Source organism: Cibotium barometz, chromosome 5 (genome assembly GCF_041138505.1).
Source record: "Cibotium barometz isolate CiBa-2024 chromosome 5, ASM4113850v1, whole genome shotgun sequence".
NCBI classification, from domain to species: domain Eukaryota; kingdom Viridiplantae; phylum Streptophyta; class Polypodiopsida; order Cyatheales; family Cibotiaceae; genus Cibotium; species Cibotium barometz.
Window position 1 is genome coordinate 56665872 of NC_141050.1, and position 72089 is coordinate 56737960.

Consider the following 72089-nt stretch of genomic DNA (forward strand, 5'->3'; position numbering starts at 1 on the left):
AAGACAAAAACACCATAATGATCATGACATATGATCATACTACATCTCGTGTCAACAAAGACACAAATCCACTTGTGGATCCTATCCACATAGGACACAACCATAAGAGTGCTCAATGGAACTATTATGAAAGATCGTACTTCCAATTTCCACTGCCGCTTGTAGTACGTTGGTCACTCGTAGGCCAAACAATCTCTTAAGCCATGCAAACAGAGACAACAAACTTTTTCAAAGTAATGTACAACATTGGATTTGCAATTTTTGTGAGACCTTCCCACCATAAAATAGTCACTGTGTGTCCCATCATGAACGGTCGAGTTCATTGGTGACCCCATATAGGTCTACGGACATGCTAACCTGATGATTAGTTTATCTACTAATCAAAAAAATATAAGGAGCAGTCAAAACAGAACTTGTGGCACTTGTAGTGTGAAGTCTTTTCGTGTGTAGAAAACCAAGGTTTAACTTGACAACATGGAGCTACTACATCATCATTGCAGTGGTAATAAAATACCAACCCATAGGTGACATAAAACTACCCATCTGCAACGATCATAAGCAACATAGCAAGTCACTTTTCCAAATCCAACATAGCCAATGAAGGGGCTCTTGTATAGACTTCAAAAAGTTCTAATGTTCATTCCATCTATATGATTTAAAACTTTATCTAAGGTCAAGGTCCCACCTTGAAACCCATCTAGGTATAAAGTGAGGTTAGGCATTGAATGCTAGCTCATTCATGCCCTTAGTGACCTTAGTATGCATGTGTGCATGTGCTTACAAACACACTTTGATCTCGTACATGCAAATCCAAAACAACTTTCTCATCTTAGTGCACTCTCTCTTGTACATGCACTTACCGTGTTGAGTGTACACAAACCTTGCATGTACACTTGTACATTGTGGATGCTACTTAACCATGCATGAAACAAATGACCTTTGTCACTCATACTAAGACTTCCTTAGCTAAAAAATGCATATCGTGATGCATGCTTGCACAACAAACTGGCTCGTGCAAAAACTCAAGTATAAAAAACACCATTCATGGGTGTAGTCCATAAATATGCACACACATAACCAAGCAACATGTTCTACAACTTTCATGCACCTAGAACTAACTTTCATGCACCTAGAACTAACCTTCTAGTGCAAAACACACACTCAAGGAAAGATCATTAAAGAATATTAAAGTGTACCAACTTAAATTGCACCAACGTAAGGTGTCTTCAGTTTGTCAACTCACAGTCGACTCGCAATTCCATGTGAAATAATCTCGGGAGCAGTATTGAGCAGCCTCGGACACAATTTTCACATTGACTCATAGTCCACTATGGAAATAATCGTCCCGTCTACTGACTATCATGTCGCAAAACTCCTCCCGGCCCATATGCAATGCAAGTCTCTTAGACCACATTGAGTATGGGACAAATTTGCATTGCAAAAGCATTCATCGACTAGTAGTTGAACTTGAATGAAGCTAAAAATCCTATATGGCCACTCTTAGCCATATTCGTATACAATCCGACTCCAAAAATCTAGTCGCACTCAAACAAATTTGTCAAACTCTTTAAATATTAGATTGCATCACAAAAGCATTTGAAGAAAAACTCACATGTGTACACCCTCTTGTCAACTCATAGCCAAGTATACCGCCAAACAAGCCTTGTAAAGGGTCGCATACTAGTACCGCCCAAATTTTGCCATTCTAGCAATGTGAACAAGCTATTTTCAAACCGTTCGGAAGGAAAGCAATCTGAACACGCTTCTAAAGCCTTTGGTCCACCCACATTGGGTATCCACAAAAAAATTCCAACTATGCAAGCATACTAAGTTTTTGAATCCTTAATTTGCTTGGTTGGCAGGGCTTGTCTTGAAAGAGCAAGAGGCGAAGTGGGAACAAGCAACTTGCAAGAGAGTACTTTTGTCAGAAATAGCATAGCGCAGTGCTTGTGTGCATGCCCACCCCTAGTGCTCGTGCATGGACTGAGTGCAACAATCGTGTGCTGCTCCACTTGTGCATCGTGGCCATGCTACGAAGCTTTGATGACGATTACTACGCCCTCTGCTACCAGCCACTGCTTTATGTGTGCCCTGTGGCTGCTGTCAAGGGTTCCTCTGTCCCATAGGGGTTGCATCACATGTTGCTTCCCTTGCTTTTTGCTAGTTCGCTGGCTCTCAAGCAAGCTCACACATGCATCAAACCATACAACAACTCGTCTGCTGTGGGCGAGTGCATGCACTTCTCTATGGTAGCCCATCGCTTCCACCAACCCTGTGGCTTCTGTACTCAAAAGCTTTATGCCATAATCCAATTTTTGCAAAAGCTTCTTGCAAAAGCTTCTTAGATAAAGAGCTTTCCCACACCTTCTCGCACGGCTCATAGCTCTGGGCGAAAACTGCCCGAGCTTCTTGGCTACTTCTCTACCAACTGCTTGCAACCGGTTGCTCTCTTCTCTTCTCTTACTACTTTGCCAACCGTGCTACCAACCTCGTTGGTGACCTGCTCATTGCTACTAAGCCCTTCCTTTGTTCTGTGCCATGGAGAGAGGCCCAACCGCTTCTTCATGTGCTGAACTGCACGGAGGGAGGCCCTTGTGCTCGCACAGGTGGTCGGGTGCGTTGGAATAGCACTTTTTGCATATGGCCTCAAAGCGCAACGAATGCCAGCACGTCCGACCACCTGTGCGAGCTCTGCTAGCTATGAAACTTGGCAAGCGCATCCACTAGCCTAATTGGAATCAGAGATCTGCCAACAGCTCGTACGGGCGGTCAGATGCGTTGGAATTTTTGCATATGGCCTCAAAGCATGAAGGGGGGCCAAAAATGGTCGATTCCAACGTGCCCGACCACCCATGTGAGCTCCGATGGCTGTGAAACTTGGAAAGAACCTCCAATTAGCCTAGTTGGTAGTGCTTTCCAAGTTTCACAGCCATCAAAGCTCTTATAGATGGTCGACTATGTTGGAATCCACCTTTTGGCATATGGCCTCAAAGAGCGGCAGGGGCCTAAAAATGGTCGATTCCAATGCACTCGACCACTCGTGCGAGCTCCGATGGCCATGAAACTCAGCAAGTGCATCCAACTAGCTGGAGGTGCGTGCCAAGTTTCACGACCATCGAAGTTCACAAGGGCAGTCGGGTGCGTTGGAATCGCACTTTTGGCATATGGCCTCAAAGAGCGGAGAGGGCCCAAAAATGGTCGATTCCAATGCGCCTAACCACCCGTGCAAGCCTCGATGGTTGTAAAACTTGGCAAGCTTATCCAAATAGCTATTTAGTAGCACTTGCCAAGTTTCATGGGGCCATCAGAGCTTGTACGGGTGGTCGAGTGCGTTAGAATCGACCTTTTTGCATATGGCCTCAGAGAGCGACGAGGGCCCAAAAATGGTCAATTCCAACACGCCCAACCACTCGTGCGAGCTTGTATGGCCATGAAACTTGGCAAGCATGTCCAACTAGCCTGGTTGGCAGTGCTTGTTGCCAAGTTTGACGAGCATCAAAGGCTGCACGAGTGGTCGGGTGCGTTGGAATTGCACTTTTTCATATGGCCTCAAAGCGTAGCGAGGGGCCAAAAATAGTCGATTCGAGCGCACCTGACCTCCCATGCAAGCTCTGATGACCAGGAAACTTGGCAAGAACATCCACCTAGCCTATTTGGCAGTGCTTGCCATGTTTACCAGCCATCAAAGCTCGCACAGGTGGTCGGGTGCATTGGAATCGCACTTTTTGCATATGGCCTCATAGCTCGGCAGGGGGCCAAAAATGGTCGTCTCCACCAGCATGCCGACCACTTGTGTGAGCACCAATGGCCATGCAACTTAGCAAACATCTGCAACTAGCCTAGTTGTCAATGCTTGCCAAGTTTTAGGGCCATGGAAGCTCGCACGGGTGGTCGGGGTGCATTGTAATAAACCTTTTGGCATATGGCCTCAAAAAGTGGCGGGGGCCCAAAAATGGTCGATTCTAACATGCTTGACCACCCGTGCGAGCTCAGATGGCCATGAAACTTGGCAACCATGTCCAACTAGCCTAGTTGGCAGTGCTTGCCAAGTTTTACGTCCATCGAAGCTCGTTGGAATCGCACCTTTTGGATAAGGCCTCAAAGCGCCGCACAGGGGCCCAAAAATGGTCGATTCCAACGTGCTGCTCGACCACCTATGCGAGTTTTGATGGACATGAAACTTGGAAAGCGCAGATCCAACTAGCCTAATTGGCAGTGCTTGCCAAGTTTCATGACCATTGGAGCTCTCACATGTGGCCGGGTGTGTTGGAATCACACTTTTTGCGCTTGACCACCCATATAAGCTCTAATAGCCATGAAACTTGGAAAGCATGTTCAACTAGCCTAGTTTCCAGTGTTTACCAAGTTTCACGGCCATCAGAGCTTGCACGGGTGGCCGGGTGTGTTGGAATCGCACTTTTTGAAGCGCAACGGGGGCCCAAAAATGGTCGATTCCAACATGCTCGTCGACCACCCGTGCAAGCTCTGATGGCGGTGAAACTTGGCAAGCACATCCATATAGATTATTTGGCAGTGCTTGCCAAGTTTCACGACCATCGGAGCTCGCATGGGTAGTCAGGTGCGTTGGAATCGCACTTTGCAGAGATGGTCTCAAAGCACGGTGGGGGTCCAAAAAATGGTCGATTCCAACGTACCCAACCAACCATGCAAGCTCTGATGGCCATAAAACTTGGCAAGCATATCCAACTAGCCTATTTGGCATTGCTTGCCAAGTTTTATGGCCATCGGACCTTGTACCAATGGTCCCATGTTTTAGAATCCACCTTTTGGCATATGGCCTCAAAGAGCGGTGGGGGCCCAAAAATGGTCGACCACCTCTACGAGCGCTGATGGCTGTGAAACTTGGTAAGCGCATCCAAATAGCATAGTTGGAGGTTCTTGCCAAGTTTCACAGCCATCAGAGCTCACATGAGTGGTTGGGTGCATTGGAATTGAGATTTTGGCATATGGCCTCAAAGAGCGGCGGGGCCAAAAAATGGTCGATTCCAATGCACCCGACCACTCGTGCGAGCTCCGATGGCCATGAAACTTATCAAGCGTACCACATAGCCTAGTTAGTAGCACTTGCCAAGTTTCATGGCCATCGGAGTGGTCAGGTGCGTTGGAATCACACTTTTGCACATGGCCTTAAAGCGCGGCAGGGATGGTCTATTCCAACGTGCCCGACCACCCGTACGAGCTCTGATGGCCGTGAAACTTTGCAAGCACATCCATCTAGCTTACTTGGTAGCACTTGCCAAGTTTCACGGGCATCGAAGATCGCATGGGTGGTCGGGTGCGTTGGAATTGCACTTTTTGGATATGGCCTCAAAGCGCGGTAGGAGTCCAAAAATGGTCAATTTCAACATGAGCGGCCACCCGTGCTAGCTTCGACGGTCATGAAACTTGGCCCACACACGTCTAAATAGCTAGTTGGCAGTGCTTGCCAAGTTTCACGACCATCGGGGGCTTGTACGGGTGGTCCAATGCGTTGGAATCAACCTTTTGGCATATTGCCTCAAAGAGCGGCAGGGGCCCAAAACTGGTCGATTCCAACACACCGACCACTTGTGCGAGCTTCGATGGCCATGAATCTCGGCGGCAACCACGTCCAACTAGGCTATTTGGACATGCTTGCCAAGTTTCATGGCCATTGAAGCTCACATGGGTGGTCGGGTGCGTTGGAATCGACCTTTTGCGACGGCGAGGGCCCAAAAATGGTCGATTCCAATGCACCCGACCACTTGTGTGAGCTTCGATGGGCATGAAACTTGGAAAGCACATCTAACTAGCCTATTTGGCAGTGCTTGCCAACTCTCATGTCCATCAGAGCTCATATGGGTGGTCAGATGTGCTAGAATCAACCTTTTGGCATAAGGCCTCAAAGAGCGGCGGGGACCAACAAATGGTCGATTTGAACGCACCCAACCACTCGTGCGAGCTCCCATGGCCATGAAAATTGGCAAGCGCATCCAACTAGCCTAGTTGGGGAGGCGCTTGGCAAGTTTCACGGCCATCGGATCTCGCATGTGGTGGTCGAGTGCGTTGGAATTGACCTTTTGGCATATGGCCTCAAAGAGGCTAAGAGCGGCGGTGCCCAAAAATGGCCGATTCCAATGCACCCGACCACCCGTGCCAACTCTGATGGCCATGAAACTTGGCAAGCATGTCCAACTAGCCTAGTTGGTGGCATTTGCCAAGTTTCACGCCATCGAAGCTCACATGGGTGGTCGGATGCGTTGAAATCACACTTTTTGCATATGGCCTCAAAGCGCGAGCGGGGGCCCAAAAATGGTCAATTCCGGTGCGCTTGACCACCCGTACAAGCTCCAATGGCGATGAAACTTAGTAATCACATCCAACTAGCCTAGTTGGCAGTGCTTACCAAGTTTCACAGCCATCTAAGCTCAAATGGGTGGTCGCATGCGTTGGAATCGCGCTTTTTACATATGGCCTCAAAGCGCGATGGGGGCCAAAAATGGTTGATTCCAACACGCCTGACCACCCATGAGATCTCTGATGGCCGTGAAACTTGGCAAGCGCAGCTAACTAGCCTAGTTGGAATCACTTGCCAAGTTTCACGCCCATCGGAGCTCGTAAGAATGGTCAAGTGCGTTGGAATCGCACTTTTTGCATATGGCCTCAAAGCACGCGACGGGGGTCCAAAAATGGTCGATTCCAGCATGCCTGACCACCCGTGCAAGCTCCGATGGCCATGACACTCAACGCTTTCCAAGTTTCATGGCCATTGGAGCTCGCACGGGTTGTCTAGTGTGTTGGAATCACATTTCTGGCATATGGCATCAAAGCACAACGGGGGCCCAAAAATGGTCGATTCTAGCACACCCGACCACCTGTGCGAGCTCTAATGGCCGTGAAACTTGACAAGTGTGTCCAATTGTCCTAGTTGGCAGTGCTTGCCAAGTTTCACAGCCATCAGAGTTGGCACAGGTGGTCGAGTGCGTTGGAATCACACTTTTTTGCATATGGCCCCAAAGTGTGGTGGGGGCCCAAAAATGGTCTATTCCAACGCACCTTACCACCCGTGCGAACTCTAATGGCCATGAAACTTGGAAAGCACATCCACTAGCCTATTTGGCAGTGCTTGCCAAGTTTCATGGCCATCGGAGCTCGCACGGGTGGTCGGGTGTGTTGGAATCGTACTTTTGGCATATGGCCTCAGAGCATGGCGGGGGCCCAAAAATGGTCAATTCTAGCGCACTCAACCACCCGTGTATGTAGCGCTTGCCAAGTTTCAAGGCCATCAAAGCTGGATATATTGGAATTGCACTTTTGGCATATGGCCTCAAAGCGCGGTGGGGCCCAAAAATACTTGTGCAAGCTTCGATGGCCATAAAACTTGGCAAGCACGACCATCTAGCCTATTTGGTGGCGCTTGCACGGGTTTCATGGCCATCAGAGCTTGCACGGGCGGTCGGGTTCGTTGGAATTGCACTTTTTGCATATGGCCTCAAAGAGCGACGGGGGGCCCAAAAATGGTCTATTCCAACACACCCGACCACCTGTGCAACACCTGTGCAAGCTCTGCTGGCCATGACACTTGGCAAGCACATCCAACTAGCCTAGTTGGCAACGCTTGCCAAGTTTCAAGGCCATCGGAGCTCACACGACATAAACATTAACCAAGACCATAACATGGAGGATAAACTTGACCATAAGCATCATGAAACTAGAACCATAAACATTAACCATAAGCATCATGAAACTAGCCCATTACCAAAAGAAAGACCATAAGCATGATTAATTTTTGGGAAGAAATGTCATGCCATCGATCCCTTCAAAAAAGGAGCCTCATGGAGAACTCTACCCACCATATCTCAAAACCATATCATGTAACATATCATTGGAAAGATCTCAATGAGTATTCTAAATCACCAACCCCCGACAAATTCAGAGTTGGTATGCTTAAGTTATAGCTTCGCCACCGAAAAGAAACTTAAAATTTTTCGTAGTGGTAGCCGCATTCTCATTTATCCTAAGGGAATATTCCCTAGAATCCCCAAGAGCTTAAAAGACCACAAAGTGAGTTCAAAATTCTCCTAATGTATTGATCAAAACTATAACCATAATCAAGACCACAAGCATACATAACAATGACCATAACATTATCCAACACCATACCCATATGAATAACCCTAACCAAAGACCATAAGCATACCCATGAGCAAAACATGACACAAAAATGAAAGATAAGAGTGCAGTAGCAATGGTGTAAACGGTCTGGTAAATGAAAAATAACATGGACATAAGAGTGGCCACATACCATAAATAACCCGCCCAAATATGAGCTCAAAAATGGTGATAAAGATATATAAGAAAGATAAAGATGGATAGCTAAACACATCGGACCAACCCAGCTAATCTGAGTTTAGTCCTGCGATGGAAGGTAATCAAGATCCTATGTGTCAAGTGCCTCCCCCTCTGAGTCTAGCTCCATGATAGTAGGAGCCTGCGCTGCTACTCGGCGGGGGAGTACGCTCCAAGGTAGCTCAGGTGGAAGAGGCACAGGAGGCGGGATCTGAGCAGAGTGGCACATAACTCTCTCTAAGCATGTGCCTCATGGGCTATCGACACAAATCGCTGACAGCACTGCCATAGCCTGAAGTCTATCTCCATCGACGAGTCACCTCCTCTACTGTCTCCACTGGTAAGAGATGAGGCTGCGATGAAGACAAGGCTCCATGTGAGTTCGTTGGTGTGGCTGCGAAGAGAAGGAAGCACCATCGTGAGGTTGTTGAGCCATCGTGTCATACACCTCAGATGGGAGCCATGGGACAACCACGAGATCAAAGAAATCTGTTGGGACGTCCTCGAGCCTGCTACCTCTAGCAATGATGGCTGCCTCCAAGTTAGCCCAGGTGGTGTGGGCGCCAGTCATCGTCATGTCTCCTGGGTGGGTAGAGGTCGCTGATGCCAAGCACACCAAATCCACTGCCACACAACACATCGAACAAACTCGCAATTGAGGAAACTGCTCCACGAGGCATGCTAGGTGGAATGTGTGTCCACATCTTAGCGTGTACCCACATGTGGGTGTATCGGAGCCAAGAAAAGTTCGTAGAGCATATCAATGAAGTGTGGAGGAGCAGAGTCGCTCATAGGAATGTGCCAGGAGATGAGTATGACGAGGGTTAGATAGTGTACTAACAACCATCCTCTCGAATGAATACTCTTGCTGTCTTTGATGTCTTGACATGTACACTTTGAATTCCATTTGGTTTTTATTTGGTTCATGGCTCTTGCATGTATTGATAGATTGTCAAAATGAGTCAATGCTTGAAAACCCATGCTTTTATGTGGATGATGAGTGTGAGGAGGGTTAGATAGTGTGATAACAACCATCCTCTCAAACAAATGATCTTGTTGCCTTTGATGTCGTGACATGTATACTTTGAATTTCATTTGATTTTTATTTGGTTCATGGTGCTCGTATGTATTGACAAATTATCAAAATGAGTCAATGCCATGCTTGTAGGGTGAGGAAGCGTTGGTTGCTTCATCTATTTTTGTGCTTTGAGTATGTTGCGTGATTTGCCTTTTATGACTGCATGTTGATTTAAGAAGACTAAAATGATAATACGTGTTAATATATTCAAAAGCTATTACAAGACCTAGTGGTTTGGATGTATGGATGGATTCATCACCTAGAGCACAATAGAGTTTTTGCAGTCGCTCGAGTTTAAGACTTGCTCGGTTATGTTCACTCAGTGTCTTGTAACACTCGCTCTCTCTCACTTGGGAAATATAAGAAACTCGGCCTAAGATATTGTGGGTCCTATACAATCATCATGTGTTTGGGCAGAAGTTCCTATAAGCTATAGCTCCCAGTCCATGTTAAGGTCTACAATGTATTTTATATAAGCTTGTTGAAGCCTTATGTACCCAGTCTCGATCATGTTCTTTTGCTGATGAGCAAGTTGTAATCCCAACTCAAGGAGTCCTCGAGTTGCAACCCAGTAGAATCATAGATTCTAGAGAAAGACAGCTCTGTAATCGAGCCCTTATAGAACATCTAGTGCAATGGAAAGACTACCCTAAAGAGGATGCAACTTGGGAAGATGAAGCTGAACTCTTAAGAGATTACCCCAAATTCATGATGAGATGAGTACATCTCGATTTCTTTAAGGAGTGAAGGATGTAGCATGTCCATCTTCGATAATAATATATATCCATTAATAGATGAAATTATGGTCTTTTTTATAGTATAAAAATTAACATTTAAATAATTGAGCTATTTCTACTTGTAATCTCAAAATTTTGAGCCTAAATTTGAAATCTACATGCGATTTTATCCTAAGATAGAATTTTACAACACTCAAAACGGACATCGAAATAAGTCCCCATGTAAATTTTCAGTATTATGATAAACTTCTGACCTTAATAAATGCATGTGTGGGTGTTTGATTGAAAAATGGACTACACCCTTGTGGACCAGGAAAACACCTCGAACAATTTCACCGAAAAAAATTTGACAGTCGTCGGACGCGTCGACATGCAAATCCAAGCCGATGCCCCAAAAGATGTCTCCTTGGGAAACGTGCATCAAAGGACCTTGCCCTCAACTATACACATTCCAGGGCGCCCACACAAGGACCAAAAACCAGTCGCCCTAGCGGATGGTCTCCACTAGCCGCCATGTGGACACCCAGCAAACCACTGCCCTGGAAGGTACATGGGTACCCCACCTTTGGCCCACTTACAAGCACCACTCTTTCTACAAGCCCATGCAACCACAGACTAGTGTACTTTCACCGTACAACATCCTTTCCACCCCTCTTTGTGCTCTCCTTACTCGTACTCGTATCCGTACCATACCCTATATAAACCCCCCCAGCCCCAAACAATCCGCCATGGTTGTTACTACATGCAAATCCTAGAGCTGGTGCCATTGTTCCAGCCAACCTACCCAAACCCCGATCCTAGAGAGCAGGATGGACACCTTTCAGCAGCATTACCTATACCATCAGTTCCTCCCCAACCTTGCCCCTGGCTCCCACCCGGCCCGAACAATTCGAACAAACCTACTCCTCCTGGCAACAATGATGATGAAATGGGCAGAGTCGAAGACTAGAGCATCCGGACTTGCGGAATTAGGAACATGCCCAAGCAGGTCAAGGTTAAGAAGTTTGCTCAGAAGATAAGGGGGACCACAGATGTGCGCAGCCGAACAAGTACCTATGGAGTTTGGGATCAGGAATGTGCCCAAGCCGAGGAGGATGCTTATAAGATCTCCATGAGACCTCCTAAAAGAGAATAGGGCAACTACCAACCGCCAGATATAGGCCCTAGCTGGCTAACTATAGCCCTGGTTGTCCACACTTGTTTGGACTCCCCTGAACTGCCCAACTCCCCCTAGCGTTACCCTTGTCCTGACATCACTCCCCCCTTTTGGAAGAGTTTTCATTCTCAAAAACAAAGGTAGGCTATCAGATCTTGAGAGTACTGACGTCCTCCCAAGTTGAACCTTCTTCCGATCTATCCTTGCACCTAACTAGACACTATTGTCTAATTCTGTGACAAGTTTGCTTCTCTTGAAAATCTAAGATGCACTCTAGCTCGTGTGGTGAAACCAAAGGCTCAATTAAATCTACAAGAACACCTATATCCACCACATTGGCATCTTTGCCTAGTCGTTTTCACAAACGACTAACATGAAAAACTGGGTGAACCTTGGAATGTTCTGGCAAAGCTAACTTGTAGGCAACACCTACACGCTTAAGTATTGTGAAAGGTCCGCAATACCTAGGCAACAACTTCGGCACTTTGCCCGTCCTCAAATTTTCTGAACTCGGGGAAATCTTGAGAAATACTTGGTCACCTTTTTCAAACGTGACTATGCGGTCTTCGTTCGCATAATGCTTGTAACGATCTTGGGCCCGTTTAACATTTTCCTTTAGTTAGCAATCTTCAGCATATCATTACGATCTTGCAGAAAATCTTTACCCTTTTGAATTCTTTCAGTAGCTAACCCCACAGCTACTAGGGATCAAGGTTGAAAGCCATACATAAGCACAAAAGGACTAAAGCTCGTAGCAACATGCTTCACACTATTATAGGAAAATTCTAGAATTGGTAAGTAATCTTCCCAATTCGTTTGCCGTTTACTCACATATGCCCGTAGAATATCCTCGAGTACTTGGTTGACCCTTTCTGACTGACCATCACTCTGGGGGTGGTCAACAGTGCTCATACTGAGCATTGTGTCCAACCTTTTGAACATTGCTCACCCGAAGTGACTATTAAACTTTTGATCTCTATCAATGACTATATTGGCTGGCAACCAATTGAGTCGATAGATATTCTCAATGAAAAGCTAAGCTAACTCTGGCATTTTCACTGTGGTTTTAGTCGGAATAAACCGAGACATCTTGGTCAACCTGTCCACAACCCAATTAGCATCATGGCCTCTGCTAGTTGTAGGTAGACCTATGATAAAATCCATAGAGATGCTTTCCCACTTACCATCAGGGATCTCTAAGGGTTGTAACAGCCCGCCTATCTTAAGACGCTCATCCTATGAAGTCCAAGCCAATAGAATTGCCTTCTCACTATATCCCACCTGGAGGTCTTCAACCAAATCTGTCAGGCATTTGAAATTTTCAATGATGCAACAAATTTCCATCTCTTTGGACTCAGCCTTAGTATCAAAACTTTTTGCATAAGTACTTATCACCCTTTCTATTTTTTATCTCTTTCTTTTACCTTTTTTAAATCATCATTGGCAACATAACAGGTCATTGAGAGATCAAATATTACCAAAAGGCAACGAGATTCCCATGGACCATACACGTGCAAAATCCATATTACAATCCATTGGTATGGACTATAATTCTTACCATGCTTGTCCAAATGATTGTGTTCTCTATCGACACAAGCATGCAGGTATTGCACAATGTCCATAGTGTGGAGAATCCAGATATAGCAAAGATGTCCACCAAGGAGAAATGGTTCGTGCAAAAGTACTCAGGCACTCCCCTATCATTCCACGAATTCAAACCACATTCAAGTGTAAATCCATGTGGCATCTATCATATCTTGGCATTGAACCACTAGATCCACGGACGATGTTATGGTCTTCCTAATTCCAGGATGACCTGCACTTGGACTATATGACACTCATAAAGTATTTGGTGGCTACTGTCTAAGTCCGAGGGTACACATACTCTTCCTTTGTGTAACAAGTACCCATTATTGATGGAAAAATACTTCCAAACGATTAAGCTCGTCCCTAGAAAGAGAAGAGCTGGGTGTGGAACTATCATCTACACTCACTACTGCGGAGTGGGAGGGATCCTTACATTTAACAAATTTCCACACCTTTGCATATGACTGATCATGTTCGCACTTTCCTTTGAGTGAATCTAAAAAATCACTTTTCAACCTTGTGAAACTCAATGAGTTAACTTGAGGCATGCGACTTAAGGCATCGGCCACCACGACACTGTATCGGCCCTTACGATACCTTAATTGAAAGTCAAATTCTTGGAGGATTTTTGCCCATAGATCTTTACGACCTCCTAGAAGAGAATAGGGCAACTCTCCACCCAACCGCTGGATATAGACCCTAGACGGCTAACTATAGCCATGGACATCCACACTTGTCCGGACTCCCATGAACCACCCAACTCCCCCTAGCCTTACCCTTGTTCTAACAATGCTAAGGAGCATCTAACATGGTCCCTCTCTCTGGGTGATTTGTTCCATTGTACTGACATTAAGGAAGATTGAAGGTTCGGGTCATCAGATTGGGAATCATGAAAGAGTGCACAGAGCGGAAGCAGAGTGGCACTAGAATGTGCTGAACAGAGAGTGCAAGAGAGAGAGATATGGAGAAAACTATGCTGAATATACTGAAGCAAAACAGTCCCAAGCAAGAGACACTCCAAGTCTCATAAGTGAGGGAGCAAAATATGTACAAGACTGAATGAATGATGAGAGGCCAGCACCCACTATATATAGTAGATGTAAGCTGGCCAACTGGAGCTGCAAAACACGCCGACTGGAGCTACTGGACAGGATGACTGGAAAATGCCAGAAAAGCTGGGAAAATTTTCAAAAAAATACTAGAAAAAGGGGTGGCCAGCCCACAAGCAAGGGCCATGCAAAAGGGACCAAAAGGACACCAGAAATGGGCAGAAACTGGGGATGAATGTGCTAACAATCTGACCCACCAAGCATGCCAGGTGTTGGAGCTTGATAACTGCCAAGTCAAAACGCCGTCGAGACGTCAGAGTCATGGCCCAGTCGTCCCAGCGCATTTAACACTATAGTCCAGCCAGTTAATTAGGCCATTATGGATGCAAATCAATCGTGCTCAGAGCACGATGCCATCTCTTGTACTACTCCGCGCATTAAGCAGTATAAAGATGTAATGGAAATTTATACACAGGCTGCTGTTAGCCAGGTGGTGATTAATCATAAATCTCTAGCATTCTGTATATTCGTCTCGTCTACCATTCTGTATATCCATCTTTTAAGTTTTCTTTGTTTATGTTTTTATGCTTTCATACGGGTAATATATGCGAGTCGATATGTCTTGTGTAATCGTTTTGTTTCGTATCTCTTATAAGATGAATACGCTTTTGTTTTTGTGTCAAGTTGGTGTATTGTGGCACGCATAACGAGAGACACTCAGTAGGTTGATTGGGTAGCGATCACCCGACAACATATGGCTAACATTAATTTTTTGTGATGTGTGATTTGTGCCCAAGGTCCTATTTCGTACCCGCTCAATGCGCTTTATGATATATATCTTTGGAATGCCAAGCTTAAAAAGCTTTGGGTGGTGAAGGTGGGGATTTTCTTGTAATGCATACGACCTCCTAGACATTGAGATAGTTTTGGGATAAGGCACCTCGAATATCTAGTGGTGGGCACCCAATGTAAAAAAAGATGCCATGTATATGAGATACTTTTAAATAATGAGAACACACAATCCCATTAATATAGTTGAATATCTCATGGGCACCCAATGTAAAAAAAGAGGCCATGTATATGAGATACTTTCGAATAATGTGAACACACAATCCCATTAAGTCTCAAGTTCTTTCTTATACTCTTGTGTTTATGCTTTCTTCTCTTCTAATGTGCATGTGAGGAAGGATTGCCTTGCCTCTTGATCTTCTCGTGCCTTGCCTCTTGATCTTCTCCATTCTTGCTTACAAGAGAGAGAAGTAAGCATGGTAGGAAGGTAGAGTGGAGCTCTCCATAGCTCTATTTCCTTGTTGCACTCACTTATAAAGATTAGTCTTTGGTGGTGTGCCAACACTAAAGGGTGCAGTATCAAGCTTCTAGCTTTTTTGCCAATATGGACGTGCACAACATTGGGTAGTTCCCTAATACCCTTTCATTTCTTCCTCTCTCTTCCTTAAAAGGTTTGCATAGTTAATTGTGGCAAGCATGCAATCCAACTTCCCATATTTTATGCCACCAATTGTGCCCCAAGTCATTAAAGACAAGTAAATGCTACAACTAATGAGAGACTTCAATGCCCAATCTCCAATTTCCCAAATCTAGCAATTGTGGCCACACCATTCGGTTCTTTTGGCTTTAGTCATCAAAGGCAAGTAAATGATACAATTAATCAGAGACTTCAATTCTCCAGTGTCCCAGACAAGTCATCAAAGACAAGTGAATTCTACAAGTAATGAGAGACTTCAATGCCCAATACTCGAATATCCCAAACAAGTCATCAAAGATAAATGCTATAAGTAATGAGAGACTTAAGTGCCCAATACTCCAATGTCCTAGACAAGTCATCAAAGGTAAGTAAATGCTACAAGTAATGAGAGACATTAATGCCCAATGTCTCAAATCTAGAAATTGTGGCCATTAAGTTCTTTTGGCTCGTCATCATTGACCTTATTGTCATGTTGCTAGATTGGATGAGCCATGAGCACTTTTCATCAGATGGCCTTTGACATCAACAAAGGCCCATAGGGTCATGCATCTTCAAGGCTATAAGTTAATCACCTTCAAAGACGTGTTTGATATAGCCTTCTAGATGCCTTACAACCCCTTTAAGAGGATAACAAATTTCTCTCTCTCTCTCTCTCTCTCTCTCTCTCTCTCTCTCAACTTTTTTAAAAAACACATTGTTCATAGACACAAGATTAGCTACCTATCCTAAGCACCTTCCTTATAATTTCTTCACAATGCCTCAATAATTTTGAGGACAAAATCTACACTAGGAACACACATACACCCAAGCTCTTATTTTGTTCCCAAGCTCTTATTTTGTTCCCATGCAATGTGCTTCATGATATCATGACATTCCCAAAGGCATCACTAAGAAAATCGTATGATATTGTTCGAGTGCATGATGAAATTAGGTCTACTTATGATGAGTATAATTACATGAGATTTATTTTATATTAGCCTATAATGTATTGGAATTTAGGTATTGAAAAATTCATCTTATAAGTATGTATACTTATATGAGAAAGTTATTTAAATGTTAAACAAATATTTAAATGTTAAACAAATATTTAAATGTTAAACAAATATTTAAATTAGAATATTATAATTAGTTTTTACTACATGACGACATACCTGAACGATGTAATTCGGGACCAAGATGGAAAATAATCACTAATGTATACATAGAGTCATGTTTAGGACTTGGGGAGTGCTTGCTCGACTCAGACACAATATCCACACATAGTGAATAATATTTGGTGCCAAAAGGAGTATGGATAAAGGTTTGCCAACATCTTTTAACTTACTAATTCTCTAGCACCCAAGGTCTATGATGTATTTTCTCATTCTTACAAGTATGTATAGATATTTATATTAGAAGTTACTTATATGTCAAGAAATATGTAAATTAGACTTAGTTTTTAGTACATGTAGGCAAGGGATATGTGTGCTTTCTTATAAGTGGGCTCCCCCAAGTTGTGAGGTCATTTGTGACCAAGATGGTTAGTGAGTGCTTTGTGAAGCTTTGGCTTCATTTCTACTTTGGCATACCACCAACTTTCTACCCCCTACGATGCCAAGTACATGGATGAAGTCAAGGCTAGCCATAGGAGCCGTTGTCTAGCATATGTTTTGTCCCCAAGTCTCCTTACCCTGTGTATGTAAGAAACAAGCTAAAATGATGCATATGTGTGGGAGAGAAGGGACGAGGGGTTGCAAAATGGTGCCAAAATAATGTGATACAAGAGTGGGGAAGAAGGGCAGACGGGCTACATATTGTGCCAAAATGATGTGATGCAAAATGAAGGATTTACTATGCATAAGACATGAGGGCATCACGACCTACGAGAGAGAGAGGAGAGAGAGAGAGAGAGAGAGAGAGAGAGAGGAAACCTATGTAGTTTAGCCCTATACATCCAAATATTTTTCGTCATTTCTTTTAAATTCAACCACAAGTATAGACAATGGTAGCTGCTTAAGTTCAACAAGGCAAGAGCTTGACAACAATGATGATGTAATCAATTGGCATCATACCCAAAACATGTCCAAACTAAATGGAAATGCTTCTAGCACTCTCAATTTATAACCAAAATAACAGATTTCGATAACATATAAAAAGATCTAGTGTGGAGATTCTTTTGAATTTTCAAGAACCTTCCAACCAGAATAGGGTATCATGTATTATTCGGAATGCTTCAACCGAGGTAGGAGGCTCAACTCTGCATTCAATAACTGTTCACCTGAAGCTGCTGAGATTCTTCATTAAATGCAGGTAAGCCCAGGTAAAAGTATAATCTTGTCTTCCACTTATCCCAACTGTCCTCAAAACCCATTACACACGTTTTCCTTCACAACAAGCCAGCAACTGATCTTAATACTGGCAGCCTCTACTGTCCCTCAACATGCACGAGCTCATATTCCACTAAAGAGAGGTTGTTTTCCTCCTTAACAGTGAAGCTGGCTGGGTCGGTCATTTCAATGCGTCCCCACTTGTCCACAGCCAGCCGCATTGATCCTTTGAACATGTCGATTTTCGCATTACGCAGTATTACAGTGACTCCCTCCTTCATCGTATCCACTGACAAACAACAAGAACCATTAGCCTCTCAGCTAAAACAATCCTCTGTTTCGACAACTCTACCACACTAGTATGGACCCGCACATGCCCATGCAGAGAAAAATCAGTGAGAAAGTAGAATGCAAGAACTGGCCATGCTCAACAGAAGGCTAAGCCATTGCTACACATCCACATGAAATCTGCCACCAATAGGTTCTGGCCTCCACTATGAAACTAAAACAGAAAGTGAGACATGTCTCCCTTCAAAAAATCAGTTCCAGCCAGTTCAAACTAGCTTGCTGGGCAGGAGATCAGTTTCTACACAGATTGTGAGTAGAGCAGAAGGGACAAAGGGCTGAACAACTAATAGACAACATGGGCTGCGGCAATCAGTGTGGACGGCAGGCTGCAGCTGCCTGCAGCCAACTAACCTGCTAGCATGCAGTCAACATGCAAAAATGTGGCATCTCCACTTTTTACACCTGTCACAAACCCCTAATTTCTCGGACCATGTGGGACATGATTATCTTGATTAATCCTGCATGCATGTGCGACTCTAGGCGGGCCCATGATGGATATCTAGAACATGGTGGGATTACGGAGGATCTCCAGCAAGTGGCCCATAGAGATTGCCTTTTGTCATGTGCACAGTGTGTATCTACCGTGCGCTACACGCACGCAAGACTAGTTTCGAGGCTTGGGGAAGCTTGGAGCTAGGCAGGCTGATTGACGAGCTGAGTTAGGGATAGACTAATGGGCGGGAACCCAAGTATGGACGGGCGGGCACCCAAGTATGGACGGCGGGCGCCCAAGTGTGGACACCCGATGACCGGCCAAGAGCCTATAAAAGGGTGGCCAAGGTTAGTTATTGGGATATAGAGAGTCTCGCGAGTTTGTGAGAGCTCTATGGTCTTGGAGCCTGGATCTAGTGCAGACGTGCACCTGCTTTACGCAGCCGAGGCCGGCAGCAATCTCGAGGCCCGCAAGGGTAGCTTCGTGGCGGTATGGGACGTCGCGAGGAGGAGATTGGTCGGTACGTCAACCTAGTTAGCTCAGCTCATGGCTCGGTGGGGACATCCAAGATTGTGGGCTTGCCCACGGCTGACATGGTTGGGAGGGAGTCAGGCCTGCACCCCCTTGTTGTTTATTCGTTTGTTTGCAGGATTGGAGTCTCGTACCAGGAACGATCACGAGGAGATCCGTGGGGATTTGACAATGGTATCAGAGCATACCTCGTGAACGAGCAAGTCGGTAGGTAGAGAAGATGAGGTCGAAGAAAGGTATGTGTTAAAAAAGCTTGCTGTTTTTTTTGTGCATACTGCTGTTTTCAGATTCAGTATGTGTTTTTTTTTCATCAAAGAAACCCATGTTGATGGAGACGGTGGTCTATGAAGGGTTATTTGCTTTGCAAAGAAGAGGTAGATTCGTTTGTGCAGTCGCATGAACGTAGAGAGAAAACAGAAACGAAAAGCACGATGCTTTTTGGTTGAACGAGAGAGAGAGAGAGAGAGAGAGAGAGAGCGTGTGAGGCGAACGCTGTAGCGCTGGTCGTGAAGGGCTGCTGGTCGAGACGTGTTGCACGTTGGGCAGGCGTTGGACAGCCGTGCCTATGCAGGCGGCTAGGCTTGCAGCCGGCCAAGCCTATGTAGGCGGCCCTGCTGGCGGGTGCACACGCCTGCGTAGCCAGGCGGCCAGACGCCTAGGCCTACGTAGCCAGGCCTACGCAGCCTAGCGCAGGTGCCCAGGCCAGGCCAGGCCAGACCAGGCAGGCGCCCAAGCCAGGCGAGGCAGGCGCCCAGGCCCATGCTGCCTTGTGGCCAGGCCTACGCAAGGGTGGCGTAGATCACCTGTGCGCACACAGGCGCCGGCAACACTTAACGATAGCAGCACGCCGGCGGCGTTAATCCAGGAGGGGTGAGAAAAAAAAAACCAGGAAAGCACTCGCCGTTTTGGGCTGCTTTCGTTTTTTTTTAGTTTAAATTTTTTAAAAAAAAGTTTAAAAACCCCCCTCCAAGGTTTCAAGGTGTTTTTTTTTTTTTAAGAAAACAGAATGTATATATCCATATATATATATATATATATATATATATATAAAACACAAAAGCAAAAGCTCAAGAAGCTTTTGGGACTAGCTATATAAACCCCTTAAGTGGGCTTCTTGCCACACATCTCTCAAGTTTTCAAGCTCTCAAGCTCTCAAGTTCCCTTGCACTTTTATTGCGCAAAGATCGAATTTTCTCTCCACTTATCCTCTTCACGATGTCGACCCAAGAATCAAAGTTGGAGCCCCTTGTTGAACGCGAAGGCTTGCCGGCTACGGAAGATACCGATGCCGATCTTTTTGACAATTATGTATCAAAATCAGATTTCCAAGAGTTCAAAGTAGCTCTCGAAGCTTCTTCGTCGGAACGTCAGGCACAAATCGCAGCCTAGATGCAAGCTTTGCAAAACTCCATCGCTCTTTTGACCACTACCCTCTCTACTCTATCGGGTATGGATACCTTGGCTTCTGCTTTGGGCCCCAACATTACTCCGGAACCGTTCGGGGGCGAGCAAAGGCAGCGCACCAAGGAGATCGTGGACACGTGGCTACATAAGTAGCAAGTTCACTTTCAGTTTCATCCATATGATGATGGGAAAAAGATCCAGTTAGCAGCAGGTTTCCTGTCCGGCAAAGCTTTGCTTTGGTGGAAGGAACTCAACCCTAAGCCAATGACTTGGGCACAATTCGAAGACATCTTCAAGAAAGAATTCCTCAAGAAAGAGAATGATTATGATGTTGTTGCTCGGTTTTCAGCTTTGACCATGACCTCGCAGCACCTCACTTATGAGGTCTACCTCCAGAAGTTTAGGGACTTGCAGATGAAAGCTACAAAGATGGATCCCACCACTCTTTTGGAGTTTTTCGTAGCTGGTTTACCAAACTCATACCGTTTACAGGTTAAAAATAACAATTGCAAAACATTGGACAAGGCCATTCATTCAACTCGTATCTATGATGATACAATGGTCTCTTCCAAGTCGAAACCCGTTACCGAGCAGGGGAACAAGCATAAACGAAAGTTCTCCACACCTATGGCTAACACAACAGAAGGAAAGTCTTCCGATAAACCTTCGAAGAATTCCAGTTCGACACCAGCAAAGAAACGACTCCTTAGGGCTTTAAAGCTCAAGAAGGAAGGACGTTGTTTTATCTGCAAAGAAAAAAGACACATGCGTAACGAGTGCGCAAAGCAAAAGGGTGCCAAGACAAACGCAGGACCCAAGCCAAAGGCAGCTAACCAGTTGTCTTTGACAGGTACGTCAATTACTGTACTTTCTCGCCCTAGTACTTGTTCTGATTGTCTGTTCAATTCTAAAGTATTTGGCTTGCATGATCTTCTCCGAGTTTATGGAAAAGTGAATGGCCATAAAATTCACATTCTTCTAGACCCTAGCAACTCACACAACTTTGTTAACTACAAACTTGTACAGAAATTGAGTCTTGATACGACACCGAGCGATCATACCTATGAGGTACGCCTACCTGCGGGAAGGCAAGTATGGGATCGAAAGGTGGAGATGCTTCCAATCCAGATTCGGGACTACAAAGATACTCTGGAATGCTTTGTAATGTATCTAGAAAATGTAGACTTATTATTAGGGATTGAGTGGTTTAAGACTCTTCAAGTCCAGATAGATTGGTCTAGTCATATTTTTTCTTTTCAGCATAAGGACACCCAGTATAGTATTTTAGGTGATTGTATTCATCCCTCTCAGGGACCTCTTGTAAATACAGTTGATTTTGGAAATATAATGGATTCTTCTTTGTGAACCGCTTTCCATTGTGTAATGATTCCACTTTCTTCCTTTCTCATCCCTTCCATGGATGTAAATGAATTAAGTGTGTTTCAAAGCAAAGAATTACAGAAGATACTTGATTCATTTCAAGATGTATTTCCTAAGGAACTGCCATCAGGTTTACCACCTGAACGGGCCGTAGATCATCGTATTGACTTATCCCTGGTGCCCATCCTGTCAGTATTCCACCTTACAGGATGAGCCAAGCTGAGGAAGATGAGTTGGCTAAACAACTCGAAGATTATTTAAGGATGGGCCAGATCCGTCCAAGTAAATCACCTTGGGGTGCACTTGTGTTACTTAGGAGAAAGAAGGACAACACCTGGAGAATGTGTATAGATTACAAGAGATTAAACAAGCTGACCATTAAGAACCATTATCCTCTCCCTAGATCAGATGACCTGATTGACCGGTTAGCAGGAGCGAAATATTTCACGAGGATAGATTTACGTACTGGCTATCACCAGATACGTATTCATGAAAGGCATGTCGAAAGAACCGCCTTTCGGACTAGGTATGGCCATTACGAGTTTCTCGTATTACCTTTTGGGTTAACCAATGCTCCAGCCACTTTCCAGCAAATGATGAAGGATCTTTTTCGTGAACATTTGGAGAAATTTGTGGTGGTGTTCCTGTATAATATTTTGATATATAGTCGTACTCTTGAGGATCATATCAGACACCTCACGATTGTCTTATCTATTTAAGACAGAATCGACTATATGCTAAATTAAGTAAATGTGAGTTCTTTATGACCGACATCATTTACTTGGGACACAAGATCACTCGAGATGGATTGAGCATTGACTATGACCGAGTTCAGAAAGTTGTGGACTGGCCTATACCGCGAACAGTGAAACAACTTCGTTCTTTTCTCGGTTTTGTTGTTTTTCTTCGAAAATCTGTACGAGAGTACTCTCAGCTCACACTACCGTGACCGACTTATTGAAAGGTCATGGACGTAAGTCAAATCAGCCTATCACTTGGAATAACGATTTGGATATGGCCTTCAGACTTTTGAAAGATAAAGTCAAGGAAGCATCTATCTTAGCATTACCTGATCCTAGTCGGCCTTATGTCCTTGAAACTCATGCCAGTGACTATGCTATCGGGACTGCTCTATTTCAAGATGGTAGACCGGTTGCTTTTGAAAGTAAAAAGCTAGACGACACTCAATCTCGTTGGCCAACCCTTGAGAAGGAGCTTTATGCTGTGATTCATGCTCTCAAGGTTTGGAGACATTATTTATATGGCTCCAAGTTTGTGGTATTGATTGATCATCAAACTCCTTCTTCATGCTGCGCTTACTGCCCACACTCTGCTGACGTCAGCCGACAGCTCTTCTGGCAGCCAGCATCCTCTGTCCTGCAGCCGACAGCCACCTGATCCATGCCTTGCTTCAATCTACACTGTAAAAGGTGCTATGTGCTCTGTGCTCTATCTACCTGGTTCATACTCTTTATCTGGTTGCCTTTTCTGGATCCAGCCCTGAGAATGTCCATGGCATCTATGATGCACATGGCATCGTTGGGCGGAGTTAATGCAAGATTTTGATTTTGAGATCCGTTATCGGAAAGGGTCCATGAATAGTGTTGCAGATGCGCTTAGTTGAATTAGAGAGGTGAATACTTTGTCGTTCACCGAGATTTCTACTGACTTATTTCAGTCATTGAGAGGGCTTTGCAGGACTGATAGTTATTTTGGTCCATTTTGGCAGAAGATCCAGGACGGGAGCTCATTGATTGACCAAGACTCGATGACTGAGCAGTCTACCATTCAGGCTACAGGAGGCCACTGGATGATTCGGAATGGTTTACTATTCCGTAATGACAAAATTTGTGTACCACAGATCCCGGACATTAAGTCCAAGATTCTTAAGGAGTGTCACGACGCCCCTTCTGCTGGACACCCTGGGGTACACAGGACACTATCGTTAGTGAAACACACTTTTTATTGGCCAAAGATGAAAGGGTATGTAGAAGATTATGTTCTCAAGTGTCAAATTTGTCAGGCAAATAAAGCTAAACGCTTTAGACAGGCTGGGTTGTTGCATCCTTTGCAAATCCCAAGTAATAAATGGGAAAGTATTTCCATGGATTTTATTACCGGATTGCCAAGAATACATCAAGGCCACGATTCTATTTGGGTTGTGGTAGATCGCTTGACAAAAATGGCTATATTTTTACCAACCTGGAAGCCTATTACAGCTACGCAATTAGCACGGCAGTTTATCGAGCAATTGTTTAGACTGTACGGGTTACCGCAGGACATAGTCAGTGATAGGGACTCTAAGTTTACGAGTGATTTTTGAAAACTTGTTTTTGAGAACTTTGAATTTGAGTTTCTCAGATCATCCGGCCAGACTGAAAGAGTGAATCAGATTTTGGAGGATATGCTTCGAGCATATGTATCCAAAAGACAGAGTTCATGGGAGGATTATCTTCCTATGTTAGAATTTGCATATAACAGTACTAAGCATACGAGTACAGAATTTAGTCCTTTCATACTTATGTATGGTTTTCAACCTAGATCACCTGTTACAGTAGGATTCTCAGGACTTCAGCATGATGCAGCACATAATTTTTTGCAAGATATGCAGGAAATGTTACAAGTTGCAAAGGAATCTATTAGAAGTGCTCAAGACCGAGATAGATTTTATTCTAATAGACATCGTTCACCCAGAGAGTTCTCTGAAGAAACGATGGTATATTTGCGAGTTCCGAAAGATTTCGAGACTTTACGGACAAGTCGATCTCCGAAATTATCCCCTAGATACTGTGGACCATTTCGTGTTACACGACGGATTGGTTCAGTTGCATATGAATTGGATTTGCCTTCTCATGTGAAAGTTCATCCTGTATTTCATGTCAGTAGACCTAAGGAAGTACTGGGTGGAACAGATCAGTTAGTTACTCCTCAAGAAATTATAGATGTCGAGGACATGACATTTGTTCCGCACAAACCTGGAAAGATTCTTGGATTTCGTGAAAGAAGATTGCGTAATACACTTATCACGGAGTACAAGATCAAGTGGAAGGATCGTGTTGAGGAGGACGCTACATGGGAGACATTGACTACTCTTCAGAGAGATTACCCTGGCTTTTTAGTGAGCTCAGGAGTGAGCTCTTAGAGGAAGGGGAGTATGTCATGTGCACAGTGTGTATCTACCGTGAGCTACACGCACGCAAGACTAGTTTCGAGGCTTGGAAAAGCTTGGAGCTAGGCAGGCTGATTGACGAGCTGAGTTAGAGATAGACTAACGGGCGGGCACCCAAGTATGGACGGGCGAGCGCCCAAGTGTGGACGCCCGATGACCGGCCAAGAGCCTATAAAAGGGTGGCCAAGGTTAGTTATTGAGTTTGTGAGAGCTCTATGGTCTTGGATCTAGTGCAGACGTGCACCTGCTTTACGCAACCAAGGCCGGCAGCAATCTCAAGGCCCGCGAGGGTAGCTTCGTGGCGGTATGGGACGTCGCGAGGAGGAGATTGGTAGGTACGTCAACCTAGTTAGCTCAGCTCGTGGCTCGGTGGGGACAGCCAAGATTGTGGGCTTGCCCACAGCTGTCATGGTTGGGAGGTGAGTCAGGCCTGCACCCCCTTGTTGTTTATTCGTTTGTTTGGAGGATTGGAGTCTCGTACCAAGAACGATCACGAGGAGATCCGTGGGGATTTGACACCTTTGGACTTTCAGGGCAGGACCTTTGGGATTTGTACGTTCTGGCCATGTACATAGCATCCATGGCAGGGTGGCTTTATGTCATGTGCACAGTGTGTATCTACCGTGTGCTACACGCACACAAGACTAGCTTCCAGGTTTGGGGAAGCTTGGAGCTAGGCAGGCTGATTGGCGAGCTGAGTTAGGGATAGACTAACAGGCGAGCACCCAAGTATGGACGGGCGGGCGCCCAAGTGTGGATGCCTGATGACCGGCCAAGAGCCTATAAAAGGGTGGCCAAGGTTAGTCATTAGTCATATAGAGTCTCGCGTGACTTTGTGAGAGCTCTATGGTCAGGAGCCTGGATCTAGTGCAAACGTGCACCTGCTTCATGCAGCCAAGGCCGACAGCAGTCTCGAGGACCGCGAGGTTAGCTTCGTAGCGGTATGGGATGTCACGAGGTAGAGATTGGTCGGTACGTCCATCTAGTTAGCTCAGCTCGTGGCTCGGTGGGGACAGCCAAGATTTGTGGGCTTGCCCACGACTGTCAAGGTTGGGAGGTGAGTCAAGCCTGCACCCCCTTCACGTTTGTTCGTTTGTTTTTGCAAGTTTCGAGTCTTGTACTAGGAGCGTTCTACGAGGAGATCCTATTGAGATTTGACAGTAAGCCTCGTGAACGAGCAAGTCGGTAGGTAGAGAAAAGAGATCAAAGAAAAGGTATGAGTTCGAGAAGCTTGCTGTTTTTTCTGTGCATACTGCTATTTTTTCAGATTCAGTATGTTGCTTTTTCATCGTGGGAACCCGTGAAGAAGGGTTGGTCTTGTATGGGTTGTTTGCTTTGCAAAGAGGGGGCTAGATGTGTTTTCAACTGTGTAAACAGTTTCAAGAGAGAGGAACTGAAAAGTCTATCGCCTGTATGTTTGTGAGAGAGAGAGAGAGAGAGAGGTGTCGCCTGAGTTACTGCACAGTCCACGTAAGCGAAAAAGGCATGCAAACACGTGTACGCAAGTAGGCTGTACACGTAGGAAGGCAAGAGTACTCGCACACGTGGGCTGGTATGCGCAGGCAACAGCAGTCGGCCAAGTGTATGCACAGGTCGGCGCTGGTGCGTAGAATATTTGCAGGCACGCTGGTACACGCAGGCGGCTTACGCAGATAGCAGTCGGACCCGTTGCGTGGCAAGTGACGAGCTCTGCAGTGTCGGGCATCAAATACCAGTCGTGTGCAGACATGTAAAGCATCGCTGCAATCGGCGCTAGCAAGCAGGCACAAGGTGGCGCAGGAAATAGCGAAAAGCATGTTGCCGCGTGGAGTTTGGTATTTTTAGCTTTCGTTTTTTTTAACCAAAAAAAAAAAACCTACGATACCTTACTTTTTGTTTTTTTTGCTAAACCTTAGAAAGGGTTTAAAAAACCCACTTATTGCTTTATAAGTGTTTTTTTTTTCTTTTTTAAAGAAAACAGAATATATATATATATATATAATTTTATTTTTTTTGTCAAAAAAAAAAACACAAAAGCAAAAGCTAAGTGAGCTTTTGGAGAAGCCTATAAATTCCCCTTAAGCGGGCTTCTAGTCACACATCTCTCAAGTCCTCAAGCTCTCAAGCTCTCAAGTCCTCTAGCACTCTCCTTGTGCAAGATAAATATTTTTTCTCTCACCTTGCCCTCTTCAAGATATCGACCCAAGAATCCAAGTTGGAGCCCCTTATCGAACGTGAAGACTTGCCGGTACGGAAGACACCGATGCCGATCTTTTCGACGATTATGCGTCAAAATCAGATTTCCAAGAATTTAAAGTTACTCTCAAAGCTTCTTCCTCGGAACGTCAAGCACAAATCGCCGCGTAGATGCAGGCTTTACAGAACTCCATCTCTTTGTTGACCACTACCTTATCTACTCTTTCGGGTATGGATACCTTGGCATTTGCTTTAGGCCCCAATATTACTCCGGAACAGTTCGGGGGCGAGCAAAAGTAGCGGACCAAGGAGATAGTGGACACTTGGCTACATAAGTGGCAAGTCCATTTTCAGTTCCATCCATATGACGATGGGAAAAAGATTCAATTAGCAGCAGGTTTCCTCTCAGGCAAAGCTTTGCTTTGGTGGAAGGAACTCAACCCTAAACCAACAACTTGGGCACAGTTCGAAGACGTCTTCAAGAAAGAATTCCTCAAGAAAGAGGATGATTATGATGTTGCCCGGTTTACTACTTTGACCATGACCTCGCAGAACCTCACTTATGAGGTCTATCTCCAGAAATTTAGGGACTTGCAGATGAAAGCTACGAAGATGGATCCCACAACTCTCTTGGGTTTCTTCGTAGCCGGTTTACCCAACTCATACCGTTTACAAGTTAAAAACAACAAATGCAAAACTTTGGACGAGGCCATTCATTCTGCTCGTATCTATGATGATACAATGGTCTCTTCCAAGTCTAAACCCGTTACCGAGCAAGGAAACAAGCACAAAAGGAAGTTCTCCGCACCAATGGCGAGCACGACTAAAGAAAAGTCTTCGGACCAACCTTCGAAGAATTCAACTTCGACACTAGCGAAGAAGAAACGTCTCCTTAAGGCTTTGAAGCTCAAGAAGGAGAGACGTTGCTTCATCTGCAAAGAAAAAGGACACATGCGTAACGAGTGCCCGAAGCAAAAGGGTGCAAAGACCAACGCAGGACCCAAGCCAAAGGCAGCTAACCAATTGTCTTTGACAGGTACGTAAGTTATTGTACTTTCTCGCCCTGGTACATGTTCTGATTGTCTGTTCAACTCTAAAGTTTTTTGCTTGCATGATCTTCTCCGAGTTTATGGCGAAGTGAATGGCCATAGAATCCACATTCTTCTAGACCCTGCAACTCACACAACTTTGTTAATTACAAACTTGTGCAGAAATTGGGTCTTGACACAACACCCAGCGATCATACCTATGAGGTACGCCTACCTACGGGTCGGCAAGTATGAGATCGAAAGGTGGAGACGCTACCGATCCGGATTCAGCACTACAAAGATACTCTGGAATGCTATATTATGCACCTAGAACATGTAGACTTGTTATTAGGGATTGAGTGGTTTAAGACTCTTCAAGTCCAGATAGATTGGTCTAGTCATTTGAACATAGGAACACCCAGTATAGTATCTTAGGTGATTATATACATCCCTCTCAGGGACCTCTTGTAAATACAGTTGATTTTGGCAATATAATGGATTCTTCTTTGTATACTGCTTTCCATTGTGCATTGATTCCACTTTCTTCATTTCTCATACCTTCTATGGATGTCAATGAATTAAGTGTATTTGAAAGCAAAGAATTACAAAAGATACTTGATTCGTTTCAAGATGTATTTCCTAAGGAACTGCCATCAAGCTTACCACCTGAAAGGGCAATAGATCATCGTATTGACCTAATCCCTGGTGCTCACCCTGTTAGTATTCCACCATACAGGATGAGCCAAGCTAAGTAAGATGAGTTGGCTAAACAACTCGAAGATTATTTGAGGATGGGCCAGATCTGTCCAAGTAAATCACCTTGGGGTGCACCTGTGTTGCTTAGGAGAAAGAAGAACAACACCTGGAGAATGTGTATAGATTACAAGAGATTGAACAAGCTGACAATTAAGAACCGTTATTTTCTCCCTAGATCAGATGACCTGATTGACCCGTCAGGAGCGAAATATTTCACGAAGATAGATTTATGTACTGGCTATCACCAGATACGTATTCATGAAAGGCATGTAAAAAGAACCGCCTTTCGGACTAGGTATGGCCACTACGAGTTTCCCGTATTACCTTTTGGGTTAACCAATGCTCCAGCCACTTTCCAGCAAATAATGAACGATCTTTTTCGTACATTTGGAAGAATTTGTGGTTGTGTTCTTGGGAGATATTTTGATATATAGTCGTACTCTTGAGGATCACGTTAGACACCTCACGATTGTCTTAACTATTTTAAGACAGAATCGACTATATGCTAAATTAAGTAAATGAGAGTTTTTCATGATAGACATCATTTACTTGGGACACAAGATCATAGAGATGGATTGAGCATTGACTATGATCGAGTTCAGAAGGTTCTGGCCTGGCCTATACTGCGGACAGTGAAACAACTTCGTTCTTTTCTCTGTTTTGTTGTTTTTCTTCGGAAATCTGTGCGAGAGTACTCTCAGCTCACACTACCGATGACCGACTTGTTGAAAGGTCGTGGACGTAAGTCAAATCAGCCTATCACTTAGAATAACGACCTGGATATGGCCTTCAGACTTTTAAAAGATAAAGTCAAGGAAGCACCTATCTTAGCATTACCCGATCCTAGTCGGCCTTATGTTCTTGAAACTGATGCCAGTGACTATGCCATCGGGGCTGCTCTATTTCAAGATGGTAGACCTGTTGCTTTTGAAAGTAAAAAGCTAGACGATACTCAAACTAGTTGGCCAACCCTTGAGAAGGAGCTTTATGTTGTGATTCACGCTCTCAAGGTTTGGAGACATTATTTATATGGCTCCAAGTTTGTGGTATTGACTGATCATCAGTCAATCAAGCATGTGTGTGATGCGGATGATTTGAGAGGAAGGAAATCTCGATGGGCTGAATTAATGCAAGATTTTGATTTTGAGATCCGTTATAGAAAAGGGTCCATGAATAGTGTTGCAGATGCGCTTAGTCGAATTAGAGAGGTGAATACTTTGTCGTTCACCAAGATTTCTATTGACTTATTTCAGTCATTGAGAGGGCTTTGCAAGACTGATAGTTATTTTGGTCCATTTTGGCAGAAGATTCAGGACGGGAGCTCATTGATTGACCAAGACTCGATGACTGAGCAGCCTACCATTCAGGTTGCAGAAGGCCAGTGGATGATTCGGAATGGTTTAGTACCACAGATCCCGGACATTAGGTCCAAGATTCTTAAGGAGTGTCATGACGCCCCTTCTGCTGGACACCCTGGGGTACACGGGACACTATCGTTAATGAAACACACTTTTTATTGGCCAAAGATGAAAGGGTATGTAGAAGATTATGTTCTCAAGTGTCAAATTTGTCAAGCAAATAAAGCTAAACGCTTTAGACAGGCTGGGTTGTTGCATCCTTTGCAAATCCCAGGTAATAAATGGGAAAGTATTTCCATGGATTTTATTACCGGATTGCCAAGAACACATCAAGGCCACGATTCTATTTGGATTGTGGTAGATCGCTTGACAAAAATGGCTAGATTTTTACCAACCCGGAAGACCATTACAGCTACGCAGCTAGCAAGGCAGTTTATCGAGCAATTGTTTAGATTGTACGGGTTACCGTAGGACATAATCAGTGATAGGGACTTTACGAGTGATTTTTGGAAACTTGTTTTTGAGAAGTTGGAAACAACTTTGAATTTGAGTTCCTCAGATCATCCTCAATCTGATGGCCAGACTGAATGAGTGAATCAGATTTTGGAGGATATGCTTCGAGCATATGTATCCAAAAGGCAGAGTTCATGGGAGGATTATCTTCCTATGTTAGAATTTGCATATAACAGTACTAAGCATACGAGTACAGGTTTTAGTCCTTTCATGCTTATGTATGGTTTTCAACCTAGATCACCTGTTACAGTGGATTCTCAAGACCTCAGCATGATGCAGCACGTAATTTTTTGCAAGATATGCAAGAAATGTTACAAGTTGCAAAGAAATCTATTAGAAGTGCTGAAGATCGAGATAGATTTTATTCTAATAGACATCGTTCACCCAGAGAGTTCTCTGAAGAAACGATGGTGTATTTGCGAGTTCCGAAAGATTCCGAGACTTTACGGACAGGTCGATCTCCGAAATTATCCCCTAGATACTGTGGACCATTTCGTATTACACGACGGATTGGTTCAGTTGCATATGAATTGGATTTGCCTTCTCATGTGAAAGTTCATCCTGTATTTCATGTCAGTAGACTTAAGAAAGTACTGGGTGGAACAAACTAGTTAGTTACTCCTCAAGAAATCATAGATGTCGAGGACATGACATTTGTTCCACACGAACCTGAAAAGATTCTTGGATTTCGTGAAAGAAGATTGCGTAATACGCTTATCACGGAATACAAGATCCAGTGGAAGGATCGTGTTGAGGAGGACGCTACATGGGAGACATTGACTACTCTTCAGAGAGATTACCCTGGCTTTTTAGTGAGCTCAAGAGAGTAAGCTCTTAGAGGAAGGAGAGTATGTCATGTGCACAGTGTGTATCTACCGTGTGCTACACGCACACAAGACGAGCTTCCAGGTTTGGGGAAGCTTGGAGCTAGGCAGGCTGATTGGCGAGCTGAGTTAGGGATAGACTAACAAGCGGGCACCCAAGTATGGACGGGCGAGCACCCTAGTGTGGACGCCCGACCGGCCAAGAGCCTATAAAAGGGTGGCCAAGGTTAGTCATTAGTCATATAGAGTCTCGCGTGACTTTGTGAGAGCTCTATGGTCAGGAGCCTGGATCTAGTGTAGATGTGCACCTGCTTCATGCAGCTGAGGCTGGCAGCAGTCTCGAGGCCCGCGAGGGTAGCTTCATGGCGGTATGGGACGTCACGAGGTAGAGATTGGTCGGTACGTCCATCTAGTTAGCTCAGCTCGTGGCTCGGTGGGAACAGCCAAGATTTGTGGGCTTGCCCACGGCTGTCAAGGTTGGGAGGTGAGTCACGCTTGCACCCCCTTCACGTTTGTTCGTTTGTTTGCAGGTTTCGAGTCTTGTACCAGGAGCGTTCTACGAGGAGATCCTATGGGGATTCGACGCTTTACATGAGCATATGCATCATTGATGCTTGCTTGAACTGTATTTTTATTTGTGTGACCTTGGTTTTGTTGCCTGGACAATGCCTCGTATTTTGTATGTGATAGTCCATGGCGCCAGGGGCACCCGTCACCAGGGCACCCCTGTGGATGCACGTGTGCATACAAGTTTGGGACGAAAGCGTTGGGTCTTGTGGGTTCTGCAATTGGTAAGTGCACCTGTAACTTAATTTATAGGATTATTGTTTATGTTCGCTTATAATGTTTGTGTTAGAATTTGTGCATCTCTGTGTTTTGGGGCTTTACCATTTATCTGGTATTTTACTGGATTTTACTCCTATTTATTTGTCCAGGGCCAGTCGGCCAGCCCTAGAGGCAGTCGGCCAGGTCTCTATTGCACTATATAAGGAGTTCCCCATTATTCACTCATTCATCCACTTCCCTTGCACATTGTTCAACACTCAATTGCTGGCTATCGCCATTGTAAAGCTTTACTGCTGTTATAAAAGGTGATCTTGTCCAACTCTCTCAATCTCCTTTGCACTCTCTCATATGTTTACTGTTTATGCTTCCGCCTGTGCTATCTCCTTCATGGTATCAACACTTAGGTCCAGGCTGCTCCAAACTCTGCAAATCTGCCCACCTTTCCCTCCTTTGCTGTGCGTTTTTCTTCATCTCTCTCCCGACTGCAGATCCGTGACAACAAGTGGTTGCGTTTCCCAACTGCGCTGCATTTTCAGGTCCAGCCAGCCTGCTGTTTGCTACCGGCCAGTTTTGGTGGCTGCGTTTTCTCCTACAGAGACAAGCCGGCCAGTTTACTTGGCTGCATTTTCTTCTACAGAGGCAACAGGTGGAGTTGTGGCTGTGTTTTCTGCACCGGCATCTGTTTTTTGGTGAGTTCTTTGCGCTGCCAGACAAGTGGCCCTACATTGTCTTCTTCCTCCACAAGTCCCTGCTCCCAGACAAGTGGCCCTACATTGTCTTCTTCCTCCACAAGTCCCTGCCCTTCCGGTACGAGGTTCCCGGTGGATCTTGGACTGTTTTGCAGCTGTCCAGCCTCTTTCTCTCTCAGGTTTGAGAGGGGCTGATTGTTCCTGGTGCCTCTGTCAAATCCCCATAGGATCACCTCGTAGAACGCTCCTAGTACAAGACTCGAAACCTGCAAACAAACCAAACAAACGTGAAGGGGGTGCAAGCCTAACTCACCTCCCAACCTTGACAGCCGTGGGCAAGCCCACAAGTCTTGGTTGTCCCCACCGAGCCACGAGCTGAGCTAACTAGATGGATGTACCGACCAACCTCTACCTCGTGACAAGATACACACTGTGGTGCACATGACATACTCCCCTTTCTCTAAGAGCTCACTCGTGAGCTCACTAGAAGCCAGGGTAATCACTCTGAAGAGTAGTCAATGTCTCCCATGTAGCCTCCTCCTCAACACGATCCTTCCACTTGATCTTGTATTCCATGATAAGCGTATTACGCAATGTTCTTTCACGAAATCCAAGAATCTTTTCAAGTTCGTGTGGAACAAATGTCATGTCCTCGACATCTATGATTTCTTGAGGAGTAACTAACTGGTCTGTTCCACCCAGTACTTCCTTAAGTCTAAGGACATGAAATACAGGATGAACTTTCACATGAGAAGGCAAATCCAATTCATATACGACTGAACCAATCCGTCGTGTAATACGAAATGGTCCACAGTATCTAGGGGATAATTTCGGAGATCCACCTGTCCATAAAGTCTCAGAATCTTTCGGAACTCGCAAATACACCATCGTTCCTTCAGAGAACTGTCTGGGTGAACGATGTCTATTAGAATAAAATTTGTCTCTATCTTGAGCACTTCTAATAGATTCTTTCGTAACTTGTAACATTTCTTGCATATCTTGCAAAAAAATACGTGCTACATCATGCTAAAGTCCTGAAAATCCCACTATAACAGGTGATCTAGGTTGAAAACCATACATAAGCATGAAAGGACTAAAACCTGTACTCGTATGCTTAGTACTGTTATATGCAAATTCTAACATAGGAGGATAATCCTCCCATGAACTCTGTCTTTTGGAGACATATGCTCGAAGCATGTCCTCCAAAATTTGATTAACTCTTTCAGTCTGGCCATCAAATTGAGAATAATCGGAGGAACTCAAATTCAAAGTTTCCAACTTCTCAAAAACAAGTCTCCAAAAGTCACTTGTAAAGAGTCCCTATCACTGACTATGTCTTGCGGTAACCCATACAGTCTAAACAATTGCTCGATAAACTTCTAACTTTGCCTTCAAGGCAACTACAAGGGATAATAAGGTAGAGATTCACTCGTGATTGTATTTAGTTCCATAAGCTAGCCAATGTAAGAGCTCGGAAACTTATGTGGATGCTATGGTGTTTGATCCAAATTCGGGGTTAAGCTTGCCAATTGTTGTTGGTTATTTCCTACTTGGATTCATGAGAACATAAATCTAATTAAAGGAAGGGGGGGGAAGGTGGGGGGGGATGTTACATCCTAACTTGACTTGCAACCAGTGTTAATATGGTGTTAGGATAACCCATGGTTAAGGGATGGGCTGACCTAGAACAGCTAGGCTAAGGGTTAAGGCTTTAAAAAAAATAGGGTTAGGGACTAGCTAGATATAGGGTTTCATATAACTCTGGAAGAGCAAGTAGGGCAAGCAAGGACAAGATCTAGATGGCTTAGGGTCAAGTAAAAGCAAGCTAGGGGCAAAATTTAAGTTAAACACCAAGTTGAGAACTAATAATAGCTAGGGTTGGTCTATATAAGCGAACCTAGCGCTCAGCTATCAAAGAGAGGAATCCATACGAGGGATACGTGTGGGGTGATGTCTGCGACGAGCATGGAGCCTCAAGGCCAGGAGTAGCTCAGCTGGTAATGTGAATTTATAGTACGGGACAACGGTTCATGGCTATAAGGCATGAGGATGACTTGAGGGCAATTCAGACCTCAAGCTCGGGGATGGTTCTTGGAGGCTCGGAGGAGAGTTGCTAGCCACACTCTATCGCGGTCATCATCACCGATATCAAAGCAAGTTATCTTTACTCAAGAAGGGTCTCCAAGTGTGTGGTCCTAACAATTGCCTTCACAAATAGCATAGATCTTTGGCACCATGAAGCAGGCAATGCTTCCAGGCACACTCTCAAGACCCATAAATAAGAAGTTTGGTGATCAACTCCTTGGTCGCCCTTTGTGAGGATCTGACCTTGCGAGGAAAGAAAGAAAGACTACATATCAGGATGTCATCCAGAGTAAACCATTAGTACGGGATGATATAGCTTCCCTTGTGTTTAAACCCTAACATATCGAAGCTCATTAGTCATTCATTGGCCCTATTGACCTTAAGATCTCTTTTTAGCTCTAATCCAAGTAATGCTCCCAAGCATCAAGGAATTAGTGATGCCTGTAATAAGCAAGGCCACATACTCGGGTCAGAACCTACAGTTACCATTTTCGTCACTACACCGAGACCATCTGCTGAAAGTCTCCTAGGTCCTAGATTTTTCGGGAGAATGTGTTACAACATTTCCAACCAATTCCATAAAAATTGAGATTCAAGGTCGGTGACACGTAAATAAGCATATCTACTACCAATGATGTCAAATAGAGCAGATACAGACATGCAATGGCCATTTTTGGTGCTAATTAGGGCAAGTTTCCACTCACCTTGGTCGTTTCTGGCGGTGAAGACGATGACTCCCGTGTCATCCCCGACGATGCACTCGGAGATTCGGACATGACGAATCTGGGTGCCATCCGAGCGAGCCTTCTGTAGGACCAGCTTGGAGCTGACGACCTTGACAGTGAGGGAGTGGCCGGATGTGCCCGGGCGCAACTGATCTATCGTGGTGAAAGTGGGCTTCCTCAGGGTGCTCGGAGCTGCTTTCGGCGATGATGCCATGGCGAGGTTTGCACTCAGATCTGAACGAGGCAAATTGTGTAGAAAACTCTCTCCCTTTCTTCTGTCTCTGTCTCACAGCTATGCGGCCCGACGTGCAAGGAGGTTCCGGGTAGAGAACCAACAACACGATTAACTGTTACTGCAAGGTCTTAGGTAGATGACCAAACAAATTTCCAACCATGCACATTTGTGTGATATGTGCGCCTCTTAACACACGATATGAATATATATGGGGCCATAGCGAAATAGGTGTAAGATGCATGCCTTGACACATAATCATATAAGTTATGGAAGAAGTACATCCATTTAGTTATGGAAGAAGCATCACTGGCAATGCGTTCTACCAAGGCCGTTGTGGGTGGCGAACACACATAACTAACGTCCACCCATAATCATACATAACAATACATGTCATGGTCGTCACTCAAAACATTCCATGATGGAACCTCTCCTTGATTACCCATGTTATAGCTCGTAGGTAGATAAATAAAACATAACAATACTTCCTCTGTCAAAAAGAGCATGTGTCATGGTCACCACTTAAAACATTCCATGATGGAACCTCTCCTTGATTACCCATGTTATAGCTCGTAAATAATAAGTAATCAATGATGCATAGATCAACACTTCATGTAGTGTTTTGGCACAAGACCTTAAATCCATCAACATTGTTCTCACCCTTAAGATGCCTCTCATATGTTTGTTTCTCCTCCTCTAAATATGTTCAACAAGGGCAGTGTTTCCTTTCCCAATTTGTAAGAGTACTAATGTGGCCTTGTGCACTCCTATCTTCATGGAACATAGAGGAGGTGTACATACAAATTGGACTAAGCATAGTCCAAGGTCTACATATATAGCTAGCATGGAATCCATCTTCTTTCCTTTACCTACATTCTCACGAAAGAACAAATACAAATCAACCTCAAAGCATTGCATGAATCATGAAAGCACATACATCATTCTAATGAGCAAGAGAGAGAGGTGTGCTACATATACACTACTTGCTCAGCTTTGTTGAGATATCGAGCTCGTCTAGTGAGGCGGTGGACACTGATGACCCGCCTGGGGGATAGGCCCCACACTTACACCACTGGCATGGTTGGTGAGATCTTGGGTGATATGCGGCCAGTGGGATGACAGGCTGTGTGACACCATTCTAGAGACTGGCATAGTTATAGCGCCAGCTCATTTAGTTGGGTTCACACTACAGAGAACCCTTGTGTATATTTGGTTGAGTACCTTTCATATTGTGTGTACTCTTATCTTGTATATGGTGTGTTAAGTGTTGAGTGAAGTAGAAGAAGATTTTCAGCCTCTCACCTAGTGTGTTCTCTATTAGGGTTTTGTGAGTGTGTGTGTGCTTGCAAGAGCTCAAGCTCTCTTCCCCCCTGCATCTTTTCATGGTATCAGAGCCTGGTTCATGCTAAGGGCTAAGTTGCAAGCAAGAGAACCACAGGAAGTGGTACGAGGGTAAGAGCTTCAACTACTCTTTCCTATTTGTGTTGGTGACTACACCCTTGTTGGGAGCTCTACGGGAGGCACCGGCAAACGATCTCTGATTGAGGAGCTTTCTTCTCGGGAGTAAAGCTATAGGGCAACTATACTGTCCTGTCAGACTGTTGGATAACATTTTTCAGGTCGAAAACGCGTTTCGGGCGCGTCTGGACCTCTGTTTTTCAGAAAGCAGGCGATTTCGAGCACTGCGGGTAAGTCATCGATTCTCTGCAGAACTCTGTTTTAAGAACTGCAGGAAGACAGATTGGCTGTGCAGACACAGTGTGTGCTGCAAAGAGGTCAACAGTTGCCATTGGGTGTATGTATGCATATTGAAGTCACTAGTTGTGGTGACATTTGAGAGTACTACAGTATCGCTGCAGAAAATACAGCAGTTTGTGCAGGACAAACGAGAGTGCTGTTTCTGGTAAAATTGTATGTCTAGCAAGATATCAAATGATGGCATAACCCAGATTGTGGCTGAGAAGCTTGATAAGAACAACTTCCATGCTTGGAGGTTCAGGTTGACGAATTTCCTGATGGGAAAGGACTATTGGGACTACATAGAAGGTGAGCATGAAGAGGCACCGGAGATACCGGCAGACATAAATCTGACTGCTGCTGCAGATGTGAAAGAGTTTAAAGACTGGAATCAAGGAGCCAGGAAAGTTATGTATTGGCTCTCCAATGTCCATTAGTATATATGACACCATGATTGGGCACATTCAGGATGCCAAGTCCTCCAAGGAGGCGTGGGACACCTTGGTAAAACTCTATAAAACAAATACCAAGGCATGTAAGATATAGTTGAAGAATGAACTTCATACTGTGGAGAAAAAGAGCATGTCTGTGAATGACTATGCATTGAAGATAAAGGGTATTGTGGAATCCCTTGCATCTATTGGTGTGTTAGTATAGATGATAATGATAAGGTGGAAGTCTGTCTACGTGGTCTCGAGCCACAATACAAGGCGTTCAAGACGTCTATTCAGACTCGGAAAAACATTTCCAACTTTACAGATTTGGTGTCTATGCTGATTATAGAAGAGAAGAGCTTGGGTGAAGACCAACAGTCTTCACAAAACAAAAAAAGTTCAGAGCAACATGCCTTCTACACAAGTTCAGGTAGAGGACGAGGTAGAGGAGGCCGTGGACGCGGTCAAGGAGGTGGCCGAACAGGTAATCAGAATTATGGCCAGTAGCAGCAACAACAATAGTCCCAGAATACACAACAACAACATCAACAACACACAGGTGGAAGAGGCAAATTCAGAGGCAGGGAGGACGTGGAAATTGGCAAAGGCAATATAATGATGCACGTGAATGCTTTTATTATGGTAATCCTGGACATGTGCAGGTAAAATGTTATAAGAAGCAGGCTGACATGCAAAATGGGAAAGTGCAGCAGAACAACTATGCATCCTCAAGCAGAAACAATGAGGATAATGAAAGGTTGTTTGTTATGCAGCATGTCGTGAATGCCATGTCTGAAAATGTTGAAGCAGCACAAAAAGATGATGTATGGTATGTGGATTCAAGTGCTTCGAACCACATGACAAGTCATGGGGAGTGGTTCAAGGAGATGAAAAACCTTGAAAGACTAGGTTTTGTGGAAACAGGGGATGACACTGCTCATCCAATTGCCCATGTTAGAAATGTGCCATTGTCTATGCAGGACGGCAAAGTGAAGTACCTTGCAGATGTACTTCACGTTCCGAACATAACAAAGAATCTGGTTTCAGTTGGCCAGATGATTGAGCAGGGTTTGCAGGTTCGGTTTAACCCTGATGGTTGTTATGTTGAAGACTTTAAAGACAAGTGCAGGTTGGTTGCAAAAGGCAACAGAGTGGGCAGAATGTTTACGTTGAATGTAGACATGCCTGAAATGAGTGCTACAATGTTTGCAAATGGTTCAGGTATTATTGCAGACACAGACATTTGGCATAAAAGAACTGGACATGTGAATGTGCAGAGAATGAAGTCTATGCAGACTAAAGGAATTGTGACAGGGCTGCCAAAATTTAAAGTGGAAGGTATGCAGAGAATATGTGAAGCATGCCAATTTGGAAAGCAAACAAAGCATGTATTTCCACGTAACAGATATGTGAGCAGAAATGCACTAGATGTGCATTCAGATGTATGGGGTCCTACGAAGACCATGTCTATGGGAGGCTACAGGAATTATGTGACATTCATTGATGACCACACAAGGAAAGTGTGGGTATATTTCATGAAGGAGAAGAGTGAGGTGTTCACTCACTTTCAGAATTTCAGAGTTTTGGTTGAAAAGCAAACAGGAAAATATGTAAAGTGCCTAAAAGGTCAGATGGAGGGGGAGAGTACTTCTCCACTGGATTTTTGAAGAAGAATGGTAGATAGTTTACATGCAGATACACTCCGTAGCAAAATGGAGTTGCTGAGCGAAAAAACAAGCACATTACTGAGATTGCGTGAGCATTGATGGAAGAGAAGAATATGCTGCATAGCTATTAGGCTTAGGCTGTTTCTACAGCAGTATACACTATGAACAGGACTCCAACTGCAGCCATACATGATATAACTCGAGAGGAGAGGTTTACTGGCAGAAAACCTGATTTGTCTCATCTGAAAGTTTTTGGATGCATTGCATATGTGCATGTGCCAGATGAGCTGAGAACTAAGCTGGATCCAAAAGCTGAAAAATGTTTGTTTATTGGATATTCCCTTGAGCAAAAGGGATACAGGTGCTATAACCCTGCTACACGTGAGTTGAGGGTAAGCAGGGATGTTGTCTTTGATGAGATGAGCAGCTGGTATGCTGCTGAAAAAGAAGCTGTTGGGGCTGATGTGAGTGGAAGTGTAGTTGCACAGAATGTAGGTCAGCAATCACAGTCTTTGAGTGGACCAGGAGAGTCCTCATCTAGTGGGTCTGTTTGATAGACCATGGAGTGGCAAGCTGCGTCATAATACCAGTCTTGCAAATGTGATTAGTACATCACGTAAAGGAAAAGAGAAAGTGGTTGAGCCCCTTGGTATGCCTGACATTTCTGCAGGGCATTCTCATGTTGATGGAGAGTCTAGTGGCTCAGATATGAGCCTTGATGAGGAGCTTGGGATCCCAGCTATGAGAACACTTGGTGTAAAGAAGGCTATGGAAGCCATGAATGAAAAGCTACGAAGATCTGGAGAGTGAAAAACCCTGTGCAAAGGTTTACCTATGATGGTTATGTGGCACATCACTATGCATATATGGCAAAGGTTGTGCAGGTTGTAGAGCCCACATGCATTGAGGCTGTTGGAAATGTGTGTTGGGAGAAAGCTATGGATGAGGAGATGGATGCACTATATGAAAATGAAACTTGGGATTTAGTGCAATTGCCTGAAGGCAAGAAAGCCATTGGATGCAAGTGGGTGTACAAAGTAAAACATAACAGTGCTTCCATAACAGTGATGGAAGCATAAACAGGTATAAGGCTAGATTGGTAGCCAAAGGGTATGCGCAGACATATGGCATTGATTATGAGGAAACTTTCAGCCCAATTACCAAGATGGCAACAGTGAGAGTTGTGATAGCAGTGGCTGCGTCAAAGCAATGGTCTTTACATCAGATGGATGTAAAGAATGCATTCTTGCATGGGGATTTGCAAGAAGAGGTGTATATGTTGCAGCCACCTGGTTATGAGGATGTGAGTCACCCCGAGCATGTTTGCCGGTTGAAGAAAGCCTTGTATGGCTTAAAACAAGCACCAAGAGCATGGTCTGACAAGATTTCTGAATATCTTGTCACTATTGGCTTTCATGTAGCCAATGCAGATTTCTCACTGTATGTGAGACATGGTGATAGAGGGGTTGTGCTTGTTGTCATCTATGCAGATTTCTCGCTGTATGTGAGACATGGTGATAGAGGGGTTGTGCTTGTTGTCATCTATGTAGATGACTTGATCATTACGGGGGACCATGATACAGAGATCTTTGATGTAAAGATCTTGCTTAGACAGAAGTTCGAGATGAAGGATCTGGGGGAGCTCAGATATTTCTTGGGCATTGAGGTGATTAGGTCACCACATGGTATTGGATTACTGTAGAGACAGTATGGCTTGGACATGTTGTCCAAGTATGGTATGACAGGCTGTAAGCCTATTTCCATGCCATTGGATCAGAATGGCAAGTTGAGTGCAGATTCAGGAGAGATCTTGGAGGATCCTACTATATATAGGTGCATAGTAGGAAGCTTGATTTACATGACAATCACCAGACCAGATTTGAGCTATGCTGTTGGGTTTGTGAGTCAGTTTATGTAGGTTCCACAGAAGCCGCATTTGGATGCATTGAGACGCATAGTGAGGTATGTGAGGTCTACTTTGCATTGTGGACTATTCTATGAGACTGGGATAGAGATATGTGTACATGGGTACACAGATGCTGATTGGGCTGGTAGTATCTCAGATAGAAGATATACTAGTGGCTTCATGTTTTCTTTGGGGAGTGCTGCTGTGACTTGGAGCAGCAAGAAGCAGTCTACGGTTGCTCTATCCAGTACAGAGGCCGAGTACAGAGGAGCTACTATGGCAGCATGTGAGGTAGCTTGGTTGAGAAAGCTACTTGTTTTGCATATTTGGGTCTATCAGTGGATAGACAAGTTGTCATTTTCTGTGATAACATTAGTAGTATACAGTTGGCCAGGAACCTAGTTTTTCATGCTCGCACGAAGCATATAGATGTCCACTACCATTTTGTCAGAGAGAAGGTCTTGGCAGGAGACCTTGACCTTGTTTATGTCAGCACACAGGATCAGGTAGCTGACATCTTCACCAAAGCATTGGGTACAGAGAAGCTCCACAGATTCAAAGCTTCACTTTTGGTGTACATGAGATGGAGTTGAGCTCGAGGGGGAGTGTTGAGATATCGAGCTCGTTTAGTGAGGCGGTGGACACTGATGACCCGCCTGGGGGATAGGCCCCACACTTACACCACTAGCATGGTTGGTGAGATCTTGGGTGATATGCGGCCAATGGGATGACAGGCTGTGTGAAGCCATTCTAGAGACCGGCATAGTTATAGCGCCAACTCATTTAGTTGGGTTTACACTATAGAGAACCGTCAACTCAATCTGTCCATCTAATACCTTCTCCCTAATGAAATGATAATGAACTGCTATGTAGCTCTCCTAAATCTTTCATGTTAAACTGGCTACTCAATGATACCTTTACGTTGGCAATGTCATTCCTATAATCACATGTGACTACACATAAATGATAATCACCACCATACCATTCTATGTCTTCTTCACATAGGGTGTATTTTTTTGGTGAGCATTTTCGAGCGAGCACTTTTTTGGTGAGCATTTTCAAGCGAGCACTTTTTTGGTGTTTAGGCGAGCGGTTTCTCTCTCTACACTTCTTGTATCCATCTACTCCTCTCCCTCTACCATCATGCACATTGCAACTCATGGTGACAGTAGAGTAGATGAGTAGATGGATACAAGAGCACTACACACATTGTAACTCATTTACAACTATCATTGCAACTCGTTTACAAAGTCACCATATCATGATCTTAAACTTCCATTATATTCCCAAGTAAACTTAAAAGGCCACATCATTACATGACAAACACCTACGACATGACACTATCATTACTACTTCTTCACAAAGACACCATATGAAAGCATTTCGGGCCTTAACTATCATCTTGGCCTTTTCCATCTACCCTAACTGGCGAATGAAGGTGGCAACTTCAGCTCTAAGGGGATCCTCCTTTGCCTCTTTAATGATGCCAAAAGCTCTCCATATCCCAATGGCTGTTGCTGCTTTCACCTCTAGCATGTTCTTGTCTGCAAGGTTTATCGCTTGGCCTGTTTTGCGCTTCTTGTTGTAGAGCTCATGCACTTCAGACATTATTGTCCAAGCTTCTATAACGGCATCTGATCTAGGTTTCTTTTCTCTTCTGAGGGGCATGAAGATTGAAGAGCTTTACTTAAGATGCTTGCAAATGTAGTAGTATTAGATGGATTGCTAGATGAAGCCATGACAAAGGAGTTTACAAAGAGTCTATTGCAACATGAAGATATAAGGGGAGGGTGGTGTGGGATGTGTCTAGAAGAAGAGTATTTCAAAGGAATAAAAACTACTTTTTTGAGCACTAGAATTCTTACTTTAAGCATAAGAATAACTACTTTAAGCACAAATGCTATTATTATAATGTCTTGGTCAAACACTTTCCCTCTCTCTCTCTCTCTCTCTCTCTCTCTCTCTCTCTCTCTCTCGTCTCATTGAGGTATCACACCAATTGCTCCATCTCTCTCAAAAAACAATGCCATGGAAGAAGCTGTTTAAGGGCTGAATATTGGATGATATTTTTAGTCTAAAACCTTAGTCTTTTAAATTGTCATAGTTGGATGTAGTGAGAAGTGTTGGAAGTTAGAAAGTCGTGTGAAGTAGTTTTTGGGGATATATAGTTATTTTGGCATAGAAGTTGATACACATGTAATCGCTAAGGAAGAAGAATTGTTTTGGCGTAGAAGTTGATACACATGTAACCCGCTGAGGAAGAAGAATGATGTTTGTAAGTAGTTGGCAGTTTTTTGTTTTGTCAAGTTATTTGTCAGTCAAGTGTTTCCTCTTTGATGTACTTCTGTAATATGAATTTCTAAAGATGAAATGGAGTTTCTATTCACAGAGTAACTTGGCATGTGTGAGTTATTTCTGATTGTATTTGAGTGAGAAATTTGTTAGCTCATTTGTCATAAAGTATGTGTTTTGTAGAGGGTTGAAGGAAATGTAGTTCACAAGAAACACTGGCGATCACGGTGCTTGTGATGGATTTTCATGTACAGGTTCATTTTCTTCTGTGAGAGGGCGAGTGTCGAAGCGAAGATGAAGCGGTTAATGGGGATGACGGTTATAATTTTTTCAAATATGGGATAATTGTGATGGGTGTTTGAATTCGATCTGGAGGAGTCAGCAGAATCATCTCATTCATACTTTACAAGATTAGTAGCAAGGCGATTAGGTTCGCAGCTTAAGGGAGATGACCAAGAACAGGAGTTGCTGGAGGAAGGTGGCGATAGGGGAATGTCAACAGATGGGTTTGACAAGGAGACAGAGCACGATTCAGCGAATTCAGGTGAAGCAATGGCACAGTCATCAGGGAGTTTTCCATAATTATTAGCCATAGCAGTAATACAACAGGAATTATTGCCTAGGAGAAGGTTGCGGTTCAATCCTTTAGCGGGAAGAAGTACTGCAAGACCCCAAAATCAATATCTCACAAATGACATTTGATTTGCAGACTGAATTTGCTTTGCAGCCAGAAGGTAACTTTTTATGGCAAATCTTTCAAGGATGATTAAAGTATCATCAACTTAAAATATTTCAGTCAGTTTAAGCAACTAATTAAATGAACTTTGCGGATCCCGGTATAGCATCTGTGGCTCTCCGTTTAGCAAATTTAATGGGTCTCGGATTGGTGTGGTGCATCTTTCTTGAGGGCTGAATATGATTGTTGTATTTTAATTATGTGAGTGTGTCATGGGGGGTAAGAAGAAGAAGAAAAAATGTGAGGTTTGCATGAGTCGGAAGCATGAGGTAGAGGATTGTCCGTGTGCAATTGATGAGTACTCAAAGAGAGATGCATGTAGGAAATGGTGTATGGTTGACCTATGCACAAAGTTTCATAAAATCATCCATAGTGCATAAAGCATCAGCTTGGGAGGAAATGAAGAATGCATTGGGAAGGTTAGATGACTTTGAGGATGTCTTGGAGAGTGCATATGAATGGTTAGCTGATCATCACAAAGGAGACAAGCGAAAGTCATGTTCTAGTAGGAAAAGCATTGGGAAGTTACAAAAAGCATGTGAGAAGTTAAGAGATGCATATGCGGATGGGTTTGAAGGGGAGTCAAGTGATGATGATGACATTTGGATTGGCATGGAGTTTGAAAGTCATCAAGTGGGAGTACCAAAGATGGTGGAGAAGGAGGTGCAAAAGGAGCTTGGCCAAGAGAGCCTCAAAGAGCCCTTAGATACCCCTAATCTACCACTAGAGTATGCTCATGCAGTGACTATGGAATTTTTGTCAAACATATCTACACAAGAGAATTTGCAGTTGGAAGATGTTGCGGGATCGATACATGGATCCCATAAACAGATTTTGAACTTAGAAACCCAATGTGCTGAATAAACCTTACAGGAGTTTACACATGCTGATTGTGATGGTTTGCGAATTCAAGCAAAAAGTCAGACCATTGTGTTTGATGTTGCCGATGATCACGGAAATCAAAATTTTGACTCTGAATGTTTTGAAGGACATGTTTTGATGTCACGGGTTAATATTCAGTAAGGAGATGTTTCAGTTGTTGCAATGAATTTGAACAAGCGGATTGCTTTTTGTTTTGGACTGAATTGGGCTGAATCAGATAAAGGTCTTATCGATCAGATTGAGCAGGGGGATTGTCAAGAGCAAGTCATTGAAGAGTATAAAGTAGGTTTGACAAGTTTGGAGGATCAGCATATGATGTTTGACATGCAAGATGATGCAATTTCAAGCTTTAGCTCAATGGATGTGCATTCTGAACAAGATGTGGGACAGGTTGTTGTCAACCCAAACATACTTTTGTCAGAGGATGTGTGTTTTAAAGCTGATGAGCCAATAGAAGTGGATTCTTACATAATGGGTTGTCAGATGTGGATGACTGGTTGTCAGAATTCAGATTTTCATATGTTTCCAATTTTGTGGTTGCAAGTTGGGTTTAAAAGAATGCATTACAAGGTGCAATGTGATCATAATTCACTGTTTTCAAATCAGATTTCACTGTTTCAGAGTCAAATCTCAAAGGATGTTGAGGAGGAAATTCCGTCAGGTTTAGAAAAAATGCACAAAGGTGTGAAATATGTAGATGACACTTTGTATAGTTCAGAACTAATGTCAGATCATTTCAGACAGAAAAAACAGATCTTGGAGGATTTTTTGATTGTCAAGGCAGACTTGTACCAAGTTTTGCAGAGGACAAAACAGCTGAAATATGCTATTTCAAAGGTGGAGGATAGTCTGAGGATTGCTAATCCAATCTTAGATCATGCAAAAGTGTTAAATCAGATTCAGGAGGATTTTCAGAAAAAGATTTTACCGAATGATTCGACAAAAATTTTGCCAGAGGTTCAGGTGTTCAGAAAATTCCACCCCATGATTTGGAAGTATTTAGAAACATTTTCTTTTCAAGGAGATTCAGATCAGAGACTGAGAAGTGCAAGGAGGAGGATTTAGAATTTAGATTTTCATGTGTTGCAGACTTTGAAGTTGCTGATTGGGCAACGAAGAATGCATTACAAGGTGCATAATGATCAATTTCTATGGTTTGTGGATCAGATCACATCTAAACACGTTCAGAGGATTCCAGAGGATTATATGCAGATTATTTTCTTGATTTTTATGGAATTTTTAGATTTCAGAGCAAACTTGGTTTGTATACATCTCAGTAGGTTTCTTGCATATTGGTGTCACATGTTCATAGCAGATGGCCAAGTAAACCTACAGGAGCTGGTTGAGGCTGATTTTGATGGTTGGAGGATTCAAGCGGAATGCCAAATTCATCAATGGGAAGTTGCAAAAGTCGTTGAGGGTCAAAGTTTTGGTTTTGAAGTGTCTCAATCTCTGATTTTGATGTCAAAGGTTCAATCTAATCTTAAATATGTTTTCATTGTGAAGAAAGTTGGTGATCAAATTTGACTATTTGGCAGATTTGGGTTCAGATTTATTTGACAAAGGTTGTTTTGATAGCATTCAACTTGGAGGATGTCAAGTGTAGATATTTGATGAATGTGAAGCAGGTTTTACAAATCTGATTATGTCAAAACAGGTGTGGAGGATTAGATCAGGTTCAAGGCAAAATTATGATGCAGAATTTTTAAGTGTTCTAGAAGTGTTATCTGAGTTGAGCTGCAGGCTGACATCGGACCCACAATCCCTTGATCCGTAAACTAGATAGGCAAAGAATCTTGCAAAGATAAAACAAAATCAGCATAAACGCCATCAGAACATCCTCCTCTTTAAAATTTTGCATATCCGCTGACTTTCCATTTGAAACATAATGCTCTACTAATTTCTGACTAATTTGCTGCACTACTGACTTTTTGCTGATCTGACTTCCTATCCATTCATTGAAATATTGCTTCCTCCACATTTTGAAAATCGGACCATACTCCCTTGTCAAACAGAATGAAAGAAACCTGACTGTCAACCGAGCTGTGCCAAGTGTTTAAGGGCTGAATATTGGATGATATTTTTAGTCTAAAACCTTAGTCTTTTAAATTGTCATAATCGGATGCAGTGAGAAGTGTCCTTTAAAATCTGGTTGGAAGTTAGAAAGTCGTGTGAAGTAGTTTTTGGGGATATATAGTTGGGTTGAAGGAAATGTAGTTTACAAGAAACAGAAGCCAAAAACAATGCCATTGACATAATATGAGTGAACAACAATAATGTCTAAAACCAATATATTTCTTTCATTACAAGCTACTTTAAGCACAAATGTTATTATTTTAATGTCTCAGTCAAACTCTCTCTCTCTCTCTCTCTCTCTCTCTCTCTCTCTCTCTCTCTCTCTCTGTGTGTGTGTCTCTCCATCTCTCGTGTCATTGAGATCTCACACCAATTGCTCCATCTCTCTCAAAAACCAATGCCATGGAAGAATCCAAACACAATGCCATTGACATGATATGAGTGAACAACAATAATGTCTAAAACCAATATATTTCTTTCATTTACAAGCTAGTGAAATACATCAGTACGGACGTCGCGATTGTCAGTGGTGGAAGAAGGTATGGGGTAGGGAGATCTACGAAATGGTGCAGGTGTGGGTGGGAATAGCAGCCTCGCAAGATTAGGTCATGGTGCCCATGATGAGGGAACTGCAAAAGAACCCATGGGGGATGTATATTGTAAGATTACTCCCTCCAACTTTTGTGATGCTTTCTTTTGGCATGATTTATGTCCATTAGATGGTATGCATTGATTTTTATGATCAACTATGGTTTTTATGGATTTAAGGAGCTTCTATGCTTTTATCCATGGTTTTATAAGGATCTTTTGATCTTTTGATCTTTTGATTTTTATGATCAACTATGGTTTTTATGGATTTAAGGAGCTTCTATGCTTTTATCCATGGTTTTATAAGGATCTTTTGATCTTTTGAATAATTACATGTGCTTTGAAGGTAGCATTTGCCTTCGTTTTTTGCACGTAATTTTGGAGTATATTTTTTATACTCTTGTACATATTCCAACTCGGATACCTAGTTGCTTATATATCTAGGTGAGTTATTTTTCTACCCTAACTTTATTGTGTTTTGGGTAGTTATCATTAGAAAGGCGCCAATAATTCAATTTCTTTTCTAATGATGTACTCAGAAGGATTTATTCCTTGATGTAGTCTCAAGTATACAGAGACAGGTTTAGTATGTGAAAGTCTGGATAAGGCCATCTTATTCCTTTTATACAGGATTTTATTCATATTTTCCTAGACGGCATACTAGGGAGTTTCAAATTGTTAAGGTATGTATGGGTGGTATCATGGTGGTATGGGACGCTAGGGATCCCTCACATATATTATCTTATGGGATAATTTGGGCTCAAGATTGTTGCTTTGCTTACATCACTTAGCATGTTGACCTCAACATTCAAAGACAATCTTATTTTCTAAATTCACTAGAAGTTATAGTGTGGGCATTCTCTAGATAAATTTCTTTTATCTATAGCCTGCATGTTTTGATGAGGGTAATCTCATCGGCATTTTCACTTGTTGAAATCTCTTTCTTTAGAGTTCAAACAAGTTTATCTTGTTGTGTTTGGATAAGGAAATTTGGATTCTTCCTTTGTTGGCATTTCTTTCTCTAGTTCCGTACTTTAGGTGATTTACACAATTAACCTGATAGGTTTACGGATGGACATATGTGTCTCATCGAGACGTTGATGACTCTCTATGTTGATATGGGTAACTCGAGACATCGATTATTCCATATGCAGATGTGGGTATGTCGGGGCGCCGATGAATCCTTGGTTTCTGCTGTTATAATGCCATGCTTTCCTATTTTATTCCGAATGTTTTACAATGAGAAAGTTACTTTGAATGTGAATTGTTCTGATCATCCGCAGTAGTCTGATGGGCAAACAGAGTGTATGAATCAGATTATAGTGTATATGCTTCGTGCATATGTCTCTAGAAAATCATCATATTGGGAAATATCTTCCAATGATGGAATTTGCCTATAACAGTTCTAAATTTACGGCTATTATTTTTAGTCCGTGCATACTTATGTATGGGTATTAACCCAGGGCACCTATTGATGTCAGTCTTAAGGACATCGAGCTTGATGCATCGAGGGATTTCTTGCGTGAAATGTAGGAAATTCTGACCGAAGCTCGGGATTCTATCAGGAGTGCTCATGATAGGGCACGGTTTTATGCTGATAGGGGACGCTTATCTCAGTCTTTTGAACCAGGAGCGTTGGTTTATTTTAATGTTCCTAAAGATTTTGAGACTTTGTCAATGGAAAAATGCTCGAATATATCTCCTAGATATTGTGGTCCATTTCGAGTTATATATCGGATTGGCACGGTTGCGTATGAACTTAAACTACCTCCAATTGTTAGAGTTCATCCAGTCTTTCATATCAATAGATTGAAAGGGAAACTAGGAGGTGAGGATAACAGAGTTTCTCCTCAAGAACTCGTTGAACTCGATGAATTATCCTATGTTCCACATGAACCTGATAAGGTACTTGAATTCAGGAAAAGGAAACTTTGTAGTTGACTAATCCCTGAGGTTAAAATTAGGTGGAAAGATAGGGAAATTGAGAATTCGACTTGGGAGTCGGTTGAGATTGTTCAGCGCAGTTCTCCTTCTTTTCATTGCAAGAGTGCAATGTTTTGAGAGAGGGGAAGTATGTTATATGTACATTATGTGTGCTATGCTATATACACATTATGTGTGCATATACTAGGAGGCTAACCCACATTAGGCTTGTGAGCATGGGAGCATGGGAACAAGCTCTAGTGGAGCATGGGTTAGGACTAACCTTAAGGGTTAAGGTTAGGGTCAGGCATCCAAGGGTCACACATGAGGAATGGAAAGTCAAGAGTCACTTGAGGGCCCTCCTATATAATAGGGGCATGGGGCACACTCAAGGGGGCTTGGAGGCTAGGAAGCTTGAGGCTTATGCTATGGTCTCTTGTGTAGAGATCCATATCTACTCATCTACCATTTCACACTATGGCTACATGCTATTGGATTGTGTTATACCTCTTGATGGTATGGGACATCAAGGTAGAGGTATGATGTATTTCATTTATGATTCATGTGTGCATCCCTTGGGCTCGGGGGTGGTTGGGTGGTTGAGTTATGCCTGATTTATGCATGTTTATGCATAACAATTATCTAGAGAGATCTTAGGGTTTTAACAGATCTCCTCCTACCTTGAGAGTATGACTCTCTACCTTCTTGTGTACCACACGAGGGCTGAAAATTCTATTGTTGTTGTGGTGATCTATCTTGCCCAAGAGCCTGCCAACCACATCCACCTATACGTCCTCTAAATGAGGATCTCCCCCTACTTCTTACAACTCTTTATGCATAAAATGACCGGTCCCTTGCATGTCCACTGCTACTCGATCATGTACCTAACCCAAGCTTCAACCCTTCAACAATAAACAGTAAAATCAGATCTTCAAAGTTTGGGGTGGCACCACTTCTCACAATATAGAAGTGTCAAATGGTTTGTACTCCTTACGTAAACCTTTCAATGTAATAGCGACCAAATCATCATCATACATTGGTGCATTGATAGATGCCAATACACTTGCACATGCTTTGTTTTCCCGCATATAATCATGCACACTCCTATTGTTCCATGTTATACTGTGTATCTATTGTTTCAATTGGATCTTCCTTGCCTTGTATTTGTGTTATACATCTTTCGCAATGTATCCCATGCATCTTTGGGATTGTCTGCATCTTGGATATGATACAACATCCCATTTGTCACACAAATTCAGGAATAATGAAATACCTTGAATGCTCTTTCCATCTAGTTCCTATGTTTTGTAAGTTGTGTTGGAGTTACATTAACTACAGGAACCCTTGGCTCAATCTCTTCATTTGTCACCGGATTCCAAAGCCCTTGGCCTTTCAAGAATTTTGTCATGCGGTACTTCCAAATCTAGAAGTTGTTCATGTCAATATTCTCACCAACATTGTTATTTGGAACATCACTCATCTTGGCCAAACACAATGCTTCAAACTCAACAAATCAATGCAACCAATGCGGTACAATGCCACAACCGGCTAATACATATACATATACACTACTTGTACATTCACTTGCTCAATGTAAAAAACATTTCTTAAACCATGTACATGTCCACATTACACTCCCATATGCTCATTTTCTCCATACATACACATATAGTTACATTAGGCATCAAGTAAAAGCTTAAAAATTAGCATGCCAAATTTTTATAAGATCCCAAATTAATCCTCTCTTGAAAACAACCTATAAATTAGCTACTCAAGAGCTTGCCAATACCATGTAGCAATAACAACTCCTTTTACCAATCAGGATGCATCCTTTTACCAATCAAGATGCATACATTCCAATTTGTCAAGTTCAACCTTTAACATCAAGCTTCAACCAAGCTTGTGGGAAAACTTCACATACATCAAGACTTTAACTAAATGTTATAGCAGGCATTCCAAATCTGCACCCTTATCTTGTTTGTTCATATAGAACTCCAAATCTAATGTTTGAGTAGTCTAAACACATCTATGCAAAAAAAGCTTTTGTCTTTGTTATGGCTCACCCTAACCCCCCTTTTGAAACACATCCAACAAGAGATTACCTGGTGAACCGCAACTGTCGTGAGGATCTTTTCATTGACCGAGCTCGTAACCCTTGAGGTCTCCAAGCTTTACAACTCCTTGAGAAGAAATTCCACTATCACACCATTGTGTTGCACTATGGGTACTCGTCCCTCCTCTCACCTAACTTCACTCACACACACTCACTAGCATGCATTAGGGAGAGAGATTAGCAAGAGCAAGACTCTATTGCACAATGGGAGAGTATGATGTATTATGAGAGAAATTCACTTATATACATGGCCATAAGTGTTCACACTCACTTAAACTGTGGCCGACCGGGCACTTTAGGCTCATAAGAGGCCTAATGCTATTACAATGACTACTCTCATAATATATCCATGAATTACATCACTTAGGACCTCATTCTAACTTGCTACCACACGCTTTTGAAGCGAGAATCGCTATAAATACTCTATCACACCATTACGGGCGCCCGGCCAAGTTGTAGCTTTGGACACTATTACTTGATATCTTGAATGTATGACCCTTTGGTGTATCTACCTTGATGTAAGATAATGGTGGTCGCTCTTGTTAACCCTAGGAATAGGTTAAAAGTCTCTCACAATACAGTCAGTTTTTAGAGTGAAAGTATCACTGTTCAAGAAAACTATAGTTTTTTTCTCATATGTTTGTAAATTAGTACATTTCATTTGTATAAATTTCCACTAGCAAGCGTCATCAACTTTGCTTGCTTTGGCTTCCAAATACTTGCAATCCATAAGGGAAGGGTTTGTTTAACTCACCTCTTGGCCAAGCTCTATGATTTTCTTTGGATTTCCACTCCAATGGTGCTTTACACCTTCAATCTCCAACCACTTTAAGTTTAGGGTTTTCATTCAATGTGAGAGTAACCTAAACTCTGAAACCATGGAAAGAGAATAGATAAGACTGGAGGAGACACACACAAACCCTAATTTATCTCATTAATCCATCTTACACAATGTAGAGAAGCTCCATAGCTAGCTTCATTATCCTTCACCAAGATTAGCACATTCTACAAGTGATAAATTCACACATCACATAACCTAGTACTAGTTGGGTATGGCCATTATTGTCCACACACTCTTAGACTATTGATTACATATCTAATGCTATCCACCAGAGCTACTTGCATTCTCAATAATGAGTTGGTTGGGCCCATACAAGAAATTTCTAAATTGGTGGTTCTAGAGATTGGGCTGTTACATTGTTGCTTGTTTCTCTTTGGTGGAGGAGTTTTTGCATACACTAAGACCACCTTTATTTCATTTTTAATGGCTCTGATGGTGGTCCTGAATTGTTTGGCATAGTAAGGTATAATTCCCAAATTTTGTAGTGGTACTAGAGATTGGGCTACTACATTATTGCTTGTTGCTCTTTGGTGGCAAGTTTTTTTATTCTGATGGCAAAGTTAGTTAACGAGGAGGAAAATGGGTCCAATGTAGCCACATGGAGTTGTTTTCTTTAAATGAGGCCTCATAATCAAAGAATTTTTAAATTCACACATAACATAACCTAGTATTAATGTCCACTAATGTCCACAGGACCCCATACATTTGAATGCACAATATCTAGTGCATTTCTGCTCACATATCTGTTACGTGAAAACACACATTATTGTCTAGACACTACTAGACTATTGCATTCATTTCATTGATAATGATTGATGGTGGTCTTAAATTATTTGGTACGATAAGGTGTAATTCCCAGATTGGTGGTTCTAGATATTGGGATGCTGCGTTGTTTCTTTCTTCTCTTTGGTGGTGGGGTTTTTTGTTGCTTTTTCTTGTAGATTTATACACTAAGACCACCTTGGTTTCATTCGCAATGGCTAATGGTGGTCCTCAATTGTTTGGCATGGTAAAGTATAATTTCCAAATTTCGTAGTGCTAGAGATTGCTCTACTACATTGTTGCTTGTTGCTCTTTGGTGGCGGGGTTTTTTATTTTGATGGAAAAGTTAGTTAAAGAGGAGGCAAATGGGTCCAATGTAGACCACACGGAGTTGTCTTTAAAATCAGGCCTCGCATCAAAGCATTTTTACATCCACATTACACCGCATGTAGCCTTGACATGCTTCCTCACTCAATGACCAACTAAACTCTATGTCCATCAGGCCGAAAGCATGTGAATTGCTCTCGTATTACTGACCACATATTTTACCATCCACACCTCTTTGGAACCATCAACATCACAACCTGACCTTGGTGAGATGAGGACATAATCACCGTTAAGGAAGAGGGGATGTTAACCACTTCACAAGTTAACATGGTTTCACCTGCTCAACCTATTGTGAGGTGCTTTTCCTATCAGTAAAACGGAAGCTCATCTTTTGTAAAGACGATGCTGAATTTTATGAAATGGCCTTACCTTGAGCTTAATGCCAAATAGGGAAGTCACTACTTTCATGTATAGCGATGGGTCGTACCATGGACCATACAAAGATTTACTTGGATGATGGTTATCAAAATGACGAGGCTTAATGAAGGTTCTAGCTCTTACATGTGGCAACATGTGGGATGTATACACACTAATATGCAAGATTTACACGCTAGTAATGTGTGGCACATGTGAGCGTTGCGTGGGTAAACCAATGGCGACATACTATTGCACATCATTGCTTATATTAATAAGTGTGAACGGGTAACATTCGTGCTGGGTGATAGGCCAAAGACCCAGTGATGTGTAGCATGGGGGTACTAGCACAGACACAGGGGGCATGTGAGGATGGTGTATGCCGGAAAGGTACACAATGGACCCCGATATCACTAGTATATATAATGGTTTGGTGGTTAAACATGGTATGTATGCTAAGCTAGGTTTATTTTTCCTATTCTTGAGTTCTTCTTCTTCTCTCTCACGAAGTGGATTTTGTATAAAGCTAGGTTTCCTTGCATGGAGGCCTAACATTTGGTATCAAAGCTTAGGGATTGGTTCTTGGCTATGGGGGAAGGCTTGCAACATGTTTGAGCTTACCTTGAGTGAGGAGAAGCATGGAGTTGCAGCAGTTTATCTCTTCTTTTTTTTCCCCTTCTGTTGCTATTGGATTTTTACCGATTTTCATCCATCACTACCATTCCATCGTCGTCTGTCCATTTCATATTTCTGTTGACATGCTTGTTGTCGGCAGACTAGCTGCGTTGCCTACTATAGGAGAAAGAAAGTAGGGGATAAGGGAGGAAAATAATGGTGAACAAATAGATAAAAGAAAAGCGAAAAAAGTTGTGAACAAAGAGAATGTAGAGACAAGGAAGGGGTCAAGCCCAAATTCATGGGGGTTGGATTGGTGGTAGTGATTAATGCTTTGGCAATAAGGTTATTAAACCTCTCAATAGTCAAGCCAAGGTAAACAAAACATCTATAATTTTCCTTCTAAAAATGGATTATTTTAAGAACAAGATAGGTTTAATCCACTTGATTAAAATGCATACTTCTACACCCATTAATCACTTGATTGGATTCATATACATCATTTTAGGGTCACTAGTTGGGTTATATCAAATTTTTCAAAACTAATTCTCACTACTCGTAGATTATAGTAAATTGGTGAATCATAAGAGATTATTTGAGATTTTTATGGGTTTTTAAACTAATGAAGGGATAAATATCTTATTTAGCTAAAAATAACCATAAATTAAGTAAAAATTAAAGATTTAAACCAAAAAATCAAGCTATGTGCATACGTGCATAACTTATCTAGATAAGCCATCATGCCCTTATGTAGCTTTAAAAAAATACCAAAATCAAGAAAATATTTACAATTTAAACCCTAAGTTAAGATTTTCTAATGCAATTTTTTTTTGACAATACTTACTTCCTTTGAACACTTAAAAGCTCCATTTGATTCTTTTGGTTTTACTTTATAAGAAAAATTATGCAATTCATGACCTAGAACTTTTAGTTGCTACTCATGCATTGAAATTATGGAGGCACTACTTGCTTCGGCACAGATTCACTCTGGTGACACACCATAAAGTCTAAAATAGATATTTACCTAGAAGGATCTCAACATGCATCAAAGGAGATGCAGATGCAGACTTTGTAAGAATCTAACTTTGAGATAAAGTATATGTTTAGGAAGCAGAATGTGTATGGTGATGCCCTTAGTTAGAAAGATTCTTCGTTAATAATAACTATGGTCTCCCCCGAGCACATTGCTTGCTAAGATAAAAGAGAAGATTGGGACATATAAGTTCTTTGCCCTAATATCACCTTGTTAATGTAGGAGAGCAAGACTCCTCACGAGTTAAGGAAAGTTTAAGGATTGAAGATTATTGTTCATATTTTAATAATGTGTTCCTCAGGAGAGTGAGATCAAAAAGAGAATCTTTGGTTGAGGCCACAGCCTTATTGTTGCTAAACATCTTGTATATGTAAAGCCTTTTATACACTCAAGAGGATTTATTTTTATCCTGAATTAAAAAGCGATGTACTTAATCATGTTCATAAATGCTTTATATGTTAGAAGATCAAGGCTGAAAGAGTAAAAATGCCTCAAAAATTGCATCCCAATCTACAAATGAAGTGGGAATGTATGAGTATGGACTTTATCATTATTCTACCATCGTTATAAGTGTAGGTTATGATTCTATGTAAGTAGGTTCACGAAGACTTTTAAGCCTAGAAAAATTAAATAGAGCCTTAGGGGCCCATGCGCACATGTGCGTGCAAGCTCATGTGCAACCTTAGAAATATTAGGAAATCGATTGAATATGAGGGGATTTGGAAAAATAGACCCTAATAATGAGTCTGGCATGTACCAATTACTCCAAAATAGGTATCCAGCTAATAATAATATAGGTATTCCCCTTGGAAAATAAATAAAATTACCTAGAATAAGGTGTGTTTGCACATAAATAATTATATGGGTAAAAGGTTAAATTGATTAAGGTTCCAAAAATCTGGTTTTGGAAAAACCAAGATAGAAAATGGGAAGTGGTAAATTCAAAACCTTGGGTTGGAAACGAGGGTGGCAAGTAGTAAGTGGTTTACCTAAGGATGGAATGTCATGTATACATGCATTAGTTCACTTTAGTGCATGGGGGGCTCATGCAATTGTTAATCCTTAGTCTAGCCCACCATAGCCCACAATTATCTTGAGTGAAGTCCAATCATGAGGTTAGCCTCCATTTTACTTGAGTGCATGGTAGGATATGACATCTAGTAGTCAAGGAAAATATCCATGCATGCAAGGGGGAGTGCCAGGTGATAAAAGGACCCCATTCCTTCTCATTTTCCCCACGCCTCCTTCATTAAGATTAAATTGATGCATGCAAGGGGCAGTTTTAGGCTATAAAAGAATCCCATTCCTTCTCATTGTTTCCATGCCTCGTTTTTCCCACCACAAGTCAAAGGTTAAATTGATTAAGGTTTTAAAAACAATGGTGTTGGAAAAAACAAGGAAGAAGAAGAAAAAGAAAGAATTCAGGCAACCAATAATTTTGCATCATCCAAGCACCTGTAGACTACCAAGGTAAACAATTTAAGCTTCTAATTTATTGTGGTAGTACTCATTCGTTCATATCACCTGGCTGCTTATACAAGTTGAATTTAGACTAGAGAAATGGTAAAGCAATGCAAGTTAAATTAGCTAGTGGGAAGATGCTTCTCACCCGCCATGAGATAGATAACATTCAATTTTCCCTGGATGGCAACGCAATTGAACGCAGATTCAAAGTTTTATCTCTAGGATTGTTCTAGGAATGCATTGGCTCAAATAATCTGAATGGTTAAGTGAATATGTTGATGTGTTTCCAAAAGATTTAATAGAAATGCCCCCATTTCGTGAAGTGGATCACAAAATTAAGCTAATACTAGGTGCACAACCTACTGCAAAGAGGGTCTACAAGATGTCTCTTCCTAAGGCCATTGAGCTCAAGGAGCAATTGAGGTACTCTTGGAGCAGAAGTTTATCCAACTCAATGTATCTCCTTGGGGTGCTCTCGTGTTTTTTCAGAAGAAGAAGGATGGCACCTTGAGGTTATATATTGATTATTGAGAGGAGGAATGAAAGAGTTAACAATTAAAAATAAGTATCCGATCGCCAGGATAGACAAGCTTTTGGATCATCTCTATGGAGTTCAAATATTCATCAAGATTAATATGAAATCTGGGTACTACCGGATCATAATTAAGGAGCAAGATATTTCAAAGAGCACCTTCAATAAAAGGTATAGACATTATGAATTCAGGGTAATGCCCATTAGCCTTTCAAATGTTCTTGTTGTGCCTTTTAATTGGCTAATGCAAGAAATTTTCAAAGAACATTTGGACAATGTCGTTCTCATGTTCTTTGATGACATCTTGGTTTATTCAACGAATGTTGTCGAGATGACCATGAGTAACATGTTCGAAAATTCTAAGAAAGCATAGGCTCTTTGCCAAAAAGAGTAAATACACCTTCTTTACTGATTGCATTGGAATATCTTATTGCATTTACTCTTTGCTAAAAAGAGTTAATGCACCTTCTTTACTAATTGCATTAGAATATCTGGGATTCATTGTTTCAAAGAATGGAATCCCAGATATTCTAATTGCATTAGAATATCTGGGATTCATTGTTTCAAAGAATGGAATCGCAAAACTAATCTAGCCAAAGTGAAAGTTATTAGTGATTGACCAGAGCCAAATATTGTGAAAGAAGTTCAAGGGTTTCTTAGGTTGATAGGATGATACTAGATATTTATTCAAAGATACACCAAGATTGCCTCTCCCTTGACAATAACACTTCTCAAGAAGGATGCACCATTCAAATGGACTCCAATGTGACAAAGTGCCTTTGAAAAACATAAAGTTATGGCAACTAGCCCACCTAGTGCTAAAATTGCTAGAGTTTTGCAGACGAAGTGGGAATGTATAAGTATGGACTTTATTGTTGAGATATCAAGTTCAATTAGTGCTGTGGACATTGGTGACCCGTTGGGTGATATTATCTACACTTATGTCACTAGAACTATTGGTGAGGTTATGTTTGATATGCCACTAGTGACGACAGGCTGTGTGGTGACAACCATATTTGGATTTCTAAAATATGGCATAGTTATAGAGCCAGCTCATATAGTCAGCTAAGTTCACACTATGGACCAACCATTGTATGTTACAGAAGGAGGTTACTTTCCCTTATAATTATGTGCCCTTATCTCTTTAGTTTATGGTCATAGAGAAGAGAATGGTCATCGAGAAGAGAAGAAGATAGAAGAAAATTCAGCTATATATATCTCTCTCTCGTCTCTTACTCTCTCTTGTGTGCGTGTGTGTGTTTGCTTGCAAGTAACTCAAGCTCTCCCTCTCCCCTGCATTCTCTTGTGTGCATGTGTGTGTTTTCTTATAAGGAAATCAAGCTCTCCCTCTCCCCTACATTCCCTTTATTATATATCAGAGCTACAGTTCATGTGAGAGCTAAGGAGGTAAGCAAGAAGCAAGAAGCAAGAACAAGGTAAGCAAGGAAATGATACATGGGTAAGGGTATTACCATCTCTTTCCCTCTTTGATTTTGGAGTAACACCTTTAGTAGCTATGAGAGCTACACACACACAGGAAAGTCATTATCTTAGATTGAGGCATCCTCTTGGGTAAAGGAAGAAGACCGTATTGTGTGCTGTTAACTTTTTTTGTGCGTTTTGATGAGATTCGGGCACGTTTCGGGCTCCTTTTTGTTGTTTTGCAAGATTTTCATATGCACTCTATGAAAGTGTCGATTTTGACTGTATATACCCAATTTCTAGTTTGGTGCAAAGTTACAATAGAATTTTGGTTGTAGGATAGTCTGTGCATAGAGTTTAAGGGTTATAGGATAGCCTATGCAGAGAGTTTAAGGGCTATAGGTGTTGGTGGATGTATGTTTATGTGACTAGTTCACATATAGTTGATGTATAATAGGTTTACAATATCGTAATGTTGGAGATTACAAGTTTTCTACAAGTGCAAAAGTTTTTTGTAAACATTGTTCAGTAAGTTGCTGCTGCTGCAGGTAATCATGTTAGACTGTCCATCCCATATTGTCATGAGTGAGAAGCATGGAAGTTCAGGATGACCAATTTCCTTATAGAAAAAGGACATTGGGAGTTCATCACCGGTGATGAAAAAGAACTAGATATTGGTAAAGTGTTAACCTATTCCTAGGGTTAACCAGAGCTACTATCATTATCTTATATCAAGGAATCAAGGTAGATACACCAAAAGGTCATACATTCAAGATATGAAGCAGTGGTGTCCAAATCTACAACTTGGACGGGTGCCCGTAATGGTCAGATGGAATACCTATGGCGATTCCCGCTTCAAGAACGTGTGGTAGCAAGTTAGGATGAAGTCCCAAGTGATGTACTTCATAAATATATTATGAGAGTGGTCATTGTAATAGCATTAGGCCTCTTATAAGCCTAAAGTGTGCCGTCGACCATAGTTTAAGTGAGTGTGAACACTTATGGCCATGTATATAAGTGAATATCTCTCATAATACAAAGGACTCTCCCATTGTGCAATAGAGTCTTGCTCTTGCTAATCCTCTTGCTAATCTCTCTCTAATCCATGCTAGTGAGTGTGTGTGAGTACATATAGTGTAACATGGCGGTGTGACAACACTTACGGGAGGCGCAATGGAATTGCTTCTCAAGGAGTTGTAGAGCTTGGAAACCTTAAGGGTTACGAGCTCGGCCATTGGAAAGATCCTCACGACAGTTGTTGCGGTTAATGTGTAGATTAGAGAAAAACGATGGAAAAGCCAAGGGATAATTCCTAATAACAGCAGCGCCAAAAATGTTATGGCTCACCCAAACCCCCCTTGAAACACATCCAACAAGAGATTACTTGGTGACCCATTGTCTTGATTAGTCGTTTCCCATGAAAAAGATGTGGTTTTGCTGGAGATTTATGTGTGATTTTGTGACAATAGCTCTCTTTTTTATTTTATAAAGAATATCTTTTTGCTTAATTTTTAGCTTAAATTGTTATTTTTATTGTAATCTGGTTTTTAATGTTTCTAGGGCTTGCACATAGAGTCTGTTAGGCTTTTTCTGCTTCCATTGCATAAAAAATGCAATAGAATACAATTTTTAGTGACTTTTAGCTCTCTTTAGAGTTAAACATAGAGCTAGAATCATTAATTTTTGTTTGATTTGTGCGTTTTCTATTTGATTTCTATACATCTGAGTGTTAGCAAGTACTAGGAGTAGCTTAATCCTTTGAAAAATTTCATAAAACTCATCGGCTAGTCTTCCTTAATTGACTGATTTTTGTCATAAGGGTGATTAATCCAGTTCAAGAGGCAAAAAACTAGAAAATGTCTTTCAAGGTCAAAATTCATCATTGAAGAGGTTGAAATTAGAGAGCATGTAGATGCATCAAAAGACCTAATTACATCAAATTTTCATTAATTAGAGAAATTTTCTTCTCTTTTGCTCTTAATTTTGCATAAAGAGAAGATACTCAAATTAATAGTTTAATTAATCTATAATTATGGATTAATTTACACAGTTAGTTGATGCACATAGCTTAGCAATTTCATGCTCTATCCAATGATGTGCTCAATAGTGTGAATTAATTAGTGATTAGTGATTAATTAGAGCCCTTAGTTCAAAAAGAGAAAAGATTAGTGAAATAATTAATCTTTGATTAATTCTTAAGCACCTTTTTCCATAACTCATTGAGGCTAATAAGCATTGAATGAAAAGATGCCAATGAGTTGTCGATTTGTCCATTTTGGGGGTCATTTATGAAGAGTGTAAGATAAAAGTGTTGACTTTTTTGATTCCCACTTGTCTTTTTGGGAAAATATCTATATCTTCCCAATTTTAAATTCAAAAAATATTCCCTCCAGACAAGGAAACTCAAATTTCCCACTAGACTCCAAAAGAAAACCGTGAACTACCTGGTTTACGTCGTAAATCGCACCTAGTTTACGTCATGAACAAGGCCTTGCTAGTTCATACTTGCAAAAAAAAAAAACTGTTTCACGGAATTAGCTAGTTCATGGAGGAATAGCTGTTCCACAGAATTAGCTGGTTCATGGATTAGCTGGTTCACGGAATAGTTGTTTCACAAATTAGATGTTTCACGGATTAGCTATTGAGAAAATAAATTAAATTTAATTAAATCTGTAAGATCTATCTCGTATTCGTCTCGTGAAGCCCTTTGTTTCACGGACGTGAAAGAGGTCCGTGTGGGCAAAAAAAAAGGTCAGGAAAACAACCATGTTTGGAGGCTCATATCTCCTGAATCGTGAATTCAATGAACACACTCTAGTACTCATCGGAAAGTGTGCATTGAACTCTTCAAATTGATCTTGAGCATCTGAGGTGTGTGCATTCCTGCAACCCTAATTCCAACAATTGGTATCAGAGCAGGCTTCCTCCTCCCGGGCAGCATCACCGGCACCTACCGCTTCATCTCCTCCGATTGCAACGAGGTTTCACGAGCGTCTGCAGGTTAGTATATGCCGTGGGAAAGCCCGTAGGGCTTGTTCGTTTCAGAATTTTGATCTGAAGTCATTTCGCCCTCCGTTTTTGCATTCCAAGTACTGCGCAGGCAAAATCGTCCTACTGTGCAGATTTTCTGTCAAGATTAAAATCTGCAGGACAGGTGCCCATTCGTCTGTTTTGGGCTGTGCTACATAGCACAGGTCAATTTTATACAGGTTTACCTCTTACAGACATCATTTACATCTAGTAGTACAGTCATTGGCCATGGCTGACAACAATGATGTATTCCGCATGTTGGCTGCTGAGGATAAGTTGGATGGCACCAACTATCCATTGTGGGCATATATGATGCGACATGTATTGGTAGCAAAGGGGTTATGGAACATTGTGCAGGGTATTGATGCACGTCCTATTGTGGCTGGGAATGCTGCAAACACATCAGAAACAGGTACTGTTGATGATGGTGCAGGCACAAGTGCTGTAGCAGCTGTTCGAGAACCACCACTTTCAGCAGAGCAGATTCGTTGGGATGGTAGAGATGCGCAGGCTCATGCCTTGATTGCGCTGTCTGTCAAACGTACCATTATCCCACATATTCGCTCCTGCAGGACTTCTAAGGATGCTTGGGATGTACTTGCCACATTGTATCAGGCAAGAAATGAGGCTCGTGTTGCTTATCTCCGAAAACAGTTGGAGAATGAGCATATGAACGAAGGTGATTCTATGGATAGCTTTTTGACAAAGATCAAGGATTTCAAAGAGCAGCTCATTTCTGCAGATGAAATCCTGTCAGACAGTTCACTTGTGCAGACTGTTTTGAATGGTCTACCAGATTCTTATCAGGGTTTTGCTTCCACTCTTCGCTTGATGATGAAAGGCAATCCCAATGCCTTATCATTTGAGGAGTTAGTTTCTGTTTTGCTGCAAGAAGACCAGTCAAGGCAAAATAGGAATATTATGCGTGTCGCAGATCAAGCTTTCGTTGCTAGTCAGAGAAGCGGAAAAGGTAAAGCTGGCTTTTCTTCTAGTAAGCAGAAATCTGCAAATGCTGCGCAACCAAAGAAGGAAGACAAAGATGAGAAGAAGGGTGACAAACAGAAGACATTTTGCAAGTACTGTAAGGGAAATGATCATGTCATCAAAGCGTGTCCTAAGCTGGCTGCGAAAGAGGCTAAGAAGAAAGAGGCTGGTATGGCTGTTGCAGATGCCTCTCCTTCTAACAATGAATCTGCTAATGTTGTGCTAGATACAGAATGGGCATTCAATGCGCAGTGCAGTTATGACCCATCTTTGCATGACACATGTATGTCTGCAGTAGATTCAGATGTATGGTACTTTGACAGTGGTGCCACTAAGCATATCACCTCGCAGCGCAGTTTATTCACTTTCCTTGAGTCTGCTCCCACAGGGAATACTGTCACTTGTGCCAATAACTCCTCTTATCCCGTTAAAGGAGTTGGACAGATTGTGCTGAATGTTGCAAATGGCAACACCTTTACACTTTTTGATGCATTGTATGTGCCAGGGATCAAAAAGAATCTGCTGTCAGTCTCCGCATTTGCCAAAACAGGTTTGGTTGTAAAATTTGTGGATGACAGATGTACTGTTCATGATCTCTCTTGTGGTGACATCATTGTAGCATCTGGTTCACTATGTCGAGGGCTGTATAAGCTCAATATGGATGGCAAATGTGTAGAGGATTCAGCATGTGCTATTATGGATACGCAGGCTATTTCAAATGCAAAACTGTGGCATGCACGTTTTGGTCATCTGAATTTTGCAAGTTTGCTGCGCCTGCAGAAATCTGAAATGGTGTCTTCTTTGCCTAAGCTTGAGGCACCTGTCAAGCATGTTTGTGAGGGCTGCATATTGGGTAAAATGCAGCGTGCTTCCTTTCCCAAAGATGGATCAGTGAGAGCTGAACGCAGATTGCAGCTTGTTCACAGTGACGTTTGTGGTCCCATGCAAACTCCATCATTTGGAAACTACCTTTACTTCGTGACTTTCATTGATGATTTTACCAGGCATGCATGGGTATATCCTTTGAAGGCAAAGTCCGAAGTGTTTTTGTGCTTCAAACAGTTTTTGGTTATGGCTGAAAATGTGTCAGAAAGTAAGATGGGCACCCTCCGTTCAGATCGAGGGGGGGAGTATATGTCTTCAGAATTTAATGCATTTCTGGCTGAGCGTGGGATAAAACACCAATGTACAGTGCCGTATACACCACAGCAAAATGGTGTGGCTGAGAGAAAAAACAGGTCTCTCATGGAAATGGCAAGATGTATGGTTAAGAGTCAAAGTCTACCACATGGTTTTTGGCTTGAGGCTGTCATGTGTGCCACTTATGTACTAAACAGGTGTCCCACCAAAGCATTACAGGTTGTCACTCCATATGAGGCTTGGCATAGCCGCAAGCCATCTGTTGGCCATTTACGTGTTTTTGGTTGCCTGGCATATGCATTAGTGCCTGTGCAACATCGCAGAAAATTGGATGACAAAGCTGTCAAATGTATTTTTGTTGGATATAGTGCTGAGAGCAAAGGCTATCGTTTGTATCATCCACAGACAAAGCGCATTTTGGTTAGCCGTGATGTTGTATTTGTGGAAGATGCAGTTCAGCCCTTGGTTTCATGTACTAAGGAGACAGATATCAGCTCACGTGATGTCTATGATACATTGTTGCCTCTTTTCAGTGGTGCACAGTCAAGTGCAATACCTCATGAGGCAGTTTTTCAGCCTATGCAGGTTTTAAATGATGGCACAGATCAGCCTATATCTGATGCAGATGTGCATGATGCACTTGAGGATGAGAGACAAGAGATTGAGGGCTCTAGGAATATGCCTAGATGGCTGGTGCAGACTTTGCGTGACAGCAAGTTGGATGCCCCTTTGTCTAGTCGCACTCGTTCTGGCTCTCATGGTGCCTCTTATGCGTCAGATTGTTATGTATTGGCTGTTTCTAGTATGTGCGATGAAAGTGAGCCTGTTTCATTTGATGAGGCACAAAGTTCAGAAAATTGGATGGCTGCTATGCAAGCAGAATACGATGCTATTATGAAGAATGGTACATGGTCTTTATGTGACTTGCCCCCTGGCAAGAAGGCCATTGGCACTAAGTGGGTATACAAATTGAAGCGTAAGCCTGATGGCACAGTGGATCGCCATAAGGCTAGGCTTGTTGCAAAAGGTTATGCTCAAGAGAAGGGCATTGATTTTGATGAGACTTTTGCTCCCACATGTCGTATGACCACTGTTCGTAGCATCTGTGCATTAGCAGCTCATAATGGTTGGAATGTACATCAGCTGGACATAAAGACTGCGTTCTTAAATGGAGATTTGCATGAGGAGGTGTATGTATCGCAGCCTCGTGGTTTTGTTCAAAGAGGGCAGGAAAACAAAGTGTGCAGGTTAAAAAAGGCTTTATATGGTTTAAAGCAAGCTCCACGAGCTTGGTATGAAAAAATACATGCATATTTGACTGCACATGGGTTTCAGAATAGTCCAACAGAAAGCACTTTGTATGTTAAACGTGTGGATGGTGTACATCTAATCATTGCTCTCTATGTCGATGACATGCTGCTCACAGGACCAAATGAGAGTCATATTGCTGATTTTAAGGCTGATTTGAATGCCTCTTTTGAGATGTCAGATTTGGGGCATTTGCATCATTATTTGGGGATACAATTTAAGCAGTGTGATGGAGGTATTGCTTTGTGTCAGACAAAGTATATTGAAACATTGTTGCGGAGATTTGGCCTTGAAGACTGCAAGCCTATTGCTACTCCAATGGAGACAGGTTTGAAGTTGAGTCTTCATGATGCTGGAGATCACTTTGATGTCACACTCTATCAGACAGCTGTTGGTTGCCTCATTTATATATGCATTACGAGGCCAGACATTCAGTTTGCAGTCTCACAGGTGAGCAGATTTATGCATAGCCCAGGCATTAAGCATTGGCAGGCAGTGAAGCGTATCTTTCGCTATTTGAGTGGTACTCGGCATCTTGGGTTGTTTTATCCCAAGGGGGGATCATTGCCGCCAGATTTACATGCTTTTTCAGATTCTGACTGGGCTGGTTGTTATGACACACGCGTGTCCACGAGTGGTTTTTGCTTCATGCTTGGAAGCTCATGCATATCATGGTTGAGCAAGAAGCAGCCTACTGTGGCCACTTCTAGTTGTGAAGCTGAGTACAGGGCAGCTTTCACAGCTACGGTTGAGTGTGTGTGGCTCAGACGCCTTATGGCTGATTTGGGTGTTGGGCAGCCATCTGCCACCACCATCTTCACTGACAGTCAGAGCGCATTGGCAGTTGCGCGGAACCCAGTGTTCCATGCTCGTACGAAGCACATTGAGGTGCACTACCATTATGTCAGGGAGAGACTCTCTGCAGGAGAGATCAGTTTGGCTTATGTGCCAACACAGGATAACCTTGCAGACCTTTTCACAAAGGCTCTGCCTCGTGAGAAGTTCGAAGCTTTTCGCAAAGCTTTGGGCTTACTCCCTTTTGTGGATTCGTCCACATAGCTAGACACTTCCCTATACATGAGTGCTAGCTCTTGTTCACCGCATCACTCCAGGGGGGATTTGTTACCATATTATAGTAGTGATGTGTGTGAACACACTTAGGACCGCCGGGGCACTTTTTCCCTCACTAGGAGGTTTTTTCCCCCGTGCATTATATATACGCCCATTATCTTCTAGGGCTTGTTATCTTTCATTTTTGGCACTCATAATACACTACAGTGTTGTGCTCAAGCTTCCTTATCTTCTTGAAGTTGTGTGTGCATTCCTGCAACCCTAATTCCAACAAAACATAATGAAAACTTGATGATCTAAGGAAAGTCAGAAGATGAAACAAGTTCTAGTACATCGCTAAGTGAGGATGAAACAAGTTCTGATCAGTGCACTTTACAAACCAACCCAAACTGAAAATCATGATAACATGACATATGAGGAATGCAAAAAGCAAGCTCAGGAGAGCATGCTTAGCATTGTTGAGTGTCATACAGGATCACCGATTGTGATTGAATCTCATACTATCAAACTTAAAAAAGCAACCAAAATACAAAAACCAAAGGAGTATCGCTTGCCCTTTCAAGAGGAAGACGTACTTTCTATATAGAGTCATTAGAGGCAGATTACATGAATGATGTGGTTGAAAAAGTAGTGAGTAATTCAATGAATCCCTTACAAAATTTAAGCAATCTCTCAAAACCTCATTTGGAGGAGTGCTCTTCTCTCGTGGGGGGTGAAGCCAACATAGCATCAGCACTTACACCTTTAAAGGCTAAACATGACTTGTACCGAGACATTAAGAGCTACATAGAATAGGAATGTAATGACTTGCAAGTTTCCAAACAAACCTCATTCAAAGTGGTCAAAGGAGAAAGCGTGCCATTATACACATTGGGCACCCTTGAAAAATCTGAGAGCCAAAAAGAGGATGAAAGTGAGTGGGAATATGAAACCGAAACAGGATCTGAAGCTGAAACAAAAACTGAAACATCCATGGTTCTACTTGAAGATTCTATCATGGTATGGTTAGATTTCCCTATGGGCAATGATGTTAAGCACAAACGCGTATTGATTAGTCCTTGAGCTAGTCATTATAACATCATGACAATAGACACTTGGGTGTCATTGGGACAACCTAAAATCATCCCTAAAGACAATGGTCTTGCAAGAGGTGCCAATGGACAAAACATTGAAGTTCCAGGTTGCTTTAGCTCTGCTACTCAAATAATTGGTGGAAATGTGGAATTTAGATTTCATATTACCCTAGATTCCCCTGAGTATGATGTCATCCTTGGTGGAACTTGGGTATGTGACTCGTTGTATTCAATTGATGAATCCATGTAAATAGTCACCTTCAACACTCCTGTTTGCAGGCATTGTGTAATTGCTATTTACGAGAGGGAGAGACCTTGGAGGACCTGGAACTTCCAACATATCTTACTCCAAATATCCCAAGAATCATGGCTGGATTAGAACTTTCTAATAAAATCACCACAATCCAAGCACAACTTTATCCACAACGAGAGCACAATCTCATGACCCTCGAGTTATGGGATTTGTTAGGTCAACCAACACTCACAGCTCATCCTGATAGAATTCCATTCACACAAGACTTGAACATGCCAAGTTTGGGTACTTTTAACATACACTATATATTGAAACTAACCCCCTTACTTATAAATTTTTTATGGTTGAGTATGTGTTGGAAGTAGATTTGATCTTGGGGCATAAATGGACTATTGCTATCCAAGAACCACTATGCTTTGCTAGCGACAGGATCATCCTGATGGTTAATGACACAAAGTTGACAATACCATACTACAAGGAAGAGGATCCAACCCTAATGGATTTCTATGATGCTAAACACAAAAAGCTACAAGCCTCTTCCTTGGAAGTCCCTCTACACAACAATGGCCTACCATTTGCATCAATGACCGACTCCGATAAAGCATCTAGTCCATCAACTCCATCCTCACCAACAAATTCCAATGCCAAAGCTTTGCAATCAACAGTTATTCTTGAAAAAATTCCCCAAGTGCGACCATCTATCTCTAAAAAGGAACTCAAGGGAAAAGCCTCGGAGCCAACGTCTCTTCATTGACCATCCTTACCAAAGGAGATGGCTGCATTCTCAAAAGCTTCAACATCAAAAGCCACTCTACAACAAGAGACTCGAGCCTCATCATCAACAATGCCTATGAGTCTCAAAACTACAACCCCAGTGCAAACCAATGTGAAGGAGTGCGCCAAACCTTCCACTTCAACCAAAAAGGAAACTCTACCATGACAACCAAGATCAAGGTATCTTAATGGTATCAAAATGTGGGTGGCAAAATAGCTACTTGTAGCTCAAGGCTACTATGAAGGTGCCAATCCAATTTGGGTTCTTCAATGCAAAACTCAAAGGCCAAAGAAGAATAAAAGTACTCCACAACATCGTCCACAATAGGCTAAGCGAGTTCCTCAAAGAACTCCAGTAACTCAACAAGTGTGGTACCAAAAAGGTTAGTGCAAGCTCAAGGGTACTACCAAGGTAAACAAAGCTTGGATTCCCAAGCACATCAAGAAGTTCCCTAAGCCTTCTCAAAGAAAGAATCCTCAAGGGCATCAACCACCATTAACTCCTAATGTTCATTAAAGATGGGTGCATGTGAACGTGCTTCAACAACAAGGTTATTATGATGGAAATCCAATCATATGGTTGCCAACATCGAAAAGCCTCACCACAAAATCAATTCTAAAAACTTTCCTCGTTTGACAAAAATGGCAGGCAAGTTAAGAACATATGTAGGTACACATGTATCATGCAAAGGGAAGGACAAGGTAGATCAACCTTTTGTACCTGATCTATGAGTAGGTCACTTATATGTGAGTGGTGACTCTAGTGGCTCCAAGAAGAGCCTTGATGATGAGCTTAGCATTCCATTAGTGGTTACTCCTACTGGTGCAAGGAGAACCAGGGCCGTTTAAAATATACCTGGTAATGATCAAGGTGTACACAAGTCTATGAGGGTTAGATACCCTGTGTTGAGACAGGTTAAGATATGATGTATATATATGCCATAATTATACTTACATGTGATGAAAGAAATACAAGAGTTGGAGCCCACTTGTTTTGATTAGGTACTTGGAAATAAAAAATGGGAAGATGCCATGGATGAGGAGATGGAAGCATTTGATGCAAGTGCAACATGGGATTTAGTGCCTTTGCCTAAGGAAAAGAAGGCAATTGGATGGATATTAGATGTAAGTGGGTGTATAAGGTCAGATGGATCAGTGAGTAGACCTATGGCAAGATTGGTTATTGCCAAGGGTTATGCGCAGACCTATGGCTATGAGGAGGAGACATTCAGTACGACGGTTGCGTTAATGGGAGCTGTGAGAGCTGTCATTTTGCTATAGCAACGGGATTGTTCTTTACATCAAATGGATGTAAACAATGATTTCTTACATGGAGATTTACAAGAAGAATGATTTCATTTCTTACATGGAGATTTGCAAGAAGAATTATACATGATGCAGCCACCATTGGGTTATGAGAGTGATGCAGCCCCCGTTCCTAACAGTTGCCTTGTCAAGTACAAAGGTAGAGTATAGGGGCACTCCTATGGCATATTTGGATTTAGAAGCTACTTAGTAAGGTAGCTTGGTTTCAGAAACTACTTAGTGATATAGGTGAGCCCGTGGATAGGGCCATTATCATTTATTATGATAACATGAGTTATATATAGTTGGCAATAACCCAGTATACTATGCTAGAATGAAGCATATTGAGATACATTATCACTTTATGAGGGAGAAGGTTCTAGTAGGTGATGTAGATCTAATATAATATGTTAGCACACGGAGGATCAGATGGCTGACATCTTCATGAAGACACTTGGTATAGAGAAGCTCCGTAGGTTTAGGAGCTTACTTGGAGTATGGTGTGTGGATTTGACCTTGAGATGGTTGGTGAGATAGTGGTTGATATGCCACTATTGGTGGGTGGGGACAACATGCTATGTGATATCCATATTTGGACAGAGGCTATGTGATATCCATATTTGGAGAAGGTTCTAGCAGCAAGTGATGTAGATCTAATATAATATATTACCACAAAGGATTAGGTGGCTGACATCTTCACGAAGGCACTTGGTATAGAGAAGCTCTTCAGGTTTAGGAGCTTACTTGGAGTATAGTGTGTGGATTTGACCTTGAGATGGTTGGTGAGATTATGGTTGATATGCCGCTAGTGGTGGGGGACGACAGGCTATGTGATGTCCATATTTGGATTACTAAAGTATGGCATAGTTATAGTACTAGCACATATAGTCAAGTTATACTATGGGCTAACCATTGTATGTTATAGTAGAAGGGTTATAACTGATGAAATTCTAGAGAAAGAAGGCTTTTTTGATATTCGCTTCTCTCTCTAAAAATATGAGTTGAAAGTAGATTATTGTCTTAAAATTAATCCTTGGTTTAGCTTTTATTAAGAATAAGTTTCTATTTATAGCAATTAATCTTGGTATGAATTTAGAGAGAGAAGAATCTTTAGATTTTTCTTATCTCTCTAGAATGGGATTAGAGTTAGAATGAAAAATAACTTTACCTTAGAAATTAAGACTAGAGGATCTTAGAGCTTAAATTAGAGGCTTTAAAAAAAGT

At 42.3% G+C, this 72089-nt stretch overlaps 1 protein-coding gene across 1 annotated transcript; it reads right to left on the reverse strand.

The window, feature by feature from the left end:
* Window positions 1-17489: 17489 nt before the first annotated feature.
* On the reverse strand, window positions 17490-36304 carry LOC147638672 (uncharacterized protein At4g28440-like). Its single transcript, XM_086798622.1, has 2 exons — window positions 35911-36304; window positions 17490-18016 (listed from the first exon to the last, which is right to left on the reverse strand). Exons 1-2 carry the CDS (start codon window positions 36143-36145, stop codon window positions 17826-17828), a joined length of 426 nt encoding a protein of 141 aa, XP_086654748.1. The 5' UTR covers window positions 36146-36304; the 3' UTR covers window positions 17490-17825.
* Between the last annotated feature and the right edge of the window lie 35785 nt (window positions 36305-72089).

Coding starts and splice junctions, on each gene's coding strand:
- LOC147638672 (XM_086798622.1), bottom strand. CDS start 36,145: ATGGCATCATCGCCGAAAGCAGCTCCGAGCACCCTGAGGAAGCCCACT. Junction 18,017..35,910: donor CACCGCCAGAAACGACCAAG/GTGAGTGGAAAC, acceptor GTTGTTTGTCAG/TGGATACGATGAAGGAGGGA.